This window comes from Equus asinus, chromosome 22 (genome assembly GCF_041296235.1).
Source record: "Equus asinus isolate D_3611 breed Donkey chromosome 22, EquAss-T2T_v2, whole genome shotgun sequence".
In the NCBI taxonomy this organism is placed as follows: Eukaryota; Metazoa; Chordata; class Mammalia; order Perissodactyla; family Equidae; genus Equus; species Equus asinus.
Window position 1 is genome coordinate 21,204,315 of NC_091811.1, and position 72,089 is coordinate 21,276,403.

The 72,089-nt window shown below is 35.1% G+C and overlaps 2 protein-coding genes across 7 annotated transcripts in view; one reads left to right on the plus strand and one right to left on the minus strand.

Annotated features, from left to right (window-relative positions):
• Positions 1–6,173: 6,173 nt before the first annotated feature.
• Positions 6,174–20,232, plus strand: CLEC12A (C-type lectin domain family 12 member A). 6 transcript variants are annotated; one of them, XM_014850935.3, is made up of 7 exons: positions 6,174–6,314; positions 9,217–9,336; positions 14,283–14,396; positions 14,680–14,868; positions 15,769–15,920; positions 17,244–17,350; positions 19,515–20,232. In XM_014850935.3, exons 2-7 carry the CDS (start codon positions 9,246–9,248, stop codon positions 19,687–19,689), a joined length of 828 nt encoding a protein of 275 aa, XP_014706421.1. In that variant the 5' UTR covers positions 6,174–6,314; positions 9,217–9,245; the 3' UTR covers positions 19,690–20,232. The 6 variants fall into 6 exon arrangements, with proteins under 6 accessions (XP_014706421.1, XP_070350631.1, XP_044612263.1 ...); XM_070494530.1 differs by having other exon boundaries at positions 14,298–14,396; XM_044756327.2 differs by having other exon boundaries at positions 6,193–6,314; positions 9,240–9,336.
• A 46,824-nt stretch (positions 20,233–67,056) lies between these two features.
• LOC106837452 (C-type lectin domain family 12 member B) overlaps positions 67,057–72,089 on the minus strand; it is a 6,823-nt gene continuing 1,790 nt past the window's right edge. Inside the window, 5 exon segments of the mRNA XM_014850997.3 lie at positions 67,057–67,192; positions 69,093–69,246; positions 69,759–69,869; positions 69,872–69,976; positions 71,886–71,981. Coding sequence (XP_014706483.3) covers positions 67,057–67,192; positions 69,093–69,246; positions 69,759–69,869; positions 69,872–69,976; positions 71,886–71,981 — 602 coding nt within the window.

The following is a 72,089-nucleotide window of genomic DNA, read 5'->3' on the forward strand; positions in this document are numbered from 1 at the left end:
AATGTATGTATATGGTAAAACTGAAATTTGAAACATGTAGTTGGAGGATGGTGCTATTAAATCATAGTAAATGAAATTTGTGCGTTATGAACCATACAAAACAACATATAATCACCTCCAATACATGTAAACATTTTCTTGCAAATGTACATATACAAGTAAAAATATATATATATACATATAAACATACATTATACACATATATACCTTATTATACATCTATTTTATGGACTATATGTTTGTGTACCCCAAAATTCATGTGTTGAAACTGTAACTCCTAATATGGTGGTATTAGGAGTTGAGACCTTTGAGAGGTAATTAGGTTTAGATGAGGTAATGAGGGTCGAGCCCCCATAATGGGATCACTGTGTGTGTAGATACATATGTGTAGTGTATGTATATCCTATCCATGCTTATTTTTGTCTACTCAATCTGATAATTTATGGCAAGTTAAAGACTTGTTACTACAATGTATGCATCATGCTGAGTACTCAGAAATCTGAGTTGGTTTGTTTATCAAAAACAGCTATAAACCTCACTATTAGGGTCATCTATTCTGATAAAAAGAAAGGGAATAGTAGGATGGATACAGGTAAATGTTCTAGTAAGATGCCAGGCTCTTGCTGGAGTATTTCCTCTCAGTAAGGAAATATTAAAGTTGTTTGCTATAATAAGGATGAATGTGTGGATTAGAGTAGACTGCAAAACACTTGAAGTCAGTCAAGCAGATAATGGGGGGAAAAAAAGACCTGACTGGCATAGATTTCTTTCCCCAGCTTTATTGAGATATAATTAACAAATAAAAATTGTACTTATTTAAAGTTCATAACATGATGTTTTGACATATGTATACATTGTGGAATAATCACCACAGTCAAGCTAACTAATATATCTACCACCTCATATAGTTACTATTTTCTTTTTTTCTCTCTTTCTTTTGTGTTAAGAACATTTAAGATTTATCCTCTTAGCAAATTTCAAATATACAATTGTCAACTATAATCACATTACTGTACCTTAGATCTGCAGAATTTATTATCTTCAGTAACTGAGATGTTGTACCCTGTGACCAACATCTCCCCATTTCCTCCTCCCCCAGCCCCCAGCAAGCACCATTCTACTCTTTACTTCTATGAGTTGGACAATTTTAGATTCCACATATAAATGAGATCGTGCAGTATATGTCTTTATATGAATGGCTACACAGTATACAGAAAAGCAAACTCTGAATACAGAAACACAAACTGGTGGGGGGTTGGCCTGGTGGGGCAGCAGTCAAGTTCCCATGTTTTGCTTCTACAGCCCGGGGTTCACTGGTTCAGATCCCATGTGCAGACCTCTGAACCTCCTTGTCAGGCCATGCTGTGGTAGGCATCTCACATAAAATAGAGGAAGATGAGCACAGATGTTAGCTCAGGGCCAGTCTTCCTCAGCAAAAAGAAGAGGATTGGCGGCAGATGTTAGCTCAGGGCTAATCTTCCTCAAAAAAGAAAAAAAGGATACAAAGTGGTGGGGGTGTAAAAATGTAGAGTCTCTGTATGTAATTTAGTCAAATTGATCTTTTCTATTAAATTCAATCAAAATCAGTCTCTTCTCATAGAAGAGAGTATATACCACACGCACCTCCACCCCCAAAATAGGACTCTACCTAAAATGTTGAAGAGGACAATGGAGTGGGATATGTATCCAATGATGTCTGATACAGTGCTACTGCCAAAAGCTTTAACAAATGTGTGTATGTGTATGTGTGTGTGAGGGGGTCATTTACTGATTGCAAGACACAAGGAGTTAGTACCAATGCTCCTCACACACACTATAACAATGTCTTTTAAAGAGAAAACTCATTCTACTCAGTTTCAGCTGAAGCATCAAAGGTCAAGAACAATTCAGAAGTACTAAGTTTCCTTGTATCCTAAAGCCAAGTGCTCTATAACTTATGCAGAAGCTACCATGATAATGTAAAATTCAGTTGACTTACATTAAACCTTTATTTTCTTTGTGAGTACAAAGATATTTAAGTAAAAAAGTACAAAAGAGAAAGGTATTTGGAAGAGCCATCATTACATTGTGCATCCCTTCCATGATCCACAGTAAAGGAGGGAAATTGTTTCCCACTCATCTCCAAACAAGTGAGAATATCTTCGAAGGGATCACTCATTGGACACAAAGGTGACTCCTGATGTCTGAGAGTAGTAGTGACCCTTATGTGACCTCACCTGGGGAAGGCTAAAGACAATTTATTGAGTAACCTGAAGCCGGCAGAGCAAAGAGAAAAAAGACTGCAAGGGAGCTAACCTATTTCCACCAATCACATGGTGGAAGCAGATGTGTATCCCACTTTGGGAAACTGGCTTTGGTTGTTTACAAAATGTATCCAGTACAGATTTAATGCAATCCTTATAAACGCCAACAGTGTTTTTTGCAAAAAGGTAAAAATCATCTTAAAATTCATATGGAAACTTAAGAGATCTCAAATATTCAAAACAATTTCTAAAAAGAATAACCGAGTGGGAAGTCTCACACTTCTTCATTTCAAAATTTATTACGAAGCTACAGTAATGAAAACAGTGTGGTGCTGGCATCAAGACAGACATATATGCCAATAGAATAGGATAGAGAGGCCAGAAATCAATCCTCGCTATGTGTTCAAGTGATTTTCAGGAAGAGTGCCAAGACCATTTACCAGAGAAAGGTCAGTCTATTCAGCTAATGGTGCTGGGGAAAGTGAATATCTATATGCCAAATAACAAGTTAGACCCTTACCTTACACTGTATATAAAAAGTAATTTAAAATAGATCAAAGGCCTAAATGTAAGAACTAAAACTATGAAACATTTAGGGGGAAAGTTTCATGACACTGGATTTGACAATGATTTCTTGGATATGACACAAAAAGCATGGCACCAAAAGTAAAAATAATTAAGTTGAACTACATCAAAATTAAAAACGTTTTGCACATCAAAGAACATAACCAATAGAGTACAAAGGCAGCCTACAGAATGGGAGAAGATATTTGCAAATCATATATGTGACAGGGTATTAAAATTTAGATTAAATAAAGAACTTCTACAGCTCAAAAGCAAAAAGAAAAAAAATTCCATTAACAAAATGGATAAAGGATTTGCGTAGACTTTTCTCCAAAGACATACAAATGGCTAACAAGCACCTGAAAATATGCTCAACATCAGTAATCATTAGGGAAATGCAAACCAAAATCATAGTGAGATAAGACACCATTAGGATAGCCATTTTAACAGTTACTTTTAAAATATGACAAGTGTTATGAGGATGTGGGTAAACTGGAACACTTGTGAACTGTTGGTGGGAATATAAAATGGTGCAGCGACTATGGAAACCTATGGAAAAACAGTATGGTGATTCTTCAAAAAGTTAGATATGGAATTATTGTATGATCCAGCAATTCTACCTCTGGGAATATACTCTAAAAGATTTGAAAGTAGGGTTTTGAAGAGATATTTATAAACCTATGTTCATAACAGCACTATTCACAATAGTCAAGAGGTGAAAGCAACCTAAATGTCTATCAACGGATGAATGGATAAACAAAACGTGGTATACCCATACAATGGAATATTATTCAGCCTTAAAAAGGAAAGAAATTCTGACACATGCTACCACATGGATGAACCTTCAGGACATCATGCTAGGTGAAATAAGCCAGCATAAGAAAATAAACACTGATGTTTCCACTTATGTGAGGTACCTATAGTAGTCAAATTCGTAGAGACACAAAGGACGGTGGTTTGCAGGGGTTGGGAGGGAGGGGGAAGCAGAGAGTTGTGGTTTATGGGTATAGAGTTTCAGTTTTGCAACAGGAAAAGAGTTCTGGAGATCCACTGTGTAGCAATGTGAATGTACGTAATACCACTGAACTGTGCGCTTAAAAGTGGTTAAAATGGGAAATTTTATGTTATCTACACTTTACCACAATTTTTTTAAAAGTATCCAAGAGGACTCGAGGCAATGAAACTCTAGAAGTGACAGTCTATAGAACTCCAAAACTGAGGAGAAATCAGCTCAAGAGAACTATCTCTGACAGGAAGTAAGCAGCAGTGAAATAAGGGGAATTCTGAAAAACCTACAAAATGAGGTTTTTCAGTAAGGAAGCCACCAACAGCACACATCTGTTCTTGTCCTCCAGTTTCTCTCCTTCGTGTGGGATCAGAAACAGCAGCTGATAAATAGAGGAACTGATGAAGCTAGGAAAAAAGAGGAAGCAAACAGCACATCCCATCCTCTGTAGGCTCCTGGGTCTAAAATAGTACAGACCAGAGAGGGAAAGAAGTTTTAAATTAAAAAGGGAAGAGTTTAGAGTTTGATATTATAATATACACAATAATTTCTGAAACTAGACTCTTCTTATTACTGAAAAGAACTACAAAAGCTTTAGGACTGACCCCAAACTATACAGATGTGGGGAAATAAATGTCTCCAGAGTGAGTTTAAGGGAATGAGAGAATAAAGTTAATTTCTGTGTGTACATATGGAGCTACAGTCCTTTCAAAACACCAGATTCATCTGTTTCCCCATCCTCTGATCCCTGTCTGTGCATTCTTCCCATCTTCAGGAGTGTGACTGAGGGTTGTGGGTTAGTGGTTCTTCCTTGACCATAAACTTGGAGATATCAGTTCCTGTTAGGTGGGAGGGAAGGGAGGCAGAACCTTAAGAAATATCTCAGTCAGACGAATTACTTTTTAAATAAATACAGTGTTTTCTGGAATCTCATGGTTATGTTGAAGTTTATTGCTATTTATTTTATTAACTGTTTCATAAGGAAATGTTTCCTCTGATTTCTCAGAATATACTTCATCTTTTAAACTTTTAATCATTGCATATGCTTATAATATTTTCCTCTTTTGCTCGTTTCTAGTATCAGATTTTGAAATGAGTTATTGCAGAATGAGCATTTAAATGTTCTAGACACAAAGTAGAAAATATAAAAAAATTATATTGTTAATAGTTATATTTTGTGAAATTTGGAATCTGACAGCCTTGAAGGGCAGTGACCAAGAACATGGTACAACAGTCCCCAAAGTGAGATCCATCAAGAGAATGTTGCCAGGCAATAAACTCAAATAGTACCCGGTGTGTAATGATCTGAAGATGGTCTGAGGCTGAGTTCATTGTCTGGCAACATTCCCTTGACCACTCTCACCTCCAGTGACTACTGCACTGAGCTTGTGGGGTGCTTGCTGCCCTCTAGATCTCCCACTGCCTTGAGAAATGAGGAAAGGTAGAGATGGTCACTGCTGGACCAAGCATTCTGGTGTATAAGTACCTATGCTTCAGCTTTGTACTATTTCACTCCACTTGTTGTGGCAGCCTGGATTTACAAGTTTGTGCTATGAGGTTTCTTTTACTGGCGGACTGAGTTTGCAGAAACCTCAGTAGCTATGCACCTGCTTCATTCAGTCAGCTTTCTGTGACTTGTGAAGGTGAGAGCCTAGGGTAGCAGGCAGCCATTCCATTCGAAGCACAGTGAATTTCCTTATGCCTTTCAGTCATTTGGAAAATATTAATCCGGCACCTAAAGGCTTGATAAATGCTATGAAAAAGTGTGGGATTGGGTAGTGGATAGGATGACTGATATGTGTATGGACAGATGGGAGAGTATACTTTAAGATGGGCCAGGATAAACCTTCCTCCTCATTGAAAGAATTTTTGCTACCTGTACAAATTGGTCCCCATTTTTCTGCCCAATCCTATTTAACTAGTTTATGTATAGGGTCACCAGATTTAGCAAATTAAAAGATAAAATTCTGAGTTAAATTTGAATTTCAGATCAACAACAAATGTTCCAAATGTAACAAATACAAACATTGCATGAAGAATACTTAAAAAATAAACCATTTTCAATTTGCAATTCAAATTTAAGTGGATATCTTGTATTTTCCCTTACAACTCTGCTTAGGTCACTACAATTTTTCTTATCTTTTAAAGTGTTCAGTGCTCGAGGGCTTGGTTTCGGGTTTCTCTCAGCTTTCCACTTATACCCCTCTGTGAACCCTTAGGAGGTGATACAGCCCAGAGACTGAGGACAGGAAAAGAATATGCACCAAAGCAAAGATGGATTGCTGCCCATTCAAGGGTGGAAAGGCCCCAGAGAAAGGGGAAGTGGAAAAGATGACATGAGACACTGGGAAGCAGGACTTGAGAAACCACGTGTATGCAGTTCATTTGGAAAGGGAGAGAAACGCTGAAGGATCATGGAGAATTGGGACAGGGTGCATATCACGCAATTACCACTGTGAGCATCCAGAACTTCATTTAGCAGAGCACTTGTAGAAGCCAGTGTAAGTACTATCACGACATTTTCTTGTCTTGCCCCAGGAATATAGAGATGTTTCTGTTTCACTTGCAGCTGTTAGGAATCCTCACCTGTGGCCTGAGAAGGAGAATTTGCTGCTTTGTCCCCTGTGGCCTAAGGCTTTTGTTCCATGGGGGAGACATTTCCAGGTGGGGCTGTGTGTCTTTTGTACAAAGACTGCTGTGCATCTCCCGGAGCCTTGCAACTAGGGGAAAAGCATAAACCTGTTATATGGATGTCAATTTTGTTCTTAATATTTCTCTCTTTTCTATTGATTTGTAGAACCTTTCTGTAACTTAATAAGATTAGTTCTTCATCCTTTACAGTATATATATGAAATATGTGTATATTTATATATTTGTGTATGTATTTCCATGAGTATTTTTACTCTGTTTTGCATATAAACAAATTTAACTTTCATATTGTCAATTGTGTCAATCTTTTTAATGACTTGTGGGGGGACCTGGATTTGGCCACCCCAAGATATGTCTCTTTGGCATGATGATTATTTGAGGCTGGTTCCTTTGCAGACAGGAAAGCAACTGAAAAGTAGAATTTACTTACCCTTTGTAAGAGACATTTACATTGTGAAGGAAATCTCCATCTGTAAAAGATATCTCCCTTTGTACCAGGAAGAAAGGGAGATGACCTTGTCTCTAGAAACTCTTAATCAATGGGGAAGGCAAGGACTTAAATCTGTATTTGTTTATTGTGCTTGCCTGTAACCTCCTGTAACTGACTTCCCTCCCACTCCCAACCTTGGTATTACTTTAAGGATTAAGCATCTTTCCTTAGGCTAGGAACTGATTGCTGTGCTCACCTGTGACCACCCAGCTCAAGACAATAGACTTGCCTCCTGCTACGCCCTCCAAGATAGCAGACCCACTATCTGCTGTGTCCATCAAGCCCTGTGCCGACAGGGCAATCTTGTGACTATTGTGGGAGGGACATTTCAATCATATGCGAAACACCTGTTTGGGGGTATATAACCACTCTGTGCACCCCACTTCTTCAGTGCCCTTTCTTCCTTCGGGAAGAAAGGCCCCAGGCCATGGTCCTCAAAATTAAAGCTTTGTTTAATTTTCTCTTGCTATTCTGTCTCATGTGAATTTAATTCGTTCTCCGGCCAGACGAACTCACATTAGGTAGAAGAAAAGTCTTCCTCCCCTACACTTTTTTAGAAAGTTCCTTCCCGGAACTTAAAGATGATAATAAATAAATCCACCAATGTGTATTTTCTTCTAAAATGTTAAAGTTTTCATTCTTTATATACAAATATTTGGTCCACCTAAGAGGAAGAGAAAGGCTGCCCCACAATGAGAGGCATTAGAGCCTGTGGACATGTATTTGAACCAGGCAGCAGGCATGTTTGGGTCAGGTTTCGTCTCTACCACTTGCATCTGTGTGATGTTGGAGAAGGGCTTCACCTCTTTACAGCTCACTTCTCCATCTGTAAAATAAGGATGATAACGACAGTACCTGCTCAAAGAGTTGTGAAAATGAAACCAGCATTAGTAAAGTGCCTAGGATGAGATAATGATTATATAGTTTGCATATGCTTTCCTTTAAATTTACTGGCAATATGCTCACACTTATATTTTCAGTTGAATTTCAAGAGCTTTCTAACAGTCATCAGGAAAAAAGTCTCTTAGTATTTCAAATAAGTTAACATTGAATGTTTTGATAAATTTAGGAGGACTGATCTCTTTTTAGAATTTTGATGCTTGTAATTCAAAACCAAGTTTATTTTTAATTTTTTTCTTTTTTAAAAAAGTTTTAAAGTTTTCTTCATTTTGGTATTTTATAGCTTCTTCAATAGGTATTTTATAGCTGTGATTTTTTTCTGTATTTTAAAATTTTTTATTTACTATCTTATATGTGACAATATTGCTATCAATTTCAAGGTAAGATTTACTAATGAAAATTAGGATAGAACTTACTCAAAAAGAGTCATTCTCCAACCCCCACCTCTAACATGTGTACTTGATCAACAAATGAATGAGCCTCTGCCTGCTAAGAATGCTGAGTCAAACTTAGAAGACACTGACCTGCAGGACCCTGGAGACTCGTTTCCTCGCCCCTTTTGGTAGCTCAGATGAACTCAATCAACAGGATTGAGCCAGTCTGCAGAGACAGCAAGGGTGATCTCAGTTTTCCTGGCCTGCAAAGCTATTTCTAGGGCATTTGGTATACCAACCATCAGTGTGCATACTTCCTGGCATGGTTCCTGGGCCTCAGATCCCTTAATATAGCTCTTGTTACTAGAGAAACCAGGAGTTCCCTAGCTCCTCTTAGGTTAACCTATACCATGTGACAGGGTGACAGGGTGGGGCTTATGCTCTCCCTCCCTCTGGGAGTGCTGTTTGTGCATGTGCAGTCTCCAGGCTAAGGCAAACCCCTCTATCAGGACCTTTGCCATGACACATACAGAATACCTATGCCAGGCCACTGCTGTAGAATAGCGAGTGAGTGAGGACTGTGTCCTGCCTGTTATTTCTCTTCTTGAGAGTTTTTCTTTAATAAATTCTATGTTGTATCTGCACCATGTGGTGTTAGTGATTTGTGCCCCCTTGCAGGACACTAATAATATTCAAGACATTTTTAAAAACTACTTTCTGTAGTTGGTAGATATAGAGAAATGAGGAAAAGGATGAGAGAAGATGAAGAAAGATGTTCCCTCTTGCTACATCTCTCTGTTCTTTCTGAGGCCACAGATGGACTGCAGCTCGTTTGCAGACCTGTGGGTGATTGGTACAGTGGGTTTAAAAACAGAAGTTTAAGCTTGTAAGTTTAAGCTTCCATTTACAAACGTAAGTTTGGAATCACAACTTCTGTTTAAAGTTAACTCTGTTAGTTCAACCTCATCTTTTTTTTTTTTTTTTTTACAGTTTGTCGACTTTTCTTTTCATAGCCATCAATGTCTGAAGAAGTTACTTATGCAGATCTAAAATTTCATGACTCCAGTAAGACAGAAAATATCCAGGAGTTTGACCAACTGGGGATAAAAGGTAAGATTTTGAGCTCTGGATGTGTTGTAAGGTGGTAGAAGCGTAAGGATACAAGCCCTGTGTCTTAGGTGTTAGTGATTCGACAATGATCCTTCAATTAGATTTTTTCATTAAGCCTCTCGTTTTTACCAAAGCTGTCAAAGTGTCATACAAAATGATTATAACAATTTTTATTTTTAAGGCACTGATCAGTATGTTGAATCTTTTATGAATTTTCTGTTTTTTAATATCACACTCTAAATAATTAAGACAGCATAGTATTTTCATGTAAGTGGATTGCAAAATGTTTGGGGTTTTTTTCCCCATGAAAGGAAGCCATGGAACATGAAACATATGTTATCCAGGAATCTTCTGGATTTGTATGTTCTTTTTTATAAGAAAATGCTAGTGAGTGTGTCTGTGTCTGCGTGTGGGTGTGTGTGTCTAAAAGAGATTCAGAGACAGACGGACAAAGGGAAAAAGAGGCAGAGAGGACTTTTAGAGGATGTTATTTGATTTTCTACCAAGTCAGGCATGTATTATCCTAAAATTTCCTATTTCTTTTGGAGATCTCTTCCCAACTTACTAAAATACAGAAGAGGTTAAGTTAAATGAAAAGACATATCAAGGACTCAAGGATGAGAAAAGATAAAGAAATACTGGAATATATAACATTCAAAACCATACTGTACTTGGAAGCTTTGTATTTTTCCATTCTAATTTAAATTATGATATAAAGGGATTACCTGTGTTGACTTCCAGTTTATACTCTAATAAAGTATACCCCAATCTCCATCCTACTCATAATCTCATATGTCTCCTATCATATGTAGCTCCTGTCTCCTGACTCCTGAGCTTTTGGGTGATATCTTCCCCAGCATATTCGTACTTGAAATCAATGTGTTTAAGTTAAAAATAACTTAAATGGTGGCTATGAAGAACAGAGAAAGTTGATTGAAACAGTAAAATTGGGAGAGAGGAGTAATAGAAGAATTCTCATGTTTTATTAAAATGTTTTTTCCCCTTAAAATGTAACATTCTTTGAAATTCTAATTCAGAATTTCCATTGTTAGATATTGGATCCATCTATCAGCATTGTAAGTCTTGAGAAGGAATAATAGCTCAATTCTGTAGGTTTTTCATTTAATACAGATTTTTTTAAATAGGAAAGGGTTTAAGGATTTTACAGTATTTTTTATCTTAATTTCCTTGTTTGTATTTCACCTTTTTTATGGTGTAAGAGAATGAGTATACCATGAATTTAATACACCAATAATTGCCCTGTATGTTTCCCGTTACATCTCTTCCCATCTCCTGTCCTCTTAATCCATCTTACTGTAAATTTCCACTCCAGAAATTTTCTGATTCTATAGAAACCTCGAATCCATGTCCTGTTCACTTTCTCGATTTTGTCTAATTTTCTCTTTATCCAGCTTAAAGTCTATATTATGTAATATAACTTTATATTGTAGAATACCTACCCTTACTCTCTTGTACAACCTCTTTCAACATACTGTTGTTTTTCCTTGAAAAACCTAAATTCTGGTTAAACTTAAATAGCCATGCACTCTGTGCGTCACCTCAACAGCTGAACAGTGTTGGTGAAAAAAACACAAACTTTCAAGCCCAGCTCATTCTCAATTGACAAGCTTTCCTCCTACCTCCTTCTACACATTTTCTTTCTGCTGCTAAAATTTCCATCCTACCATATCCTCATTCATACTTTGCCTTACTTCTAGATAGTATTTACAAAGTACATACTTACACTTATCAAAATACAGACCTCCTCATTTTGCTCTGAATTTCAATCCATGTGTCCTCTCCAAGACATTTCTATAATTTTCTCCTTTCTTGCTTGCTTTATTATGCTCTCTGCCTCCCCCAGTTGATTATCCCTCCTTGGTGCAACAACACACTCTACTACTCCTATTTTAACAAGACACAATCCTTGCTTGACCACTTAAATCTCTCCATTATTCTTCCATTTCTTTATTTCCTTTCACAATCCAACTTTTTGAAGTCATTACCTTTTGTCACAGACTCCCAATTCTTGATCTTTCATTCTCTTCTCAACAGTTAGGCTTCTTCCCTCATTGTTCCATGGAGACTATTGTTGTCTAGGTCCCTGATGACTTCCCTGTTTCATCCCAATAGTCACATCTCTTCGCTTTTATTACTTGACTTCCCTGCAGCATCTGAAAAGTTGAATAGTCCCTCTTCTTTAAACATTTTCGTTGCACATTCTCATGGACATATCCTCATGGTTTCTGTCACCACAAGGGCTGCTCCCTCTGAGTCTTTTTTTTTTTTAATTCTTCACCTTTGATCAAACTCTGTACTGTGGAATACTCCAGGCTCTGTTCTGGGTCCCCTTTCCTTGTGTCACTAAATACTCTTTGCTAAGTGCCTCATTTGATCGTTTGGATTCAAATATAATGACACTCAAATATCTCCTCATAATCTTTCCTTGGATCTCCAGACTAGAAAATATAAGTGCATGTTTCACATTTCTATGTAAGCTTCTGATTTCATTTCAAATTTAAAATGGAAAAAATAGAAATATTTATTTTCCCTCTAAAACTGCTCCCTCTCCTCAATCACCCTCATCTCATTAAATACAAGAATAAATACATATTTAAATACAGTCACCAAGTGTTTGCTATTTGCCAGCACTGTTCTAATTGTATTATAAATATTAAATCATTTAATCTCTAAAACTTTGACTTTCTTTTTTAATCAATGTAGAAACTAAGACACGGAGAGGCTAACAAACTTGTCTGTGGTGCCACAAGTGATAAGCAGCAGAGCCAGGATTTAACCCCAGGCATACTGGCCCTAGAAAATGTGCTGTGCTTTTCACCACTGTGAGTTTTGTTAGCGCCATTAAGTTCACTCCAACTCTTAGTGACCATGTGTACATCAGGGCAGAACCCTCCTCGGTCTTTTTGCACCATCCTCTCATGTTCCAGTACTATGTCATCAGACAATGCTCCACTGCTATTCATTGGATTTTCATGGCCAAGTTTTGCAGAAGTGGGTGGCCAGGTCCTTCTTCCTAGTCTGTCTTAGTCTGGAAGCTCTGCTGAAACCTGTCCACCTTAAGTGACCTTGCTGATATTTAAAATACCAGTGGCATAGCTTTCAGCATCACAGCAAATCATTATGCTATACTGCCTATAAATATGTATATCTTATTATCTACCAACTTTATCAAGCCAAAAATCTCTCATAAACATTTCATAAATTTATACTATAGATTCTAACTTCAAAACATATTCTTAATCTATCCATGGGTCATCACAGTCTCTAATACTAGTAAATTAAGCTAGTATTCTCTCACGCATGGCATACTGCAATAGGTTTCTTGCTATTCTCCCTGCTTCCAATACTGCAACCTTACAATTCATTCTACATATCCAGTAACAGAAATTTTTTTCTGGAAAAAACTCAATTATTTTCCCCTCTTGATTAAACTCTTCTAGTGGATTTCCAAGTAACTCCAATCCCCTTATTGTGGCTAACAAAGTCTGTAAGTAATCTGTCTCCTGCTTTTTCTTTGACCACTTCTAACATCATTTCTCACCTTGGACACAATTCTCTAGCCACTGTGAATATTTTCTATTTTTTAAATAGATAAAGCTTTTCCTCACATTAGGGTCTTTGAATTAGGTATTCTTGCTGCCTGTAATGTTCTCTGCACTGATTCTGCATGCTGATTCTCACTGGCTGTAAGATCTGAACTACCTGCTCTCTGTAATATAATTCAGTTTCAAAGCTCTGCATACCATAGAACAATTTGAAATCTATTTATCATCTATATACCTATCTATCTATCATTATTCACTTATTTTATCTCACAATGGAAATACATCTTTTATGAGAGAAAGGAGTTGTATGCGTTGCTCACTTTTGTATTGTTAGCACCCAGAATAGTGTCTACTGTATAGATGGTACTCAATAGATAACTTCTGCATAATTGAATAAGTAAATCAGTGAAAAAATAATTCTCAAGAAAGATAGTACTTGAAGTCATGCTTCTAACCTTAGGGAAGATCTTGACTATGCAGTTATTTCACTAATAACTATTTTCCAAAGTCTAAAAAAGTTGTTTCACATTTTATTTGCCATTCTCTCTGTATTTTACCAACTGTGAGCTATAGGACATAGATCAGGAGTATAGTAAGATTATCATGTTATCCCTGAATCATATTTTCTTGAAATATCTAATATCCATATATACACATGATGATAATTTAAATAATATAGTGATTTAATGCTAATTAATTTATAATATGAAATTCATAGTTCCTGGGGTTTTTTATAGGGAAATGATCTGTTTTGGGCTTCACTATTTAGTTAAAAGGAAGCGTTCAAGAAAAGTTTGTTACTAAAAAGCATGAAAAAATTCTAATGAGGAAATGACATAGATCTGGCCTAATTAAGATCTGGCCTAACTAACATCTGGCTATGGGAGGACATCCAGAGACGTTACAAAGAGACAGTCTATCATTTATGTTCCATGGCCAAATTCTCAGGATTTTCTGGGAAAAATATAAGTAACTGAAATTATTTTCTTTGACATCCCGCAATTTTCCATTGGAGGAAGGAATACTTAGATTAACCTCTCTGTTAAATGCCAGTTACTCAGCTCCCCCACATTTTACGGACAAGATATGTTGTATCCAGACTAATTGGTTTTCTTACTTCTGCTTTTAAATCCCATTTTTGCCTCTTTGTTTCTTGAATCAGCCTACCAGTTAACAGCCTCTCTTGTGAGAACCAGTTTGCATGCAAAATAACTAATAAAATGTTTTTGACTTATTCTTTAAACAGGTATTTAAAAATGTCCTTGAGTTTTTAGCAAAGCACATTTCTTGACCAGGGACATGTTAGGAAAGAAAGAAAGGCAAAATGAATGAGTGAATGACTCAAATTAGGATTATACCATTGCCAGACCTCTTTGCCAGTTTTGCCTTCCACAGCACCTCCTGCTCCTTCCCGTGCATGGCGTCAGAGAGTCGTGGCCCTGACTCTTCTGTGTCTTCTGCTGCTGACTGGACTGGGAGTCTTAGGAAGCATGTGTAGGTATTACCCATGTTTTGATCGAAAGGGAAAACACCTAGAAGCGTTTGAGTTTTACAAGAAAGTTTACTCTGAATTGAGGCTTTGGAAGGATTATAGGTGATATACCCACAAAGGGGACTTGTAACTAGGTGCTTATAATACGGTACTTAGTCTCTTTCCCTCACTCTTGTGAAGTAACTGCTTCTTAGACCTTTAATGTTCTTAATACTATTTTAGCAAAAAGGAGGTGATGGTTGTATTGAGGGATTAAAATTTTTTATCATTTTTTTTTATCTGGAGTTTATATAACTTTGAAGACAGAAGTGGGAAAATTGAATGAACTACAAAATTTTAAAGAAGATCTTCAGAGAAATATTTCTATACAACTGATGCATAACATGAATAATTCTGAGAAGATCAGGAACCTCTCTATCACACTGCAAGAAATAGCCACCAAATTATGTCATGAGCTGTATAGAAACAATCAAGGTAATCCTGTTTTCCTCTCTGTGTTATTTATTAGACAATTAACTAAACCTAGGAGTGAATTGAAAAGCATTTCATCAATAGCTAGCAGCCTTTCCCTGGGAAGCCATTATTTAGAGGGAAGAATTAAATGTGGTTGAATGAGGATGTACTGATATTTCTATGCAGTTCAAAGAAAAATAGAAAAAGTAATAATAACTACAGACCTCAAAATTACTAGGGGATGAAACTTACTTAATAAAACACTAGACGGTATCTCTAATCTGACGTTTAATACTGTTATTGTGGGCACTAAGGTTAATAGAAGATAGGAAGGACAGGACATCTCTTTATGGGCGACATTGTTCCTAAATTTTACTCAATGTTTAATAAGAGTCAACAGAAAAGAAATAAAGTTAGTGCTACCCTCGGAATTGGGAGAAATTGGTCTTTTAATATCTTTAACAGTGTCTATAATAATTAAAACATGTTCTTTTGTGCTCTTGAGAAGTCTCCCAAATATTCAACAAGTCAGAGAGCTAGAAATGCTCTGGTTGGGAAGGCAGAATTAACGTAGGTTTGTGGGGTTGATTCTCACCACACGATGTTTCTTGTGATTAGCTTTTATTGCCATATAGCAATACAAAAAACAACAAAAGGAAAAAAAAATAACCATTATTCAGAATTCCTGAGGTAGGAAAATACACTGGAATCCAACTGTAAATTTGAAACATGTTGTTCAAATTACATTTTGGACACATTGTGGTGGTATATTGGGGCTTGGAACACAGGATTCATTTTCTTCAAGATGTAAAAATAAGAAAGACAGGTAAATGTGGTTAATTTAACATTAAGGATAATGGGAATGATAAGAATAATGAAGATTATCAACACAAACCAAATCAAACTACCTTCATCTTGCAGAGCACAAGTGTAAACCTTGCCCAAAGCAATGGATATGGCATGAAGACAGCTGCTATGTACTACTTGAAGGTTACAAAGCATGGCAAAAAAGTGAAAAGATATGTTCTTCTCACAATGCCAGCCTGTTGAAGATTAAGAACAAAAGTGTATTGGTACGGCCAATGGATCTTTGCCTATGAGGAGGAAGTCATTTTTCCCATCATAGAATAGAGAGGAGCAAGGCATGTTGAGGAAGATCCATATTAATTCAGACATGGTTCTGGCTTATTTAAGTTGGGGTATGAGGTGACTGAGACTTCGTATCTTTATCTCAGGGTAGTATAGCCAAGGCAAATCATATAAAACCTTAGCTTAGGTCTTTAGTGTCAGTGGAATCTCACAGGCTGATGGGCAGGTGAGTAGACATGGGACATCCAGAATCTTTAAGTCTTGTGAGCATTTCCAAACTGGAACTTCAGGGTCAAATCACAGAACATGGCTTCTCAGCATTTATCTAAAAACAGAAGATATGGAAATTATTCCTAATGGCTACCAATTCCGTAAAATCTGCATAGGAGGAGATTCTTTGTTTTTGATTCCACCTTTTTGTATTTTTTAACTAAGTGAAAAAGTCAGTATATACTATAATACAACAATAACTTGAATAAAATATGTATAAAAAAGTAGAATTAAGAAAGGATGGCAAAGGCAACTGCCAAGCAGATGTATTGCACTGAGTTCCTGGGTCTCAAGAAAACTTATCTCTCTGGAAGATTTATTTATGCATTTATTTATTTTCTTTTTTCTAATATCTAAATAATATCTCCATATGTTACTTATTACTCAGCATTTCTAGTCTCTCAGGCAGTAATCACATATTTATTTTTTAGGCAAAAAATTTATTTCCCACAAATCTTAGCTTTTCTGCTCTAAGAATCTTTGTCTTCCTTTATAGAAGGGGGGAAAACAATCCATGGTCTCTTCCTCATCTGAGCATTCTCAAATGATCTAACTGTAGTTATTTACTCAAAACAATGTCTGAGAAAATCTGTTTCTCTGGCTAGAGAATTCTGGACTGGTTCTAAATTCTCTTCTATAACCACCCTCATTGGACTTTGCTACATTTTTCTCCTACTCTTTCTGTTTCTATTAACTTGTGTCTACAGTGATTAACCACCTCCTTTGCCCCCGGACGTTTTTATTTGACTGCTCAATATTTGAATCCTGAAGTTTGTGATCTTCACTGACCCTAAGTTAAGGTTAGGCATGGATTGGTAGATCTTTCTCCATGTGAGACAGTAACCTATGGTTAGGTCTATGTTAGGTCTAGGTTAGTAATCCTATGGTAAGGACACTTTGCCTCAGTTTTTTTTTTTTAATGGCATTTAAAAGTAGTAGTATAACGTCAAAATGTTACCTTAAAAAAGTAATTTGTAAAAATTATGTTGTGATATAATGAGACAATTATTTTAACAAACCATCTCTATTTCCTGTAGGAATTTATAAAATCCAGGAGTTTACGGAATCATTGGCTGGGATTATCTCCCAGAAAAGATTACACACCCTACAAGCTCTTGGATGAGACAATTATCTCCTCTGATTGGTAACTCTTTATTCTCGTTGAATTTTTATAGTTGGTTTGAGTAAAGGTGTTTTCCTCAGGAGCATTAGACAATCAAAACTGGCTTCAAATGAAATTACATCTTTAAATGTCTCTTTTTCATCAGCCTTGTTTAATGTGTTTGATAATGGAACAAGCTGCCACAAATGTCTTTTCATTACTTTGACAAGTCACTAACAAACTCATAATAGCCAAATAAGGGAAAATTTCTGGGAATCTGCTTTTATCTAAGAAAATTATAGAGGCCAACAAAACTTACTGGGCTCTGAGGTGTACGTAAAATTGTGCTTATTGCTGGAATTCAAAAATGAGTGAAAAATTGATTCTTCCCGTAGTTACATAACCATCAATTATGTGCACAGACTAATTAAATAATTATACAGATAAAAAGAATATAATGCTTCAGTAAGAACACACAGAATAACCAAAAATAAATTTCAGCTTTGAAATTTGTGTTATAACTGACATTTGAAACAGTCATTTCTGAATGAAAAATTTAGAGGTAGACTAGAAGAGCACTTCTGATAAAAGGAATAAAATGCACATGAACATGGTATAGTGTATACATGGGATATAGCAACTATTTTGTGTAATATATTAAGAAATGTGCTTATAAACATACCTTTATAAATAGAGTCATATGTGGTATTTGTTCTGCTTGTAATTGGGTTGGGAGGAAGTCTTACTTACAACAAAGCCAAAATTCCATTTGTATTTTATAATCTCTCAAATTTGGGAAGCAGACTGCATTAGATTACAGGAGGAAACCGGAGTCTCAGCCTGCTGGATACTGTTGTAAGCTCACAAATTTATACATATTTATTGGTTGAGGACACATCAAGCAGGAGTGAACTCAGGGCAACTGTGTCTGGTGCTGCCACACTGAATCTAAACCCTAAGTTTCCTGCATCCTCGCCACACTGGGCCACACAGAAAATAGAAGCCTTGATTGTTTTTTTTGTTTTGTTTGCTTTTTCCTCCAGATAGAAATAGTAGGTCTAGGAATATGGGTCGGAAAGGCAAGGCAGCTCTATCTTTGGCAGTTTGCAATGAGAGGACAGAACGGGGCATTAGATATGTACAAATGGACGAGAGAAGGATATATATTTAAAGGATCTCACTTGGAGTGAAGGACTAGAGATAAAGGTAGTGTGTGTATCAGGGGAGGCTGCAGATGGAATCTTATTTAGAAAAAGTAGAATTTCCATGTGTTTATATGTAATTATTGGTAATGGAAAGGTAATCTATAATGCGATGGAAAACACAGTAGATATTTCTAATTACCAAGAAACAATATTGAAATAAAAAATATGTAATAATGTATATGTATATATAATACATTATATATGTATATAATATATAATCATATATAATACACCAGTATGTATGTATGATGTCCTTTCCTCTTCTATTCTCAACGTTACTTTTGGGCTTGTTTCTGGAAAGTGGCTGTGATCAATGACATCTGTATTACATCACCTCAAATTGGAAATTTAACTTTTGAAAATTTAATTGATGAATTCATTTATTGACTGACAATCATTATTACTGACCCAAGTATTGATGCTGCATTTTTTCCAAAAGATAATATTTTGAATATACAAGTTTGTCTTTAATGCATGGTCTCTGATCAGTAAGCTTTTGTTAGGGGCTGGTAATTATTCAGAACTTCAGAGTAAAATCTTTGAAAAATGGTTAGAAGGAGAAGTCACTTGGAGATGATGCTGAGCTTAAGGCATCATACGTTAGGTTAATTCCTGGTTTTGGTGATTATGAAAAACATTTGAGGAGGACAGTATCAAAGATTTACTTCTGACCCAGTTAGACTAGAGAATCTAATGGAATTGAATTATTCTAAATCAGATGAAGTATTAGTGAAGGGAGGTGCTACATCTGGAAGTAAAGGACATTAAATATTTCGGATGTGAGAAAGTGGAAAAAGTCAGGGAGAAATCAGGCAGTGTTTGAAATTGCATATTTGTCAATTAAAATGGATAAAGGGCACTCTGGACATTCTGAATGGTAATTAAAATTTATTTTAGACAATGAAGACCCTAGTAGCAATGATATGTTGAAAAGTAATTTTTTTCTGTGAATGTGTTTCACATTTGACTTATCAAGTGTAATTCTTTATTTTCTCTCTTAGGTTCAGAAGTAACACAAATGACTTAAGCAATGGGAAGTATTGTGGATATATACATGATTTATATGTTTATTACGATGAGTGCACTAGTTTAAAAAATGCTGTCTGTGAGAAGTTGGCTAATCCAGTGAAGATTGAGAGTACACTAATGAAGGAAGTACCAGATGGAGGAATGTAGTCAGTGCAATTATTTTGCCTCAGCTATTATCCTGCAATTTAGAGGGCATACATCTTGTGGACGATACAAATGGAATAAAGATGCTCTAAGACTAAATTTCTGCCTCTCTCCTAATAATTTACATTTTCAAACTTTCTTTTCTCTCATTTGCTGAATGAAAGAAACCTGAAGTCATAATTTATCATCTAGATATAGTCCAGATACTGTTAAGTATAAATATAGTATTTTGGGTGAGAATACAGAAAGCTGAAGCTAATTGTTCCTGCTTTTCCAGTAATAACTTACATACCAACCCCAGGGAAAATCAGAAAAATTAAATCAAGGAATATAAAGAAAAGATAATACATCATGACCAATTGGGGTTTATTCTAGTAACTCAGGTTGATTTACATTTTGGAAAAAAATAAGAGAGAGAAAATATATTATTATTGCAATAGATGTAGAAAAAGCATTTGACAAAGTGAAACGTCTAATCATAATATAATCTCTCAGAAAACTAGAAGCAGAAGATTGCCCTAATCTGAAAGGGGCAATGTTGACATTAAAAAGAGAAAAGAAAAAAACTAGCAGCAGCAAATCCTACAGCTGACAACATACTTCTGGTAAAAGAGTGGAAGTTTTTCTTTTGAGTTCTGGAACAAGATCAGAAGGATCTGTATTAATTATTTTATTCAACAATGTCTGTTGTCTATTGGAAGTCCTATCAGTGAAATAAGGTAAGAAAGAAATTGAAAGTATAAAAAATGGGAAAGGAATAAATAAGAAATTTTTATTTGCAGATGATATAATTGTGTACATAATAAACCAATATATTTATAAAGTACTAGAATAAATAATTTATCAAACTAACTGAATAAAATCTCAATATGTAAACATCAAGTATATTTTTGTACATTAGCAGGAAATGATGGGAAATAAAATGTAAAAAGTAATACCATTTATAACAGCATCCAAAAACAAAAAAGTAATAAATTTAATAAAAAGTCAAAAACTCTCTACATGTGAATATTTCCTGCAATGTAGCCCCATTACCTCACCTAAAGTAACATGTCCTTCCTAGGGATCTCTCTATCCAGTGACTGGTAAATATGGTGTAGTAGGTGACCATGCAGCAGACTGCCCATTATGAGCTGGATTCTGTTTTACTCACTGAGTAAGAAGGTTAGGTGGTGCCAACAGAAACCCACCGTAAGATATCTCAAAGAAAACAGTAAGCTCTTTATTGTCAAGTTTACTAATATGTACCCATTCTGTGATGGAAGGAGCCTTGACTCACTTTGTCAGGAATAGATGCATATTCTGGGTGTGGAATTGCTTGTTTTCCCACAGGGCCTCAGCCAGAACCAATATGCATGAGCTTAGAGAATATTTGATCAACAGGAATGAGACCTTACAAAATATCATGTTGACAAGGAACATGTTTTTGAGCATAGAGGTAAAAAAGTGGAGAATTGATTTTGGGGTCCACTGGTCATATTACAAACAGAAACAACATAAAGCTGAAGATATGTGCTGGGTTTGTATTAATATAATATACACATCCATATTTTTATAGGACTTATAGTCAGGATAAAATTAACTCTTACAAATCAATAATAACAAACTCTAATTAAAAAATGTGGAGACATTTGAAGAGGTACTTTATGAAAAATAATATTCAAATGGTATAAAATCTTATAAAAGGTGCTCAACATCATTATTCACCAGAAAAAAATTCAAAATAAAAGTAGAGTGAGAAACTACTACACCCACCAGAATGGCCTACATTAAAGGCTGGCATTACTAAACGTTACAGAAATGTAGAAATGTGCTGGATTTTCTGTGGTCAAATTAGCATCAAAATTTCTAAGTCTGGAATACATTTCCCAGAATCCCTTTCTCTGTTTAGGTCCTGGTCAGAGTTGGGCAATGTGTGGAACTCGTGGGATGACTGGAGGACAAATCTGAAGCAAGATCATTACTTTCAAAAGGTTGATGTGATCAAACAGAATGACAGGTGGATGCTGATGCGCTTGGTAGTTTTCAGATCATCATCTCCTCCTTCTCCACACCCAATTCAACTTGCCGACCTCTTACCCTACCAACCCACAGTAGTCCCAGGTCTATCAACAGGTATATGGCTGCAGTCATGCAAATTATAATTTTCCATAGAATCAGTGATTCCTGAGAGGCAGTGGCCTTTGTGGAGAAACCACTTTCCACAGAGGTAAAGCTCCTCACAGCAGCAGCTCCCCTACAGGCAGTGGCTTCCACAAAGGGTCAGATTTCACAGCCTTTTCCTAAAGCTTCCTCTTTAGAAGTCCCAATTTGGAGTCCAGATGAACATGATGACTGCTTGATATTTTTCCCCTTCCATGTTGTGGTAGACTGAAAAGTGAGAAACCAAAGATATTAAGTCTTAGTCCTTATAACTTGCAAATGTTCACTTAAAGGAAAAAGAATCCATGCAGACGTGAACCAGTTAAGGATCTTGGCAGGGAAGATTATCCTGGATTATCTGGGTAGGCCCTAAGTCTAATCACAAGTGTCTTTATAAGAGAAAAGCACAGGGAGATTTGACCAGGAGGCAATGTGACCAGAAAGGCAAACATAGGAGAGATGTAGCCACAAGTCAAGTAACGCTGCCGTCTACCAAAATCTGGAAGAGACTAGGAATAGATTCTCCCTCAAAACCCAAAATGGATTCTCTCCTAAAGACTTCAGAGGGATTGTTGCCCTCCTGACACTTTGATTTCAGACTTCTGGCCTCCAGAACTGTGAATGAACACATTTCTTTTGTTTTAAGTCATCGAGTTTGTGGCAATTTGCTATGTCAGCCATAAGAAATGAATGCACAGACGTTCCACATCCAGATTCTCTCTCATTATAGTTCTTCTAAGTCCCTTATTCCCATCACAGCTGAAGTGTCTCTGTTTTTCTGATTGAACTCTGGCTGATTCAGTTGTTGATACTAGAAATAGTTTCAGGGAACAAATGTAAGGATAAAATTCTGGAATTTTTTAAATGTCTAGATTTAAACATATCGATGACTCCATCTGTTAAATGGGACACTAATAGAGCACAGTATACAAAGGCAAATATTTACTTATCATTTGTACTCACCTGGGGTCAAGTGTCTATAGACTTCAAGGCCATGAAAGGCTATGTGCAGCAACAGAGCATTAGAACATAAATAGAGAATATAAAGAATTCGACATTTGTTGATTTGTTCTAAGTATTTTGGAGAACATGTAAAAATAAAATGATAAACTCAAAGCTTTAAATATTACTTCAAGATCAATGTAAAAAACTAAAAATATTCTATGACTGTTGTTAAAGTAACACACATCTTCTCCAGCCAAAGAGCTAAATTTCAGGAAATCAAATCTGAAATCCGGATCTGCAGGTTTCCGATTTCCAACTCAAAATGAACCCACAACTTTTCAGAGACTTTATTAATGTGAAGTCATTGATTGCTGACAATAGGGATGTGACATCGGGTAAGATTCTGAAAACTCTGAAGACTCTGAACCCTCATATACCATTGATCCTCCTTCGTAAGTAGAAGAAGCCTTGGGTCTCCTGCTGAAAATCTGACCCTCTTCTTCCATAAATATATTAATAATTCCTGAGGTACTTGTCCTGCTGGAGAATGTTGATTCTCATTGAGCTCCACCGCCTATCATTGCTTCTATATTTGTAACTATATTCTAGTCTGTCATTGATTGTCTTTCAAGAACCATTCAGTTCTTGCCCAGGCCTATCTTATCTAGTGCTCAAAATCTAGACTGTTTTCTCCACCTGTGAAGTTTGCCACCACAATTTTCTTACATAAATTACCAATCTTCATACGTTTTATATGATGTCATATTTAGTTCATATAATTACTAAACCCTCATACAGCAGGAGAAAAAATGTTTTCATGAAAGAGGATTTCTTTAGGATCTTTTCCTTTCTCTTGGAGGAGCTGACTAGATATTTTACGTATATCAGATAAATTTTCCTTCAGGAGTAAAATCCTGTTCTACTTCTGTGCCACTGATTCTGAAATGGAATGTGTATTTCCAACATAAACTTCATAAGTTACTGATGAATGGTATTTTTCTTTCTTAAGTGTTCCAAGAACAGGTAAACAGGCAAATAGAGAAAATATAAAGATATAAGACCTAAACAATTTTTAGGACAGGAACATGGATATCACAAATTTATTTACTATCTTCATTCCATATTATCTTCTTTATGTAATTTTACAATAAAATTTATATTAAAGTACATTAAGCTAATATCCACAGCTTAATAAATTATTGTAAAACAAACATGAGAATACAACTCATATCAGGAAAGAGAACTCTGGCAGAATGTGAAATGCCTTGCAGGAACCCTTTCCCAAAAGTAGCCCAATCCATCCCCACAGTGATGGTTACTATCCTGACTTTATGGTACTTATACTCTTGCTTTATAAGAGTTGTAATACCTAATTATGCACTCCTAGACAAAATGTCATTATTATTATTATCAATTATCATTATCAATATGTTTTAATTTTTCATATTTTTGAACTTTATTAAAATAGTGTCATAACATATGTATTCCATTATATCCAGTTTCTTTTACTCGAGATTTTATCTTTAAAATTTATACATGTGGTTTCACGTATATGTAGTCCATAAATTTTCAGTGCTGTATAGTGTTCCATAGCATACATGCTACAATTTATTTTTCATTTTAATGTTGAAAATTTTCTGTTTGGTTCTATGATAAATAATGTTACTATAACTATTCTTACACCTGTTTTCTGATGGACCAAGCATTTCTGTGCAGTATAAAGCTTAGAGTGGAATTTCTAGGTCATAAATATTAAGTACCTTCAGCTCTGGTTAAAAATGTCAAGCTATTTCCCAAGTAACTTTACACTTACACCTTCAGTGTGTGTGTATACCAAATGCTCCACATACTTTTCAATATGTGTTTTGTCACATTTTACAATTTTTCCAGCAGAGTAATTCTATAGTGATATCCCTTTTGATTTTTTATTTGCTGTTTCTTGGTGATATGTGGGAATTATTGTTATAATCTGGATTTGACATTTGCTAGTTATAGGTATTGCAAATGTATTCTCCCACTTGCATTTTGTCTTTTGATAGCTTCATGGTGTCATTTACAGCTAATATAGTCAAATTTATCAATATTTCTCTATATAATTACTCCTTTTTTTTTTTTAAAGATTTTTTATTTTTTTTTCCTTTTTCTCCCCAAAGCTCCCCGGTACTTAGTGGCATGTTCTTAGTTGTGGGTCCTTCTAGTTGTGGCATGTGGGACGCTGCCTCAGCGTGGTTTGATGAGCAGTGCCATGTCCACGCCCAGGATTTGAACCAACGAAACACTGGGCCGCCTGCAGCGGAGCGCGGGAACTTAACCACTCGGCCACGGGGCCAGCCCCTAATTACTCCTTTTTTAAATCTCTCTTTTTTTTAAAGATTGGTACCTGAGCTAACAACTGTTGCCAATCTTCATTTTTTAATTTTTTTCATTTTTATTTAAAATATTTTTTTCTGCTTTTTCTTTGCAAATCTCCCCAGTACATAGTTGTATATTTTAGTTCTGGGTCCTTCTAGTTGTGGCGTGTGGGATGCTGCCTCAGCATGGGCTGATGAGCAGTATCATGTCCGCGCTCAGGATCCGAACCAGCGAAACCCTGGGCCACAAAAGCGGAGCGCCTGAACTTCACCGCTTGGCCACCAGGCTGGCCCCGATGGATACTCCTTTTATATAAATTATTCCTAGGACAAAGTGATAAAAATACACTGCTGTATTATCTTCTAAATATGTTCCAGTTTGCCTTTCACTTTTAAAGCTACATTTTACTAGTATTGACTTTTGTATACAGTGTAATAGAGTATCATTTTATTTTTTCCCACCTGGAAAAACAATTTTCCTATCATCATATTTGAAAATCATTTTACTTTCTTTGCTACTCTACAATAAAATTCTTTCATGTATTAATTGTCCCTGTGTGCATATATCTGTTTCTGGGTTCTCTCTTTTGATACATTGCCTATTTATCTATCTCATTAGCTGTATAATGTTGTGTTATCTGACAGGGCAAATGCTTCCATTGTGTTTCTTTTCTTTTTTCCTCAAGAGTTTTTGGCCACTCTGCTTGCACTTCTATATCTTCCTTTTGCTTTTCTTCTTCCTTGCCTTCCTTTGCATTAAACAGGTTATTTTTTAAAAGTTTTTTGCCTCTCAATTAGCTTGCTGTATATGTTAATTGTATATCTCCTTTCATCAATCTTTTAGTGGATACTATAGTAATTACAACACACAGTCTTGGCTTATTAGAATCAAATATAAATTAGTTCTTTTCCATATCCCAAATAATACAAGGACATTAGAACATTTATTTCTATGTACTGCCGTTTGCTGTTTGTCTTATTATTTCCATGTGTTTTAATTCCAAACTCATTTGGACCCCCAAAAGAAACATTATCTTTTAGACAGTAAAGGTTTACTTTTATTTACCTGTGTATTTATTTTGTATTGCCCATCATTCATCCTGCTTCTCTTGGGTGCCAACCAGTGTCATTTTTCTTTTGTCTTGAGATCACTGTTTAGTTTTTCTTCTAGCATAGAAACATTGGTAACAAACTCTCTCTCTTTTTTTAATCTGAAAATATCTTAACTGTGCCTTCATTTTGTATTTTATATTTTCACTGAGTAGAGAATACAATTTTAGGTTGCGTTCCATTATATTCTAGCTCTAGCTTCCATCATTTGAAAGATTATATTGTTTCCAACTGTCTGCTCCTTCCCCTGTGTCGATATTATATATCCCCACCTCTGTCATGCATACTTAGTTGGAGTACACTTTCCCACCTCATTGTCAGTCTTAGCTACGTAACTTGACTTGGCCAATGAATTGTGAGCAGCTGTAGTATATGTCATGTCAATCAAAAATTTTAAATGTGCTTTTATATTTTACTTCACTTTATTGCTTCTGCCTCTCTCATGTAGAAGGGACTGATCCTTTAGCTTGGATCCTAAAATAAGAAGACATAATCAAATCTAGAGGAATTCAGCAGAGGCAAACAAAACTCATAGCCACCAGTAAGAAATATCTGTGACTTTAAGGTATTGAAATATTGGGAATGTTTATTACTATAGCAAAAACTACTAAATGTCATTTCTGTAAAAACTTAGCTGTTGGTTTTACTGATGTTAAAGACAGTATGTCTCCTTCTTTTCTGACACCTTTTAAGATTTTCTTTGTCTTTGTTTTCAGCAGTTTTACTTATATGCATAGGTATGATTTTCTTCTCTTTGTTTGTTTGTTGTTTTCCTTGCTTGAGATTCACATAGCTTCTTGAATCTGGATCTTTTAAAACACTTTTAGGAAACTCTTAGACCTCATCTGCTCTAATAATGTTTCTGCCACATAGTCTCATGCCATTTCTTATGAGATTCCATTAAATGCCTATTAAAACTTATTACCATATCCATAGATTTCTTACATTCTTTGAATTTTTATCTTTTTTATTCTCCTTGTATCCATCTGAATATTTTTTACTGACTTCTCTAAGTCAATAGAGACTAATTCTAGGAATCTTTTGCTGTGACTAATCAGCTGTTGGACCCTTTGATTGAGTTCTTATTTCAATTATTGATTTTTTCGTTCCAGAATTTCTTTTTGATACTTTTATGTAGATGTAAGTTTTCTAGTAACATTCTCCATCTTAAAATCAATATTGTTGCATATGTTAGTAAGCACAGAAATTTAAAATCTATCTTTAATAACATCAAAATCTATTTTTCCTGTGTGTCTCTTTCTGTTGCCTTTTTTCTCTTGGTTTTCTGTCATTTGGACCTGCATCCTAGCATGCCTGGTAACTTTTTATTCAATGATTGCCACACAGTATGAACAACCACAGAAGCTATGGATAATGTTACCCTTCTTTGGAATGGATTTAATTCCATTTTGGTAGATATTTCTAGTAGGAGCAGATTACTTTGCCCCAGTAAGGAATTGAGATATCTAAGGTTGTGTTTCAGTCTTTGAGAAGGATGGCCTGTTTGTGAATTTTACTTCAAGAGGTACCTCTTCTGAAGTCTCAGCTTCATGGATCTCAACTTCAAGGCTCTGCTTTTTTTGTCACCACAGCACTATGAGCTTCATAAATTCTATGTATTTTCTAAACTTCTTAGCTATTATTTTCACTTGGCTTCTTGGTCTCATGCCTTGTACACAATAGCCTTGAAGAGAAATGCTTTGATGGAAAAAGCGGCTCAGAATATCACACTCACTTCTCTGTGGTTCTTTTCTTATGTTAACTTGTCTCCTGAATTCCTGATTGTCTTGTTTCTGCTGAAGTTCAATTTTGTCTCTCTGTGCCCACGAGATGACCTAAAACTTGGAGCTGCTGGTTTCTGGTATTTAGGCCTGAGCAAAAATGGAATCAGCAATGTGAAATATGAATATCTGAGTTACCATAAAGTGTTTCCTTTATATACACAGTCATGATATTCCTAAATCCCGGCTGATTCAATTGATATTCAGTGTCTTCAAATAACTATTTTTGTATCTTATCCATCTTTTAGAGTTGTTTTCAATGAGAGACGTGATCTAATATAACCTACTCTTCTATAGCTGAGAGTGAAATTCTATCAATAATTCTAGTGAACTCTAGAAGCACCTTGTCAATAACTAGGTAAACTATTTAGTATGATTTTGATGGTGATTGTATCACATTTTAAGTAAAACACAGAATTGATCACTTTACATGTTTAGTTTTCTAATTCAAAAACGTGGTATGTCTTTCCTTTTATTTAAGACTTTTAGTTCAGTGACATCACTAAGATGGAAACGTAGGTTGTTTCTGACTTTTCTCCCTCTCACAAGAAGAACTAACAGCTGTTCAAGAACAAGGCACCACTTAGAGAATCCTAGAATATGGAGGTAAGGCTGAAGTACCCCCCTGCACCACAGAGACGAAGAAGACTGCATTAGAAGGGTAAGAGGAGTGGCTACACGTGGACCATAATGCTCATCCCCCAGGACAGTGCAACACTATGCCAAGAGGTGTCTCCTGAGTCTCCAATTGCTTCAGTAAGAAAAAAGAACCCATGGGGGACAATCACCTCCTCCTAGCATGTGGGTCACTTTGTAGGAGCCTTTACAGGGCTGTGACTGTGACAGAGAAAGGGGAAGAGGCTTCCAACAACCAGCATATGGTTCTTGACAGACGGAGTCCATACCTGCAGTCCCCAGGTAGTAATCCCAATCAGTAGCTTTACTCATCTGCAGAACCAAGTCAGGGGTGTGCTCTGACCAGAGAACTCAGTGGGGTGCAGATCCTCCCAATTCAGATCCTCAAAAGAGGAATTTTGCCAACTTTATAGTCTGGTTTGTTTACACCCAGGCAAGGAGCTGAATCACAGCCTTACATGCTATAGAGAGTATCCTCCAGCACCATCTGACCAGAAAAGCTGGAGACAAGTCCTGAAAGCGGTGTGGCCCAGTGGCACTCAAGCCAACAGGCAGCCAGGCAGAGCTGACTGACTTCAGAGTAAAGCCAGTACTGGGTGTGGGGTATCCCCATGCTACCCACATAGTGATTAAACTGTAGCCAAGGCTCAGGGTAGCTCTCAACCTCACAACCAGAGAGCATATTTGGAAAATTTAGAGTAGCCTGAAGTGGCCCCTCCGCATCTCACCCAGGCAAAGGAGCTGAGACAAAGCTCCACCCACTGTGGAGAGTGTCTTATGGCCCTATCTGACTAGAAAGACTAGGGACCACTCCTAAAAGCATTGGTACTTGAGCCAAGAGGTGGGTGGAGAGAGTCAATAGTTTTCAGAGCAAAGCCAAAGGCCTTTTTTGATAAGATAATTTGGAGTGTGGGTTGGTTTGAGTTAAGACAATGCAAAGTTTTACCAGCTTTAGAGAGAATTCTCCAGCTGCACCTGGACATGGAATCTAATTCATAACTCTCCTCATTGCTGAATACAGCCTTCAGCCTGTCCAACCAGGGAACCAGCCAGAGCACATGGGAAGCTGCATAGCTCATTCAACAGCCTTACTTACAGTGACACTTGAACAGTGAGTACAGCCCATGGCTTCCCGGGTCTGTAGAGAAAAAACACTGGCCTCACATGATGAAGGAATTTAGTGCACATGCTGCCAGATTCAGGTTCCCAAACAATAAGCTTTATGGGCCCTGTGTCCTGTCTTGCTGCCCTGCCAGGGCAAGGAAGCTAATTCATAGCCCCAGCTATTACTGAATATAGTACCCAGTCCTGCCAATCCAATCAATGAAGCTAGCAATCTGATTATACTGATATATATCTGTTCTCAGTCAGTGGCACACTGCCCCATCCCTGTCCTCAGAGATCAAACAGTTGTTTCATCCAGAAGTAGACCATACTAGCATGTCCCACCTGCCCAAGACAGTACCAGCAGACACACCCAGAGTCCAAACTGAGCTGACTGGCAAAGAACTATCTCTGTCAAAGCAAACCTATAAAGTCTGGAAGAGGAGACCTGTTACTCAATGTGCAGATATCAACATAAGGAATCAAGAATCATGAAAAGTCAGGTGAATATGACTCCACCAAAGGAAAATAATAAAGCTCCAATAACTTATCCTAAAGAAATGGAGATCTATGAATTGTCAGATGAAAAATTCAAAACAATCCTCTTAAGGACGTTAAGTGAACTACAAGGAAACACAGACAGACAACTAAACAAAATTAGGAAAATAATACATGAACAAAGCAAGACATTAGACAAGGAAATAGTAACCATCAAAAAAACCAAACAGAAATCCTAGAGTTGAAAAATACAATAATGGCATTGAAGAATTCAGTAGAGAATTTCAAAAGCAGACTCTACCATGCAGAAGAAAGAATCAGTGACCTGCAGGATAAGATATTGAAAATTATTCAGTTAGAGGAGCAAAGAGAAAAGAGAATAAAAAAGAGTAAAGAAGCCTATGAGGGGGCTGGCTCTGTGTTGCAGTGGTTAAGTTCAGCATGCTCTGCTTTGGTGGCCCAGTTTATGGACTCAGATCCAAGGTGTAGACCTACACCTTTTGTGAGCCATGCTGTGGTGGTGACCCAAATACAAAATGGAGGAAGAGTGGCACAGATGTTAGCTCAGGGCAAATCTTCCTCAGCAAAAAATCAAAACAAAACAATAAAAAGAGCCTGTGGGGATTATGGGACACAATAAGAAGAACAATATTTGTATTATGAGCGTTCCAAAGAAGCAGAGAAACAGAAAGAGACAGAAAGTATACTTAAAGCAATAATGGCAGAAAACTTCCTGAACCTGGGGAGAGAAGTGGACATCCAGATCCATGAGGGCCAAGGATTTCCAATAATTTGAACCTGAATAGGGCTACATAGAGACACATTATAATTAAATTGTCAGAAGTCAAAGACAGAATTGTAAGAGCAGCAAGAAAAAAAAAGGGAAGTTTTATACAAAGAAACTCCCATGACACTGTTGGCAAATTTCTCAATAGAAACATTTCAGGCCAGGAGAGAATGTATGGTACATTCAAAATATTGAAAGAAAATAACTGTCAATCAAGAATTCTATGCCTGGTGAAGTTGCCTTCATAAATGAAGAAGGGATAAAGACAAACAAAATCTGAAGGAGTTCATTACCACCAGATCTGCCTTACAAGAAATACTAACTGGAGTTCTTTAAGTGCAAGTAAAATAACTAATTAACAACTAAAAACATAAAAAGGTAGTGTAAGTCTTACTGCTAATGGTGAATATATAGTCATAGTTAGATTCTGCACTATGGTAATAGTACATAATTCACTTACGACTCTAGTTTAAAAGTTAAAAAAAAAGAATGTAGTAAAAATAACCATAACTACAATAACTAATTATTAGTTACACAACATAAAAAATGTAAATTGAAACAGCAATAAACTAAAATGTCAGAGGGAGGAGAAGTAAAAGTGTAAAGTTTATAAATTCTACTGAAATTATCAGTTAAAAACTGGTGTTATAAGTTTAAGATATTTTATGTAGGTCTCATGGTAACCACAAGGGAAAATCCTATAGTAATTACACAATAGAACAGTAAAGAATTAAAAGCATAATGATACCACAAGATATCAAAACACACACACAAAAATACAGCAGGATAAGAAACAAGGAAAAACAGATCTATAAGACAACCAGAAAATAATTAACAGAATGGCAATAGTAGGTCCTTACCTACCAATAATTACCTTAAATGTAAATGAATTAAAGCCTCCAACTGAAATACACAGAATGATCGAATGGATAAAAAATAAGATCCAACAATATGTTGCCTACCAGAGACTCACTCTGGCCTTAAAGACACACATAAACTCAGAGTGAAGGATGTAACAAGACATTTCAAACAATTGGTAACGAAAAATAAGCAGAGATAGCTATACTTATATCAGACAAAACATACTTTAAACAAAAAATGGTAAAAAGAGACAAAGAAGGTCATCAAATAATATAAAGGGGTCAATATATCAAGAAGATATATCAATTGTGAATATATATGATCCAACATTGGAGCACTTAAATATATAAAGCAAAACTAACTGAGCTAAAAGGAGAAACAAATAGCAATGCAATAATAGTTAGGAACTTTAATACCCCACTCTCATCAATGGATAGACCATCCAGAGAATCAATAAAGAAACAACAGACTTAAATAAGACCATGGACCAAATGGATCTAACAACTATACAGAACATTCTATATGACAACAGAACACACATTCTTCTCAAGTGCACATGGAATATTTTCCAAGATAGATCATATGTTAGACCACAAAACAAGAAGATTAGCAAATTCAAGAAGATTAAAATCATACTAAGTATCTTCTCTGACCATGATGGCATGAAACTAGAAACAACAAGAGGAAAACTGGAAAACTTATGGACACATGGAAATCAAACAAGACTCTCCTGAACAATCAATGGATCAAAGAAGAAATTAAAAGGGAATTTAAGAAGTTTCTTGAGACAAATGAAAATGGAAACACAGCATAACAGAACCTGTGAGATATAGCAAAAGCAGTTCTAAGAGGGAAATTCATAGCAATAAACACCTACATTAAAAAGCAAGAAAGATCCCAAATAAATGCCTTATTTGGGTGTTAACTCTACACCTTAAGGAACTAGAAAAATAAAAACAAGCTGAGCACAAAGTTAGTAGAAGAAAGGGAACAGTAAGCATTAGAGCAGAATTGAATGAAATAGAGAACAGAAAAACAATAGAGTAGATTAACCACTAAGAGTTGGTTCTTGAAAAGGTAAACAAAATTAACAAGTCCTTAACTGGACTAATTAAGGAAAAATGAGAAAAGACCCAAATCAACAAAATTATAAGTGAAAAGGCAGACATTACAACTGATACCACAGAATCTCAAAGGATCATGAGTGGCTCCAACGAACAACTAAATGCCAACAAACTGGACAACTTGGAAGAAATGGAAAAATTCTTATAAACATACAACTTAGCAAGACTGAATCAGGAAGAAATGGAAAATCTGAATACACCTATTTATAGTTAAGAGAGCGAATCAGTAATAAAAAATCTCCCAATGAAGAAAAGCCCAGGACCAGATGGTTTTACCGGTGAATTTTACCAAACATTTAAAGAATTAAAACCAAGCCTCCTCAAACTTTTACAAAAAAATAAAAGAGGAAGGAACATTCCCAAACTCATTTTACAAGGCTAGCATTATCCTGATACTAAAACTCACTCAATCAGAAAAGGGCACTACTAGGAAAAAAGCCCTACAGGCCAATATCCCTGATGAATATAGATGCAAAAATTCTCAATAAAATACTAGCAAACAAAATTCAGCAGTGCATTAAAAGAATTATTCATCATGATCAAGTGAGATTTATCCCTAGGATGTGAGGATGGTTCAACATATACTAATCAATCAATGTGGCACATCACATTAATAGAATGAAAGGAATCATATGATCATCTTAATAGACATAGAAAAGGCATTTGACAAAATTCAACATTCATTAATAATAAAAACTCTTAAGGAATTGGGCACAGAAGGAACATATCTCAACATAATAAAGACCATATATAATAAGCCCACAGCCAACATCATACCAAATAGTGAAAAGTAGAAAGCTTTTCCTCTAAGATCAGAAACAAGATAAAGGTGCCCACTGTCACCACTCCTCTTCAACATAGTACTAGGAGTCCTAACAAGAGTAAGCAGACAAGAAAAAGAAATAAAAGGTATTAGAACTGGAGAGGAAGAAGTAAAATTGTCTCTATTTGCAGACGAGATAATTTTATACAGAGAAAATCCTAGAGACTTAACCAAAAAAACCGTTAGACCTAATCAATGAATTCAGAAAAGTTGCAGGATATAAAATTTACATGCAAAAATCGGTAGCATTTCTATACACTAACAACAAATTTCTGAAAAATAAATAAATGAGTAAATCCCATTTACAACTGCATAAAAAATAATAAAATACCTAGAAATAAATTTAACAAAAAAGGTAAAAGATCTCTACTCTGAAAACCACAAGACATTGATGAAAGAAATCGAAGAAGACACAAATGAAAAAGTATCCCATGGGGGCCAGCCCCGTGGTCGAGTGGTTAAGTTCGCGCTCTCCACTGCACAGCTCAGGGTTCGGATCCTGGGCGTGGACATGACACCACTCGTCAGGCCGTGTTGAGGCTGTGTCCCATATGCCACAACTAGAAGGACCTGCAACTAAGATATACAACTATGTAGCAGGGGGGATTTGGGGAGATAAAGCAAAAAAAAAAAAAAAAAGATTGGCCACAGTTGTTAGCTCAGGTGCCAATCTTTAAAAAAAAAGAAAAAGAAAAAGTATCCCATGGTCATGGATTAGAAGAATTAATATTATGAAAATTTCAATACTACCAAAACTCTTCTATAGATTCAATGCAATCCATAAGAAGATTCCAATGGCATTTTTTATAGAAGTTGAAAAAACACCCCTAAAATTTACATGGAATGCAAAAGACCCCAAATACCCAAAGAAACCCTGAGTAAAAAGAACAAAGCAGGAGGCATCACACTGCCTGATTTCAAGCTATTATACTGTGAAGTTATAGTCATCAAAACAGTATGGTACTGGCATAAAAACAGACAAATAGACCAATGGAGCAGAATTGAGATCCCAGAAAAAAAACCCAAGTGTATACAGGCAACTAATATTTGACCACCGAGCCAAGAATATTCTGAGAAAAGACAATCTCTTCAATAAATGGCGCTGGGATAATTGCATATTTACATATAAAAGAAGGAAACTGGACTCCTATCTTATACCACTCACAAAAATTAACTCAAAATAGATTAAAGGCTTAAATGTAAGACCTAAAATAAACCATGGAACTCCTAGAAGAAAACAAAAGAATAAAGCTCCTTGACATGAGTCTTGGTAATGACCTTTTGGATATGACACCTAAAGCACAAGCAACAAAATCAAAAATAAACATTGAGACTACATCAATTAAAAAGCTTCTGCACAATAAAAGAAACATAAAAAACCTATGGAACGGGAAAAATTATTTGCAAACAATGTATCTGATAAGGGGTTAATATACAAAGTATCTAAAGAACTCATACAATCAATAGCAGAAAAACAAATAACCCAATTAAAAAATGGGCAAAGAACCTGAATAGGCATTTCTCCAAAGAAGATATATGAAAGGCCAACAAGTACGTGAAAAGATGCTGAACATCGCCAGTTTTTAGGGAAACGCAAATTGAAATCATGATGCGATATCACTTTACATCTGTTAGAATGGCTGTCATCAAAAAGACAAGAGATAAATACCGACATGGATGTGGAGAAAAGGGAACACTTTCAGACTATTGGTGAAACTGTAAATTAGTACAGCCACTATGGAAAACAGTATGGAGGCTACTCAAAAAATTAAAAATAGAACTACCATGTGATCCAGCAATTCCACTTCCAGGAATATATTGAAAGGAAATGAAAATACCCTGTCGAAGAGATATCTGCACCCCCATGTTCATTGCAGCATTATTTATGATACTCAAGACATGGAAACAACCTAAATGTCCATTGATGGATGAATGGATGAAGAAGTCAAGATTTATATATAGATATATAATGAAATGATATTCAGTCATAAGAAAAAAACAAGGAAAGCCTGCCATTCACAACAACATGGATGGAACTTGAGGGTGTTATGCTAAGTGAAATAAATCAGTCAGAGAAGGACAAATAAGACTAACATTGTATGATCTCTCTTATATGTGGAATGTAGAAAACAAACAAACTCATAGAAAATAAGATCAGATTTGTTGTTACCAGAGGCAGGGATGGGGAGGTGGAATTGGAAGCAGGGGGCTAAAAAGCACAAACTTCCAGTTATAAGCTAAGTACTAGGGATGTAATGTACAACATGACGACTATAGTCAACACTGCTGTGTATGGTATATTTGAAAGTCGTTAAGAGAGTCAATCCTAAGATTTACCAATCACAAGGAAAAAAACAATTTTTCTTTTTCTTTTTTTTCATATCTGTATGAGATGATGAACGTTAACTAAACTTATTGTGGTAATTATTTCACAATATATATAAGTAAAATTATTAGGCTGCACATCTTAAACTTATACAGTGCTGTATGTAAATTATATCTCAATAAAACTGGAAAAAAGAGTTTAATTTGCTCAATATCTTTACCAAGACTTGATATGGTGAGTTTTTTAGAAAACATTCTAATAGTTATACAGAGGTGTCCATTGTGATTTTAGTTTGCATTTATCTAATGCACAATGATGTTGACTATATTTTATTTTGTTTATTTGCCATTTGTATAAGTTCTTTGATAATTTGTCAGTTCTGATATTTTGCCCACTTTTTAATTTTTATTATTATTTTTGAGTGTTAAAAGTCCCATATATAGTCTGGATATGAGACATATTATATCAGATATGTGAATGGCAAATACTTTTTCCCTGTGTTTGGCTTGTTTTATTCATTTCTTTACAGTGTTTTTCAAAGAACAGAAGTTTTTCATTTTCATCAAGTCCAACTTTTTATTTATTTTGTTTTTTTACGGATTCTGCTTTTGTTGTTATATCTAGGAAATCTTTGTCTAACCCAAAATCATGAAGATTTTCTCACTTTTGTTCTTCTTCAAGTGTTATAGTTTTAAATTTAGATTTATGATCCATTATGAGTTTTTGTTGTTGCTGAGGATTTTTTTTTTTGTTATTTTCTGTTACAGAAAGTAAGGGCAAAATCCATTTTTTTCATAATTATATTAAACTTTTGAAATGATTATGCATTATTCAATGAGTTGCCTTTGTATCTGGGTAAAAATAACCAGTTGACCACATATGTATGGATCTATTATGGGCTTCAGTATTTTTCATGGAGCTATTTATCTAAATTGAAAATAATATCAAACTGCCCTACATATGATAACTTTATAATAAGTCTTAAGTCAGGTAGAATAAGTTTTCCAGCTTGTCTTTCTTTTTCAATATACTTTTCAATACGTTTCAATATGTTTTGTTCTGTCATTGTTCTATTGATGTCAGTCAGGTTTAGCTGGTTGATAGATTTACTCAAGTCTATATACATGCTGACATTCTGTCAAATCAATGTGGCTCATCTCAAAGGAAGTATAGCAATCTGTTTGATTGAATTGCCTCTTTAACATACCATTTTGTTGAAATAGTTCTTATATGTTAAATATTGTAGGGAGAGTAAGATGCAGGGCATAAGTTGGATCAAAAAGCAAATCTTCTGGCCAATGTGAAGAATAACTTTGTGAGAGGACATTCTGTTCTTTGAGATACTTCTAAATTCCATTTCTACAACATTTCTGTAGTTCTATGAGACTGTTGAAGAGAAAGGGTTTATTCTTGTGGAAGACTGTGTTAAACGATTTCATTCTATCCTCATGTTGTGAATTAATACATTCACTTGGGAATGAATAACCCAAATTTTGAAATACTGTGTTCTTGTAGGAACAGTTTGTCATTTGTTTTTCCTAAGATGAAATACATATTGTCACATGAGAGTAAAGCTAAGACAGCAAAAGCTAGAATTAAGTATTAAATTTTTTTCATTAAATCAATGTTATCAAGTTATTTTAGCAACTGTGTGAACAGAGACACAACTAATTGCTAGAATGCCATGTCATCTGTTACATACCTCATCTCATATATATCTTAAAATTTTAGCTACACCATACTGTGCATGATTACAAATTAAGCAATGAGAAATAGTGTATTGATTTATTACCTTGCCTTCATAACATAAAAATGTATAAATGAATTTCATTAGGTCTATATTATTTTAATATGATCTAACTGCTCTAGTGTTGCAAATACACTTCAAATATACTTTTAGTGGCTTTTAATGTATTCCTCGAAATGCATATTAACTGTTAGCATGAATTAGAACAAGGTATTTTTGACATTGAAGAAGTTGAATTGGATGATTTGATAATGATTACTGGCTTTGTGAGGAAGATTATAAAAAATATTTTCCATAAATTCATTAAGCTAAATATATAGCTATACTTTATTGACACAGATATACTTAAAACATTAAGAGAAAACATTTTATTTTAAAAAATGTTACTGAAATTTAATGACATTAATAGGATTTTGATATCTCAACACATACTGAGCATGTTGGATCAAACAAGAAGTTTAAGTGAAAAAGCATCTGTTAGAGTTGTCGCAGAGATAAATCCTCAGTTTTATATACAAGTGTTCTTCCTAAAACTTAAGAAAGTGAATGAAACTAACTACTAGGCAACAAATTTTTTTTGCAATTTTTACAGTTTCCAATACTTTCACCAATATTGGGAGAGGATTTCATCAGCTTACTAGATAAATAAAATTAATATTTCCTATCAGAAATTATGTAAACTTCGGCATGTAATTCACAAGGAGTTAAAAGAATTGATTGGAATTGTTATAATGAAACTCTATTCTCATCTACTTATTTTTATGAACAAGAATTTTTTTCAGTTTTCATATCTAGAAGCAACAAAAGTAGAGCTGTTGAAAATTACCTCAATCATAAGTATATAAATATGCCTGAACCAATTATAGAACACAGTAGTGTCAAAAAAGGGGTGTGTTTTCAATAAAATATTGTGTTTATGTTTAGAAGTTATTCAAATGAGTAATATATTTTTATTGTTTTATCAAGTGAATGTTAGTTGTTTCAATAATAAATTTCAGCACATAGAACTTCATGTATACAGGAATAAGATAAACATAAAATTCATAATCTATATCCATACCTCACTTCAGAAAGTACAATATGCTAATCAATGGCTTTTAAATTAAGGGCAGAATCAATAGTAAATAACCAGTTGAGACAGGGTAAGAATGAAGGCAAATTATGAAATTGGAGAGAAAGTCTTGGTTAATAACTATGAATACACACTATTATTATTGTTTTCATTTTTTCACAGTAACATATGTACATGTTTAAAGCAAAATAGTACAGAACAGCTTATTAGTCAATAAAAACATTTCCCTTCAAGTGATCGTCTTGCTCCTTAAAGGCAACTGTTTTTAATTATTTGTTTTGATTTCTTATGGTGATTATGTTTATATCTCTTAATAATATATTTATATTACTCTATATAGATTTATCAACCTTAGAAATTGTCTATTGACTTCCTGTTTTGATAGCTAATTAATTTATGACCACTCTCTCTCACTTCTCTTCCATCACTCCATCATATAGACCTTTATTCCTTATTTAAACAATCACAGAATATATCTCTAAATTCTCCAATCTGTAGGAGGTGGAGATTAGTTTTATCAACCTTCCTTCCACTTGTCCTCCTGCCCTCCACTTCTCTCTTCTTACACTCTCTTAATCTCTGTCATTTGATTCTCTACATTTACACTGCTGATATTGGAGTACACATAAGCTCCATGACCATAATTATTTACTTATTTTACCATTGACTGATTATAAGAATGAATTTTAAAAATGCATTTATTTATTTACCATGTAACGCTTGCATAATACAAATCTTTCTGTACATCTCCAATATGCCACTCAAAGACAACATTCTCAACAAAAATATAAAATGGAATTCTCTTATTATGACTCACTAATTGTTCAGAGTCATTCCAAATTTGTGTTTGCCCCACATTTGGACATAATTATCCTATAGTTAGTTTTGTCTTTTGATTGTCTAATTGACTTCCTTTTTTCCTTACTTTATTTGTACCACATCCTCCAGATTTTTGGATTCATTCTCATATTGTATATTTAGTGGTGCGTCCTTTTCTCTCACATTCCTCCTTCCCCTAGTCTCCCTACTTCATTCTGGAACAGCATCTAGCAAGAGCTGTTACAGTATTCATCTTGGGACATTTTCCCCTGCTCTCCTGAGTATTGTCCACTGTTAGCTAGATCCCACATCTGTTGGTTTCTTGGTTTCTGCTTTCTTTTGCTGGACTGCTATTATTTTTGCAGCTGGCACTAAGTTTGTGAATTGTTCAGTTTGGATATAGCCAGTGGTGAAGACATTCTGATTCAGGGTTTCAGGATAAAGAATCACGCTAGTGAAACACACCCAAGAGGTCAATGGGTATCTGGTTACTGGGACTGGATCTGTGGATCAAGAGACTGAGAACATGAATTAATTCTTATTCAGATCAGATGAGGACACAGTTTTTTGCCCATTTGACATGTTTCCTGCCTTGGTCAGATTTGGCAAGGGATCAGGTTTAGGCCAGAAGATGAAAACAGGGAACATCATTTTGATGAAATTGAAAAGAAATGGGAAATTTAAAAGTAACTGGAAACTCTGAAACTGAAGATCAAATAACTAATTTTTAAAAATTATTCTGACTCTTATGATTTTGGTAACTAAGAGAGTTTATAGTATCAAATTATAGTATCAAACTAGCATGTTTTTGTGGAGTGATATTTTTGTTGTCCTTATTCTCTGACTGCTCCAAATGACAACTCTGCAGAGACCTTCCATGAGTGTCCTGTTTAAAGTAAGCCTCCTCTCCTTCCTCTATATGTTACCCTGCTTAATTTCTACTCATAGCACTTATCATTATTTTACATTATATTACTTATCCATAAATAAACATATAGAATATTAACATAAGTATGTATTTACAAATAAATACATAAAGTATAGAATGTAAACTACATTAAGGAAAAAATGTTTCTATCATTTGCTCTAGAATAATGCATAGCACATAGTAGGTACTCACGTAATTTGTTGAGGAATAAATGAATGAATAAACGAATAAGTGAATGTTTCTGAACCCCCAAGTAAAAATATTTATTTTCTTTCCCAAAGTTAAACATGCAGAATCCACCTATTAAATAAAATGTATTGTATTTATATCTATGGAGACAAAGTCTATTGGGATTGGAGTAGGTTGGAGTGAAATCTGTGTCGGTATCTGTGAAAACAAAGCTGGTTCTTCGAAGATTCAGGTCATAAACGACTACTCAAGATTTCAGAAAGAAGATTAGAATATTGAATGATTTTCCTCAGGTAACTCCCTGCTAATAAAAGCACGTTTGTAAGGAAGATGGAACCACCTGCTGATCCAAAGCAAATTAAAGTCAGTGAAAATCCTGAGCTTCATGGTGAGGGTTTTCGGTCATTTCCATTTCATCAGATTTGTATATCAAAACATGGTGCGTCAGGATAGATATTCTCTTTCCCAGCAACATGTGAAATATTCCTTAACTTCTACATTTGTCGTGCTGTTATTTTGCCCCATTTTTATCCAGACACTGTACATCATAAACATAATGTTTTCTGTTAAAAAGAGGAGAACAAATCTTCCTCATCAAAAAAAAAAATAGGCCAAAAATATCAACTAGACTTCCTATTTCATTATCTGAAGAATCTAGAATTTCAATTTTTCCTTTGTTTGTTAACTCTTTTATTATTTCTCACTCATAAGTAAGGATGCAAAGCAGTGAGATTACTGGCTCAAAGCAAATGTATGTTTTAAGACCACAAAGAAGTGTTAGAAAGATTCATTCTTGGAAGGAGAAGCAGAATTATGGCATCATATAAATTGCGAAAAATAGGTTAAACTATTTAGGTCAATCTGTTTAGTTTTTAATAGATAAGTAAAGTGAGGCCTAGAGACTTCCTTAAATTACTTCATATTAGAAGAAGCGCTAAAGTTCATGCTACCCACCTATTTCTGCTGCTATCCCTGCCTCCACCCCAACCCCAGTCAGAAGACAGTTTCTCCCTTCCATCATAAGGAAAGTTCACTGTGTTTGTACCTGATTGCAATGAGTTATGAATATTCCTTACTAGGTCTTACTCATTTTGTTTTTAAAATATATCTCAAACTCTCTGGTATAAGGCAATGCTTTTTTCCTTGTATCAATTTTCATAACAATCTTTCCTAAATTTACTCCTTGTAATTCCTTTTTATAAAAATTCTGTGTGAGGTGATTCTATCAGCTTACTGCACAATGCCCTGATCTTTCTTGAAAGTCAATAAAAGTGTTCTTATTAATAACAATATTTAACAGTTGTTTTTCACTGAGCAATACTGTGATTATTTCTGAATAAAATAATTTATTCATCTAAAGAAATGATTGAACATCACTAGGAGGTTGTCACTATGCAGGATACTCAGGATATGGTGAGTGTGCCCTTTACTGACTGGACTATGAGCACGGCACCTGATCTCCCTGATTTTCAACTCTCCAATCTCTAAAATGGGTTAATATAAATACTACCCTACCCTCCCCCCAGAATTAAAGTTATTAGAATTCACATCTTAACCTGATTGTTACACGCTGAAGAAAGAACTGCCACTTTTAAAGTACGTCTCCCTTCTTTTCAGCGGCTGCTTTGCGTGTGTGCAGTGGGGGAGGGGTGGAATCTCTGTTTAATGTAGCTTATAGCGGACTCACTCTTTTTCTCCTCTTTCTCTTAGTACCACTTTTTCTTGATTTTGTATTGCTCCATTAATATTCTGCTTTAACTTCTCAGGACTCTTTTCAATCCACAAAAATAGGAAGCAAAAAAGTTAGGAAAAAAGTTTTGGTGAGAATTGACTTTCCTGTGGTTTTGTGGGAGTTCCTAATGGGTTAAGTACCACGTGTAATTATAACACTGTTCTCACAGTTACATGCTGATTGACGACCTTATATGTACAGAATTAAATATACTTGTTTCGTATTTTCACAGGATAGTCTCAAGTCTGGAGATCCCTATAGTTTTCCCACAAGTAAAAAAACAGATTGTTTATATTTAAAACCCATATTTTCCTCTTAGGTCTATTTCTTCATCTTGGTGTTTTACTAAACGAAGTTAGAAAAAGAGAGATAAGAGGGGGTGCAGAAGTGAGAACAGTGCAGTTCTGCAGTTCTCAGTGGAACAGCTCTGTTTTCTGACACTATGCTTTTGTTGGTTTTGACAAAGGTGGATTGCTCCATTTAGTCCCTGCCTACATCACATACAACAGCAGCTTCGCTGAAGCTCAGTGTGGTACACACGGCACACAGTGATTGAATTGTGCTTTATGTGTTCAGTAATGCCCGAAGAAGTGATTTATGCTACTCTCAAATTTCCAAATCCTTCTCAAACAAAGAAACTCCAGTACAGGTACAGTCTCAAGAGAACAGGTAAGATCCTCTGTGCAGGATCAGACAGACGAGAGAAGAGATTATTCAGCTGTACTGGTAGAGTCTCCTGTCTTTAACTCAAGGCTCTTAGACTCCTCTGAGATGTCAATTATGGAGTGCCAGTCCACAGTGAAGCCACTATGCCAGGGCCTAGTTTTGTCTATCTTATTAGACAAAAGTTTGTAGATCATAATAGTGGGTGGAAAAGGATTGTGGTCTAGGCCTCTGGAAATTCAGATCTCTAACGTTACTAAAATAGCATTTCTTATATTTTTCAGACATTTTATGAGTATCTTCCACACAGACTATTAGGGGAAGGGCAAACAGTAGTAGCGTGAACATAACTATCCAGGATTTTTATTTAACTGCTAAAACATATAAAATAGATATATGCTATGAGATTCACAGGGCCATGGGACCTTAGTCAGTGATGATGTAGTAAACATTTTTTGTTTCTGAGATGGAATAAGGTGGAAAGTTTCTTATTTTAACATCACATAATTCCAGTCCACATAATTCCAGTCTGTTTTATCCAGGAATTTGGTTTCTAGAAAGTTAGGGGTAACAATGAAGCAGTAGGAAGATAATTTTTGGAAACATCAAAATCATATTTACTAAAACTTCTTTACTGCTTGGGATACACGATTTTTTGTGCATTCCCTAGTATTATTTTTATTATTTATAATTTGTTATTTACATTACTTTTATACTTTTGTATTTTTTAAAATTTGTTTTTAAGTCCTTTTGATCCTGGTATAAAATTATATCTTCTATGTATATGTGGAAATTTTAATTTTTGAATTTACCCCAAGTATTTTATATTCAAATGATGCAGAAAAAGCACTCCACATGAACAAATCTCTGTTCACAGAACTTTAGTCATCAGGTTAGTAGATAATGTTTTAGGAAAAATTTTCCCAAGTAGAGTCATCTTTTCTGCCTCTATGATATTTGAAGCAGGCACTGTATATATTGGGGATATATTGTATATATCCTCACCGTACAATTAATATCATTGACAATTGATTTAAGGTGCTTATAAAATTGGACATTCAGTTTATGTTCTTTCACATATTTCCCAATATGTGTTTTCTTATAAAACAGTTATACAATTATGTCCCTTTATATACATCTGGTAGGTTGTTTGAATTCCACTTTTGGACAAGATCATAAAGTGTTTGTCTTTATAAAAAATCTATCTTCAGAATGAGAATTAAGCCGGGAGCACTGAGAATATCTAGCTAGTTAGAAAGTACAAAGAAGACTAGAGAAAAGAGTGATTTTATTAACACTTTCACTTTTTTCTCTGAAAAGATAATCACAAAGTGCCAGAGTTGGAGCTGGGTGGCGAAGCTGAAAATGGAACAGGGAGAGTTGAGAGCACGGTTGAGGTGGCGGAGAGCACAGCTGTGAAAGGTAAGATCTATTTGAATAAACAGACACTGGGTCAAGAGGAAAATTAAGAAGGACACTGTGGGAGACATTGGGGCATAAAAATTAGAGATTATTTAAAAAAGTAAAAGATAAAAAATTTGAGAGGAAGTAAGAAGGATAAACAAAAGATGATAAACCATGTCCGTTAGTTATAGGAAATCATCCCTTTTGGATTATTTTCTCCATCCACCCCTAGAGTTTTCATATGTTTTTTCTGGATTTTTTCCTATTTTTATAATATTAAATCTCTTTGACTTATTCCCTGACATTTTTCATTATTTTTATCTTTTTGTTACATTTCATGGGTGATTTTTTTAAGTTATCTTTTAATTTTCCTTTCAAAATTGTGTTCCTGGTATCATTTCATATTCAACGAATTTTTGTTGTTTACTAAAGGCTTTTGTTATAGCATTCTATTCTTACGTGTGGATGGAAAATCTTATCTTACTTCCCTGATGGTTTTAAAAATTGTATTTTCAAGTCAACATAATTGAAGCATAATTTAAATACAAAATAATGCACTCACTTTAAGTGTATAGGTCATTGTACTTAACAAATATATACCTGTATGACCACCAAAATTAAGATATGTAATATTTCTGTCACCCCAAAAAGACACTTTGTGTGTCTTCCAAGTTATTCCCACCACCAACAACACGAGTCTTAGTTCCAGGTAATCATTAATCTGCTTTTGATGATCCTAGACTCTTCCACCTAGTCTAGAATTTTATATAATGTATTCAAATAACCTATACTCTTCTATAACTGGCTTCTTTCATTATGCATGATGTTTTGGATATTCACTCATGTTGTATGTATCAGTAATTAATTACTTTTCATTGCAGTAATTAATTTCATTTTCATTCCATAGCATGGATACACCACAATATGTTTATCCATTCACCGAGATGTCACCTATATCCATTCATCTATATTTCACCTATAGATGGACATTTCAGTTGCTTCCAGTTTGGGTTAGTATAAATAAAGCTGCTATGATGTACAAGTATAGATATATTTTTAGAAATTTAATTAGGTAAATACCTAGGAGTAGAATTTTGGGCTAGATGGGGTATGTTTAACTTTATAAGAGTTTGTTAAAACTGTTTTCCATGTTTACAGTTCCACCAGAAATGTAAGAGAGTTCTAGATTATCTACAGAACTTTTGAAGTGTTGTTGTGTTATCTCTGCTTCTTCTCAATTTCTTTTGTCTGTGTTTTATTTTTTTCTCAGTCTTTCATGTTGGTAGCTTTCTTCAAATGTCTGATGATCCTTTGCTGCCTGTACTCATTTACAAGTGTGACATCAAATGGATTTAGTGGGACCACAGTGTATATGAGATCGGCTTGCTAAATAGTAGCCTTCATGGACCAGGAAATTCACTGAGAAACCCAACTGTCAATACTTTCAGGGTTTTTTCCCTTCTTGGTCCAGTTCATTGCTCTGGAGATGAATCCTCTAATACTCTGCCCCAGGCAGTCTTCTATCAGAATAGGTAAGAGAGGGTCACTCAGTTGTATGAAGTGCGGAAGAAAATATGGGGTGAGGGGAGTTATCTGTGGCTTACATAGACTCTCAAGTACTTTTTCAGTTTTCAGGCTCACCCATACCTCCATTTGGAGAGACAAAGTATTAGGTATCACCTATTCACGGAGCTTTGAGGGTTCTTAAGTGAGAAACAGCATGATTCTCTGTTTCCTCACTGCTAACTTTGGTTCAGTTTCTGAGGGCCCACAAAGTTACTAGTAGCTTTTGTGTCTGCTCTCTACCTTCCAAAATGCCCTTTATGTTGTTTCCTTTCTCTTTATTATTGTGAATCTATGCCTTCTTTAGCCCTCTTTCTATATTTCATTGAAGTTTTTAGAGAAAACCAAGGTAAAGGAGTGAGATCTAACTCTAACAATTAATTCTACGCTGATTTGTAATCAACATTTCAATCAGCCCAAATGCGTTTTTATTCGGCCCTTCTTTGCCATTTCCTATTATCAAATACATCCCTTGAATGGAGCTAGCAACTAGGGAGGGTATTGAAAGTATGTGTATGTCCAAAACTCTTATGGGTTTCCAATGAAGAGAAGAGGTGATAGATTTGTTTACCTCTGTGCTAGTTAAGTTAAGCACCTGGAAATTCATAGCAAAGGGACTTAGGGAAGTTTTCAGACCTCTCTGGTCCCAAGAAAGGGCCTCATCTCTTGAGATCATTGAACTCCATAGAGGAAAGGTGGAGCCCATCTTCGTCTGTGGTCCTAAGAGGACTTCTTTGTATATCTGGTCTCAGAGGATTAGTATGCAAACTGGACAGGCATGGAAGAAGTTCTTTTGTAATCCTAAATCTTAGAGAGTTCTAGACTTTGCATCTGAGAAAACATTGAACCATGTTTCCTCTTTTATGGGACACAGTATTAAAAACCTGTCATCCAGCAAGACATTGACACATAGTGAAGAAACAACTATGCTTTCCATCAGAGAAAGCATTTGACAAGATACAGCATCTGTTTATGATAAAAACTCTGAAGAAAATGGATGTAGAAGGAAAGTACCTCGACATAATAAAAGACATATATTAAAAACCCAGAGCTAATATCATTCTCAATACAGAAAAACTGAAAGGTATCCCTCTGAGAACAGAAACCAAACAAAGATGCCCACTTCCACCACTCTTATTTAACATAGTATTGGAAGTCCTAGTCAGAGAAATGAGGCAAGAAAAGGAAATAAAAGGGAACCAAATTGTAAAGGAAGAAGTGAAATGATCACTATTTGCAGATGACAGGTTTTAAATAGAGAAAACCCTAAAGAATCCACCAAAAAACTTTCAGAAGTGAGAAATGAATATGGTAAATGCTGGATACAAAATCAACATACAAAAATCGGTTGCATTTCTATACAGTAACGACGATGTGGCCAAAAGAGAAACTAAGAAGACAATCCCATCTACAATTGCAACAAAAAGAATAAAATACCTAGGAATAAACTTAACCAAAGAGGTGAAAGATTTGTACATTGAAAACCATAAAACATTGTTGAAAGAAATTGAAGAAGACACAAAGAAATGGAAAGATATTCCATGCTCTTGGATTGTAAGAATTAACATTGTTAAAATGTCCGTACTTCCTAAAGCAATCTACAGATTCAACGCAATCTCTATCAAAGTTCCAACAACAGTTTTCGCAGAAATAGAACAAAGAATCCTAAAATTTCTGTAGAATAACAAGAGACCCCAAATAGCCAAAGGAACTTTCAGAAAAAAGAACAAAGTTGGGGCTATCACACTCCCTGATTTCAAAGTATACTACAAAGCTATAGCAACAAAAACAGCATGGTACTGGCAAAAAGCAGACACACAGGTCAATGAAACAGAATCAAAAGCCCATAAATAAATCCACACATCTATGGACAGCTAATTTTCAACAAGGGAGCCAAGAGCATACAATGGAGAATGCAAAGTCTCTTCAATAAATGATGTTGGGGAAACTGGATAGCCACATACAAAAGAATGAAAGTAGACCATTATCTTACATCATACACAAAAATTAACTCAAAATGGATTAAATACTTGAATGTAAGACCTGAAACCATGAAACTTATAGAAGAAATCATGGGCAGCACACTCTTCAACCCCGATCTTAGCAGCATATTTTCAAGTACCATGTCTGACAGGGAAAGGGAAACAATAGAAAAAATAAACAAATAGGAATACATCAAACTAGAAAGCTTCTGCACAGCAAAGGAAACCATCAAGAAGAAAAAAAGACAACCTAACAACTGGGAAAGATACTTGCAAACCTTATATCTGATAATGTGTTAACACCCAAAATATATAAAGAACTCATACATCTCAACAACAAAAAACTAACAACCCAATTGAAAAATTGGCAAAAGATCTAAACAGACATTTCTCCAATGAAGATGCACAGATGGCCAACAGACACATGAAACAATGTTCAACATCAATATCAGGGAAATGCATATCAAAACTACAATGAGATATCATCTCACTCTGGTCAGAATGGCTATAATTAACAAGACAGGAAACAAGTGTTGGAGAGGATGTGGAGAGAAGGGAACACTCATACACTGCTGGTGGGAGTGCAAACTGGTGCAGCCACTATGGAAAACTACCATATGATCCAGCTATTCCGCCGCTGGGTATTTATCCAAAGAACATGAAAACACGAATGCATAAAGATACATGTGCCCGTATGTTCGTCGTAGCATTATTCACTGTAGCTAAGACTTGAAAGCAACCTAAGTACCCACGAAGGGACAAATGGATAAGGAAGATGTGGTATATCTACACAACAGAACAACTCAGCCATAACAAATGATGAAATCTTTCCGTTTGTGACAACATGGATGGAACTTGAGGGTATGATGCTAATCAAAATAAGTCAGAGGAGAAAGTCAAATACCATGTGATCTCACTCAGAAGTAGAAGATAAAAACAACAAACAATCACATAGAAATAGAGATTGGATTGGTGGTTACCAGAGGGGAAGGGGAAAGGGAGGAGGGCAAAAGGGATTAGGCATATGTGGGTGGTGAAAGATTGTAATTAGTCTTTAGGTGGTGAACATGATGTAATCTACACAGGAATCGAAATATAATGATGTACACCTAAAATTTATCTAATGTTATAAGCCAATGTACTGCAATTAAAAAAGTAAAATAAAATAATCCAAAAAATGATAGAAAAATTCCAAAATAATTGTAAATTTGTAGCATACTTCTAAATTAAAAATAGGTCAAAGAAATCTCAAGAAAACATTTTTAAATATTTCAAAGTAAGCAATAATAAAAATGTCTATTTTCTAAAGATCAAAATCTGTAGGAGGCAGTGAAAATAGTTCTTAGAGTAAAATTTATAGCCAAAAGGCAAAGTTGCTATAATTTGAGCAAGAAAATGAGAAAACAGATTGGATTATAACCCAAAATATAAAATAAATATCCATGAGTCCATACTGATATGAATGATTGAAAAAATAGATAGAGAAGATACAATATTCATTCCAGAAGAATACCAAATACCTTTTGCTTATGCTATCCCTTCTAGGATGGGAACCGCAAATCACCACTCTATAAGTGTGGGCTACGTAAAATGACTTCCTTCCAAAGAGTCGAGTACGGCAAAGTGGAAAACTAAGAGTAACTTTCTAGGTGAGAAAACTTACATTTACTACTTCAGTGAGATGATCAAGATCAGTATCAACAGTGATAAATCATATTTATATTATGAATCCTTAATTTTTTGTGATGAATTGACACTTTACTGTGTGAATTTCCTTCCAAAAACCCATACCAGTCTAGTCATGAGAAAAGCATCAGATAATTTCCAATAGAGGAGCATTCCAAAATATTTGACTAATTTTCTAAACAGTTGAGATCATCAAAAAAAAAAAAAGGAAAAGTCTTAGAAGTTGTCATAGCCAAGAGGATTCTAAAGAGTTATGAAAACTAAATATAATGTGACACTCTGCATGAGATCCTGGAATAGAAAAAATATTAGACACAAACTAAAGGAATTTGAAAAAAGTATGGACTTTAGTTAATAATAATATATCATTACTGGTTCATTAATTGTGGCAAAGATACCAGATTAATGTAAGCCTCCCTCTTAACTTCTTAAAAGATTTTAGCTAGGGAGCTTGAACCAGGAAAAGAGCTGTTACCAGAGATAACTTTCTACATCAGAAAGACTTATCTGTATGAAATGGCAGCCATTTGTTAGCCAAACAGTTGCTCTTCCCATCTTCCTGTTGACAGGAGATTTTCACATATTCAAGTCTCTGGGGTAACTATTCAGGTTCAAAACTGATTTAGGGTGAACTAAAGAAGCCTGACTATCTATCAAACATACATTGTACGTCTGCTTTAACCACTGAATTAAAGAATATACTCTCTTAAGATAAGAATGCATACTTTCCCTCCTAAACCCTATTGGTAAGGCCTGTTTTAGCCCCTTTCCTGACATCAGGGTCATGTTGATCTGCTAATATGCAACCGAATACCTCTTTGAAACTTTGATGACTGTGTATCCTGTTCATGCTTAATGTATGTTCTTTGTTCAAAAAAAGATATAAGACCGTATTGAAAACCATGCTTCTCCAGAACACTTTCTTCCTTTCTGGAAAAGGCCTTCCCGGGTTATAATGCTCACTCTGGCTCAAGCAAAACTCACCTATCTCCGTTGTCTATAGGATCATTATTGGTTATTTTGCATTGACGCTGTAAATTGTCTTCCTCCCCTTTGAAGTCTTAGGCACCTACCCCCTTCTCCTTAGCTCAGGATGGCATATAAGCCTCTTATGCCTGCCTGTCAGGGAGCCTCATATCTTTGAGGTTCATGTACATACAAATTTAAATTTGTTTTTTTTCTCCTGTTAATCTGTCATATCAATTTAATTATCAGTCCAGCCAAGGAACCTAGAAAGAAAAAAGGGAAAATTTTTTCTCCCCTACACCATGAATAAAGATGGGATTTCCTGCAAACTCAGGTGATAGCAACCTAGGCTGAAGATCTGAGAAGGTTTTGTTTACTTTTGGCTCTTACAATGAGGGTAGAGCTATTTGAGTATCCAACTCATAGTATGGAGATTACCTTACTATAACCTCACTTCTCCAAGACCCAGGCTTTGTCCAAATAAGAGATCAAATTTGTAGGAAGTTGCAGGTGCCTTCTCAGCAAAATGAGTGTAAAGACTCAGTGAGTTCTGAGTTCCTGTTTCCTTCCCAGTTTTGACCTAATTATTTCCTAGCATTGTGTCTGCTCTTCAGTACTTTAAAATTTTTTTTTAAATTTTGTTAAAGTTATAGTATTTTTCAGAGAAGACTTTTATGGGTAAAGTAGCCAATCATTACTAGAAACTGGACGTGTCATGAAAAACTTTTAGTTTTTTAAAAGCACATTTTTTAAGAATATTATTTACAAGTGTGATATTGTGATTTATAATAAATATATATTTTTGTCTTCCATCCAATTTCTGGCTCATAGCTTCTAAAACCCTGGGAGTTTCCTAAGCAATAAGAGCAATGGGAAGCATCTTTTGTTTTAATATTTGGTCTCTTGTCCTCAGTTCCTGAAATCCCAGAGTAATGTTCTTGAATAAATAATTATGTAGTAATTTAAGGCAAACATTTCCAAAGATACCAGGACTGCAATTTTAACACAAGTTCTTGTTTCTTGCATAAAGGCTATTTTAGTCAAAGCTGCAAGACTCTATAGTAAATCTTGAAGGAAACGTTACATTAATTAGGGATTAAATAATTTCCTCTAATGCAGCAGTTGTCAATTGGGAGTAATTTTTCCCCTGGGAGGATTTGACAATCTGGGAACATATTTAGTTATCATAACTGGCAGAGGGAATTGTTACTGGCATCTCGGGAGCTCTACCAGTTAGCATCTAGGAATGGTGTTAAACATCCTACAATGTACAGGGAAGCCACCATGACAAAGAATTGTCTGACCCAAAATGTCAAGACTGCTAAGAAAAACTCTGCTCTAATGTAATACAGACATAACATATTAAAACCAAAAGAAAGTTGTGCTCGTACATGGAGTGTCATGGTCTTTACAAAGGGATTCTGTTTCTTCCTGTGAATGAATATGTGCACGTGTGTGTGTATGTGTGAGAGAGAGAGAGAGATTCTAATTTTGGAAAAGAAATTAAGTACTTTGGGTGACAGTGGAGATTTCATTCTAGCTCCGCATATTGCAGATGATACCATCACTGCCACATACTGTATACTTACATCAGCAGTAGACAAGTGAGCCTCAGAAATCTGCACACTCCTGAAAATACCTATGCATCTCTCTCTAATACTCATGACTTCAACATCACTATCAGCCCTGAGTCAAACAAACCTAATGTTTTGGGCATTATCTCATTTCATGCCAGTCAGCACAATAAATACAAGACTCTTAGTTAACCTGTCATGCCTTGGAAATTTCATTGTCATAAGGCTCCAAAGATCTCCCACTCTGTCTCTCTCTCAAAACCCTGCTGACATCCAAAAAGCTATCTTTTCCGGCTTCTGAAAACCATGGTTATTTACCACCAAAATCCCATTTGAGCTCATCTATTCACTGAACATCTCCTTTACCTTCTCGCTTTAGTTGAAGTCCATTTTTCCCTTTAGGTTCCCTGCAGATATCCCAAGTATGGTTTGCTATGTTTCCCACATTCCTTGTACTACTGAGCCTGAAAGTCCTCTTTGCTCTTATTTGCTATTTCCAGACTGTCCTTCTTCCCTCCCTCTCTAAAAATTTCTAGCATTGATCCTCCTATCATAAGGCTACTATACCCATCACACAATACTCACTGCTTCAGTCATCTTCCAACCCTTGGTCATTTTTCTAATTCCTTGAAGATTTTAGCTCACCGTCAATTTCTCTACCACTAATACTGTCATAATTGCTAGTGATTTTTATGTCTACAGAGATGATCCAACATCCTGGACTCTCAGTTCCTTGACTTCCATTGATCTTGCTTTTTTCCTTACCTATTCTCTTAACCCCCTTGGTCATACTCTAGAACTTATCATTACCAATATCTGTAACCCTTCCATTATCTTGATTTCAGTGTATCATGCTCTAAGTTCAGCCCCCTACATTTCCAGATAATTTCGAGTATTCTAACTCCAAGAAATTTTTGCTTCACCAGACACTATTATCTAATGATCCACTACCCTTTTCATTATCACTTGCTTCCCTCATATCCTCACTCTCTTTATTACACACTTAAATTAGTAAATACTGGTATACATCGCTTAACTATGGGGACATGTTCTGAGAAATGCATCGTTAGGTGATTTTGTCACTGTGTGAATATCATAGAGTGTACTTACACCAACCTAGATGGTATCAGCTACTACACACCTAGGCTGTGTGGTACTAATCATATGTATATGTGGTCCATTGTTGGCCAAAACGTCTTTATTCGGCACATGACTGTATTTCATAATCACTCCCTTAAATATACTCTCAACTCCCTTGCTCCAATTTTACTTTCTTGTACTGGCAAATCAACAACAATGCTTATACCAAGTCTTAGATTAGCCCACACTTACATCCATTCAGCTGATAATGACTAGACAAATCCTTTCCCACTAACCTCAAATAGGTATTAATGCTCTCAAATTCTATATTTAATTTCACTAGTTCATTCACTCACCAACTCACCTGCTCAATTATTTCATACTTTTTTCCCTCAAAACTCAAACACTTTATTCCCTATCTTCACTTTCAGGTAACGACCTTACTTCCTATATCACTGAAAAAAATAGAATAATAAAAAGACTTAAACTCCCAGCATCATATCTAATAAAGTATATGCATCATTGTCCAGATAGTGTGTCCTCATTTATGTTAATATGGATAGACTATCCATGATCCTACCAAAGATCTCCACTATTCACTATACTTCATCCCTTCCTTTACCTACTCAAGGCATCATTACAACAGTTATCTTTTCTCTCTCCTGCCTCATAAAATTTCCCTCTCTACTAAATCATTCTCACACACATAAAAACATGTTTTAGTACTCCTATACTTATTGCATTATTTCTTTTCTGTTCTTTACAGAAAAATTCTAGGGTTGAGAATACATGCTGCCTCTAATATTCTCTTCCTCTACTCTCCCGAATTCACATTAATCAAGTTTTCTACCTCAACACCAAAATTCTTTTTCAACAATTATGACAATAACAAAAAAGAATGAGGTTAACACTGGTATCAGGGAGTTCTATTAAGAAGTGGTGGTGCCGTGTCAAAAAATATGGCATAAATTCAACGACTCAAATGCAACTCTAATTTATGGAGCCTATCAGTGAGTGATATAGTGCTTCCAAAGTTACTTTCAGGAAAGACAAATATTATTTAGTAAACTTCTTGCTTAAAAATATCTTTTGGCTCTCAATTACTTAAAGAAATGAGTCCAACATGTTTACCATAACATAAAAGTGTTGCCACTGTCTATTTCTCCATCTATTTCATTCTGTTCTGTTCTTTTCTGTTCTAGTTTAGTCTCTACTCTCTTTTTTCATCTTATCTAATTCTTCTTTTTATTACACACATTATACTCTAGAAATGACCTTTTCACTCTTTCCCTCATTTTTTTGGTGGTTGTTTTTCTATTGCAAATTGGCCCATAATTGTACAATGTGCATCTCTCCCTTCTCAGTATGACAAACTCCAGGTTTATTAGAAGTGGTAAGAAATAAAGAAATCCAAAATAAAATAGTCTTCATATTTAAATGGCTGGATAGTAATACATTTAATAAAAAATGTAATATAAAGACAAGAAACACGAGAGATGTATTTGTGTTAGAAACATCTATTGAGTTTAGTTTTCACCACATTAATGTAAACATTTAAGTTTAGAGCTCAGAAGAGAGAGAAAGACAGTGACAGAGAGACAGAGAGAGACAAAGAGGTAGAAAGTTTAGTTTTTGCATAAATTTAACCCTCACAATCTAGTACAGAATAAATGATATACATTCTTAGAAAGTTGCATTTTCAAAAGGGAATGGTGTAATGGAAACAGAGGAAAGAAAAAAATAGATGCGGACAATAATAAGTTAATGCTTTTTTTTTAGCAACCTTAACAATAGTCATAGTAGTGGATAAAATGGCATTGAATGACATATTCTGGAAGTAATGTCAAGCATACAAGCAATTACATAAGTTTTCTTATCACAAATATGTAAAATTTTCTTTACAAGAGAAGCTTCTTAATGAGTAAATTTTTCTTTGTTGCATCTTTATTTGTTGCAGCTCATCTGTAGATTGCTTCTCAATACACTCTAAGAGAACTTCAGTTACCCTTCAGATTACAATTGATCACAAAATGGCCAATTAAATAGGCAACTTTCAGTCCTAGAACACTTCACACTGTAGATAATTAATGCCTCTGAAATTCTCCCATCCTTAACCTCACTCATGGTAGTCCCGTTGCGTCTTTGACTACTTTTCTCTCTCTCTTTGGATTCCTGTCTCTCCACTGTCTTTCTCTGAAGTTCTGTTTCAGACTTTCTTCTCTTTACACAAGATTTTTTCTTTTTGTGCCCTAGATATTAACATTTATCCAAATATGGATGAGCCTACGTCATTATCTCAAGTAGTCCTCTCTCCTAATCACCAAAGCAAACTTTTTGTATGTTCAATTAGACAGTTTTCCCTGATTAATCCAAAGAAATATCAAACTAAATAAAGACAAGTTCATTATTCCAACTCCTAATTTTTCATTATAAGAACATAGGAAGCATTATGTTTCTTGCCACAATTTTACCCCCTCTCTTACCAAAGTCAAATAATTTCTAATCTAGAAAATGTATTCTATTCTTGTTTATCTATCACCTTGTTTACTTTAGTTCATTCTATGTCTTAATCATCTCTCACCACTAATAATGAAGTTTTCCATGTCTCCACTATCCTAATCTCCATTTATTAGATTAATCTTTCTTTTAAAAAAAAAAATGTAATATCTCAAACCCCTAATTAATGCAATTCATTGTGGATATAGCCTAATTTTTAGCATGTTTTATAAGGTCTTTAATTATGTGCGATGACATCGATACATAGAACTTATGCCCAATCAGAATAAGTTATGCAAGTGTACATGATCTGGACACATGATTCTTTTACTCTTATTGGATTTATGCTGCTTGCATAGTAAACCATCGGTCTGAGATAAGCCACTCCCCTATACCTTTTTCAGCTATTCTCTACTTTCCATTCTATATGCAACTCTGGTGTAAAATAGATGTGATATATTTCATCCCTTTGTTTCTTCTCCCAGAACATTCTGTGAATATCTGGCATATAAAGCTCTCAATCATGTGAGAATGAAGCATATCTCTAATGCTATTGTGTACCGCATTGCTTCATAAAATAAGTTCCTATAATGCTTAATTTCCTAAAACCCACGAATTTATACCTTCCATGCAAGCATTTGCCTATGCTTCTCCTTGCAACTTTAATATTATATTTTATATTTTCCTGATTAATTACTAATCATCCTTCACACCTTGTGCAGGTGATTTAATGAGAGTGGGACATATCAAGATCATGTAACAGATTAAAATCAACTTCAGTCGCATTATTAATTGATCAACGCTTGAGAGAAGACACAGAGTGGTGATCTCTTACAGCAGTAACAACAGAAAGAAACAATCTGTACTAAACACTTCATTCTTAATTCTAAATAAAGAAACAGGACTTTTGTTTATTTTAATTTTACCTATCCACCCTATAGCTATGTCAGTAAGGTAAGCTGTTATTGATTGTGAACAAGCAGCTAGACACAATTTTGGCTGCTAATATTTCAATTCTTAAGAATGGGAAATATAGAACATGCATGTCAGCTCAGTCCAGAAAATATGTTTCCTATATGATTTCTCCACTCAGAACTAGTAGAATCTTTTGGGTATAATTGTGGCTCCTCGATGAATGAGGTTTTGAAGATGGAGGAAACACTTGCTCAAGCTACTTTGACCTTTTGTGAGATTAGCACAGAGGATGTCTTTGATGACAATCTTTTTCTCACATCAAACATCTTTGAAGGGAATTTCCCACTGAGAGTATGCATACAATTTAGAACAAGTAGAGAGAAGATAGAATAGTTAAGACTAAATTAAAGGGGAACAGGGGAACAAATGTTCACAAATGAATTTGTATCGCTTTCAAATACAGTAAGTAAACAAAACTAATTTCTTCGAGTATTAAAAATACAAAATTTTAGCATAAGATATGAAAAGAATAGTTCTCTTTTTCTTTTTTAAAGACTGTGAAGGTGTATACTTCAGTTTTCTACTGAACCTCATATTCTCAATAGATAAGTATTCTACCATGGATACATTTTACAGAAAAAATTTACATAATTTCCCTCTGAAAACTATATCTATAATCTTCATTTCTTCCTTTATACCTCTATTGCAATTTGCAAATTTTGTGCTAAAATTCTTAAGTAGCATCTTCTGCTTTACACTTTTATTCCTATGTTAGGGATTCTGGGTTTCACATAGAGATAAAATCCAAGGATTCTGTCATATTCATGATTGTTCTAGTACAGCTTGGAAGCCTTGTTCAGCAGAAAGAAGAATCTGTTCTAAGAAATTAGGAGATAATAGCATTTTTTAAATACTGCCAAGTTTTAGTAAAGTAACAGAACAAAACTTATCTGGAGAAAGTAGAAAAAAGGTATTTTCCATTATGAGCTTTGATTTTAGAACTTAGTCCTTTGTCCTTAAATCAAGAATATCCTTGGGGGCCAGTCCAGTGGCATAGGTTAAGCTTGCACACTCCACTTCAGCAGCCCAGGGTTCGCAGGTTCAGATCCTGGGTGCGGACCTAGCACCGCCCATCAAGCCATGCTGTGGCAGCATCCCACATAAAATAGAGGAAGATTGGCATAGATGTTATGAAAAAAATTTCTTCTCTTTCTAACATACTTTGCAGTTATTACTACAGCTATTAGTTACTGAGGTGAACAAAACAAACTTGTGACTTTTGCAAATCATCAACCAAGTGTGTAAACTGTATTCATGAATTGAAAATTTTTTCAATTCTATTTGCTGGATTAAAATCACAAAATATCATCCAAGAATTGAGTCAAAGACATGTGCCTCTATTTTTAAAGAAGTTATTCACATCCTCTATGTACCCACTTTGCGTAGCTACATAATGTGCATTAAGTTAGGGGCAGCCATTCAATTTAGCCCTATTGCTTAAAGATCAGTAGGCCCCATGACTCTGAAAATTGGAAAAGGATTGTAGATTGTTTACACAGAATAAAATTAGAAATGATACACTTGCCCACTGAAAATGGCTTAATGTATGAACCAGACAGTTCAACCCCAAAGTGGCTTACTTTTAATCCTACTCTTTGTAGATTATTTAAAAACATGCTCATTTTACAGATTTATAGACTATTCCAATTTTCATGGCTTGTTCAATGGTTCTAATGAATCAGGTATTATTTACTCAATTTAAATGTACTTAATTGAACAGCTAAAGTTATCTATTGTCTGAGTATGAAAAATAGATGAATGAAGAAAGAAAGAAAGAAAAACTATACCAGTTATCTAACTTTCAATTCCCCACCTCAAAAACAAACATAAACTTTTTTTATTGTAATACGGTTTAAAAACAGTAGGGGCATTTTGATATACATGAATGTATGCATGTAACACATGCACCAAACTAATCAGAGATGAGAGATTTAATAAAGTTTTATTTTACTTCTTGGTTATAATTCTAAAAATATTTTTAGAAAATAAAAAGCAGAACTTCACAGATTTATGTAGGGATGGGAAACATGCTGAACTCACCAAAGAGAAACAGAAAGAGCTGAGTGTAGCAGAAAGACAGAGGCAGTGAATGCTTACAGAGAGGCTCAGGTGGACTTGCTGTTTTGGAAGAGATTGTTACTATATTTCCACAGGTGAAATAAATTCTAAATTTGTGAAAAGAACATACTTGCTGTATGATAAGCTTTAATATAAAGAATTTCCTTTCTAATCTCTACATCCTTCAAACATGTTGGATGATGTTCCCTTTTATACTTTCACACGTTGGCGCACTTCACAACGTGCCTTTTACACAAAACCCAGATGTGATAAAGTTGTACCCAGAAAACACTAAGTCCAACAAGATGTAGAGGGATTGGATTATTTCTTGTACCTACAATTGTACTTTTTGACAGAAATGGAAACCAAGCTATTACTTTCCCCAATGACTCAATTTTATTTCCACTGGACAACACGGCCTCTGTCTTAGGCACATAACTCACACCTCCCTTAAGTCTTTCTGTATTCTTAAAATCCATATTTTTTGTCTAATATTCTCCTTATCTATTACCTCCATATATTCTAGTGAAGTCTTTTAAAAAAATATTCTTTTCTTGAAGGCAAAACTGTCATCTAAACAGCTAGATCAAATAAATTATGCTTAAGAGCTGATAGAAGAAAATAGAAAAAGCAATGACTAACTGAAGAAAATATACTTGTTTCTGAATATACGTATATTACATATATAATACATTCATAGATATAATACATACAATTATAAACATACTTCTGAATATATATTACATATTTATATAATATATGTAGATGTTATGTATATATAATATATGTATATATTATACATATGTATGTTTCTGAATATATATTATACATATATTGTATGCAAATATGTTTCTGAATATATATAATACATGTAATGTATATATTAGATAGTATGTTAATATATGCAAAGCTAACCAAGTGTTTTCATCTGTATTTAGGGTGAAATAAGTAGACTGAAAAATTGAATAGAACCTGGATTGGAAAGAATTTCCAATTTCAAGATCACCCACAGAGAGTAACTTTTCTCAGAAATAAATTCTGTCTAGAAACAAAGTTGGAGAACTGAAAATGATAGCGTTTTCATTTGGTAACTGTTACAATAAAAATTATTGCTTTCCTAGAATTTCCAGTTCTAGATGTTAAGGAATCTAAAGATGATTGAATAAATAATACCTAATTCATTAGAACTATTGAGCAATGTGGGAAAATTGGAATAGACTAACATCTTCTCTTTCTCATTTCTGGCCTCAACATCACGGAGGGCACAGAAAGCACAAAAATAATCATAGGAAACAGGACCTATCTCCGGTGATCACCTAGAGCTATTTGCCACCTATGATTTGCTCTGCTGCTCCTTGCTCTTTTTTTCCTGATGAAATAATGCTTGGCTGCACTCACCGGTTTTCATAATATTTGTATGAAAAATGTTGGCTTTCTATTACATCAAGATAAATTTCCCAAAAATACAGCAGGTACAGAAGTAGAGACTCAACATGTACATGCAAGGACCAAATCTTCGTTTGAGAATCAAACAGAACTCCATGCAGCAGTGTGCACAGGGATGGAAGGGGTGTGAGAATCTGCACTTCCAGCAAAGCAGGGATGGTAATAGAAATAATGGCTAAATTTAATTGGCAGCTCACTGCACCACATGCTTTGTATCTCATTATCTTCTCCACAAAAATTGCAGGGAATAGGCATTATTTTTGTCACCCTATGCTGTTGATGAAACAGGCTTAGAGAATTTAAGAATTCTATCTAAGATTATACAGCTTTTAAACAGAGAATAAGAACGTAAACCCATAGCTGCCTGACTTCAAAAATTCATTGTCTTAAGCATCGAAGTACACTACTCCACAATAAGAGATTGGGACACATCTGTTCCCTGAATGCTAAGACACATTTTGAACTGAGAACTGAGGGGAGATGCATTTTATCATATTTGTATTATTAACCACCTTAAAGGAGAGGGAAAAAATGTTATTACCTGAAGTTACTTGTTCAGGTGGACTAACATACGTGTGGCATAAAGAGTTACATTTGCTTCAGGACCACCTTATTAACTTTGGTCATCTGTTCCGAATCTAACTCTCTTTCAGTCCTCTGCTTCAAAATGAATTCTCAATTTAAAAAGTTAATTTTCTCCCCTTCCTGTCCAGTTTTACTACCATCATACTTACCCTGAGGAAAACAATGTCAATAATATGTCCTTCGCATCTTTCTCCATACGCAAGAAAAAAAAACAAGAATGATTACACATAAATTGGTCAATATGCAGCCTCAAATATATTGTCAACACTAGCTTCAGATTACAGTCACCAGGCCCACTGTCTCAACACCATGGAATCCTCACCAATGGGACAAGCTCGGCTGCTTTCTTATATAGTGGAGGGTTGGCTATTTTACCAACATGGTACCCCTTCACCAAGATAAGGGTCACTGGGATGACCTCAGTCCAGTAGTTTTCAAACTTAACTACACATTAGAATCACATGGGCAGCTTTAAGGTTTTTTTTCGATAATCTAACCACACTCCTGATCAGTCAAATCAGAACTGTAACAGGTGAGATAATCTCAGGCATCAGGATTTCTTCAAAGCTCCTCACCGTAATTTCAGTGTGCAGCTAAATTGAGAACTGTATCCACAAAGGCAGATAGATCAAACTAACCTCCCTGACCCAATTTGGCCTGCACAGACCAAACTAACTTTGCTAACACTGCAGAAAGAGCATTCCAGTGAAGTGATGGATGTGTTATCTAAACTTATTGGAAAAATCATTTCATAATATGTACATATATCAAATCATTATGTTGCACACCTTAAATTTATACAAGTCTATGTTATATGTCAATTATATCTTAATAAAGCAGAATAAAAGTAAAATTTTAAATAATAAATAATAAAAAAAGAGAAAAGATTAAATAGCCATTCAGTTTGAGGATAGTTCCAGCACCTTTGCCTCTGGACATATTTGCTCAGTCAGTTGGTGTTAAGGTCATTTATCTGAACATTACCAAATACCAAGACTGAGTTGTTAAGAATCACCTGTGGAGTTTGTGAACTTACAGTTTCTCCAGTCCTGTCCTCCAGTCATTCTGAGTCTATATACATATGAGATATGGGACAGGAAAATGTACTTTTTTTTTTTTTTTTTTTGCTGAGGAAGATTAGCCCTGAGCTAATATCTGTGCCAATCTTCCTCTATTTTATAGGTGGGTTGCTGCCACAGCATGGCTGCCAGCAAGTGGTGTAGGTCTGTGCCTGGAAACCAAACCCTGGCTACTGAAGTGAAGCACACTGAACTTAACCACTAGGCCACAGGGCTGGCCTAGGAACCTGTACTTTTAAGGGACTATCCATGTAAATCTGATGTGAAGGTTTGGAAACCACATAACTACTCAATGAGGGAAGAAAGCTATCCAAAATAAATACAAAACATGGCCTTTCCCCAGGAATTTAGACAGTATACGTGAGTGTGTGTACATGTATAAGTATTTATAAGTACATGTATATACATTTATATACAGAAATAAATAATGTCTCTCAGGAATTTTGACCGAGGAGAGAAAGAGAGATTGAAATTCCTGGGATACTCCATGTCTTATAAGCTGAGTTATCAGAAAGCAATGAGGGATAAGTTATTCTGACATAAGAAGTTCATGTATTCCCAAGAAGACCTTTGAATTTCTTCATCCCCTGTAGAGGCTGCCAGAAATAACATGACGATAGCAGGGCAGCAGGGAGAGGTCTATGAGAAATAGGATCTGATCAAATTCCAGAGCCACTTTGAGGTCAGAAACAGAAATATTCTGTTTTAGTGAATGTGAAAGTCAGAGTGTGCATGAAATAGGAATAGAAGATACAAGATACCAGGAAAAAAACCTGCAAACCTCTTCATAGGAACAAAATCACCAACAAAGATATTTTAATTATTAGCGGTCTTTCTATGGTTAGAAATAAAGGAATAAAAGAAGAAATTATCTTTCTCATGGCAATAAAGAAAAACTCAATGTGTGAGAGTCAGGTGCAGAGTTCTTGTCCTTTAATGAATAATTTTATCTTTGGGAAAATGGCAATGATAGCAAGCTACTAAAGAGAAATGAGAGAACAAAATTTCTTTTGAAATACACGTATATGTAACTTGTATTTCAGTCCTGTATGAGAATTGGTAAAGCCTGCATCTGAACTATAATAAAATAATTATCTATATTTAAAAATCTGTGCTTAAATATATTTTCTTTGTAATTCTTACTAAATTTTCACATTAGAATTTAATTTCTTTGTTCTAGTGTTTCTGTTGGTACATATAAATGTTGATTGGCTCACAATTTTAAATTTAGAGAATAACAGGCTACAAGACTGTATGTATAAATATGTTCTTTCAAAGAACTAGCAAAGTACTCTGAAATACAATTGGCTTTGAACTTGGATCGTATCAGTTTTTCCAATAAATTCTATATCTCTCATCCAGCCAAATCAGTATCAAAGATTAGGTTACCATTCTCTTTAGCCTGTACATAGCTATGCAATTATATGAGAAAATGAAAACTATACCTTTTACTGATAGTCTCATATCAGCAATTTTGTCCCCAGAAAAGCTCTTGAACTCTAAATTTACAATGTTTAGAGTCTAACGGGCAGAGACGCTAACAAACGATGTTAAAGAAAAGTTTTGAAAAATAAAAATAAAAGATAATGGTTCTAATATTTTAATGTCTTCAAACAATTTATTAGGACTTTTCTGAAGGAAATAAAATTTTAAACATAAGAGAATAAACTTCTGATAATAATACCCAGATTACCAAAACAGTAAGCTCAATAACCTTAATTTATTTACTAATTTAAATAAATGAGAATGTAAATACTAAATAATATCCTACTTCACCTACATTACAAATTATTAAATTTTAAAAATCAATAAAAGATGCACTTTCGTTTGGAGTGGGAGAAGGAGAGTTATTTTGCTCATGCAGGCTGATACTTAGCTGGTACACAGTGGTACAGACAAACCATTTGCTAAAATATTTCCAAATGATTCAGTATACCACCACCACTTCAGCAGGACCCCTACCCTAGCATCCCCAAATCTCCACATGATCCAGAAACTATCATCACAACAAGTCTCGCTGACCTCATTCCAGTGCTCTGGCCAGTGTCAGTTCTGACCATTCAATATTTAAATATCACTATGTGCACTTGTGCATATGTAACAACAAAGTGAGAAAAGAGCCTTTTATTGGAGAGAGAGGAAATTCAGTGAAATGATTTTGAGACTGAATAATGGAGCCATAGAACAGCTCTTCCTTCAGGTCCCCAGTGATAATTTTAAGACTGAATGGCAAGAACATCAGCTCAGAAGGCATCAGATGATGAAGCGGAGAATGTTCTGTGAAGCGAGTTTATTTGCCCAATAGTTTAAATACATAGTCACTTTTTAATCTCCTTTTGGCTCTGCTAGTGTAGCTTTCTCCTTCCTCACATGAGCTTAATCACAAGTTCCTTACTTCCTGGTGAAATTGGAAGAAGCATATTAATCCAAATCTTCGGTTTTTCACCAATGCAGCTGTCTTCTCATAAATCCAAGAAATTTCAGCACTCCAGCAGGAAATATAAATATTTCCTTTTTGAAAATAGGCACATCCTTTGGATCCATTGATCTGGGCATATTCTTTGGGACTAAACCTGAAAATTAGTGAATTTAAAATTAGTTATAAATTTCATATTTGAAGTTTAATAACAATACAGTGTTCCCAGTCAGCCTCATAGCCAAATATCTGAGTGCTGAGAGATTTCTGCTACACAACACATCAAAATCCGTAAAGCTGGCATATCTGAGTTCTTTATTTCAAGTTAGTCATGATCCCAAGTAGAATTATTTAAGAAGGATAATTAAACTCTGGGTTGAGAATTTGTATTCTCTCCATTAACATGGCACAAACTACCCAATGCAGATTATATTAGAAGTACTAGAATTTCTTTACTTGAGAATATTATGAAGAAAAACCGAAAAATGAAATCACATTCTGTATAAAAGTTATTACATTTTACCATGCACAAATATAATTTTGTATATGTTTATCCATATGTGGAGGGTGACGAGCAAACAAGGCAGAGGTTAAGAGAGAAAATGAATGACTACATAGATGTGGTTCTGATATCAGTCTCTAGTTCCTCTGCTAAGGAATTGGTGATAACTCCTAAAGAATGCCATCAGAAAATCATGCTCATAGGGTCTAAATCCTTTGTGTGCCCCAAGCTGCTTTTTATCCAAATGACCTGCATTATCCTATGATATTCTTTTCTTGCTTCAGAGCTAGGCTTACTAAATCTTCCTCTTAGCATATGCACTTGCTCAGAGTAGCCCTCATTCAGCAGAAAACTGATCCTGAAGCTCAGTTTCGCTAACCTGAGTGTAACAGTTGCAGTCTCAGGGGATCAGTGTCCCCAGGCTCTGAACCTTGCTGTGAAGGCCACTCCTCCATACTTTAATTTGGAGTCAGCAGAGTGGCCAGGGATGCTTAAAACTTCTTTGGGAGAAGGGACACATCTTCTCAAATTCCAAAATGGAAACAACTACATTGACACAGTGTCATGGTTCTACTCTGTAAGCCTTCAGTGTAGCAGCAATACCTCAGATTAATCTGTAATCATTTCATGCCCAATATTACAAAGAAGGAACTGTCATTTTTATTTGTATGTTTATTACTTTGCATGTGCTTTTTGCCATTATTATTTGTGTGAAACCAGACTAGTCAATTTAATATGACTAGTAGTGATGATTAGAGAGTGGGAGATTGGTGTTGAATAGAAAAGTCCATGACAAAACTTTGGCAAATAGATGAAGATACTGTATCTAGGGAAAAGAGCATAGGCATATCATTGTTTGTTATTCAAGGAATTTTGATGAGTCACAACTGAAGTGCAATATTTTGACAGAAAATACGCAATTATAATTCAATTTAAGAGAACATTGACAGCATGCATTAAAGAGGAAAAGAGAAGTTAATTGAATGGATTAATAACTTGATTGGGTAGGAAGGCTCGGAGAAAAACCTAGAAAGATGCCAGTGATCTCAAATTTCATCTAATATAAAAATACCATATGTTATATTAAAATATGAATATAATTATACCATTTTAATATAGTTGTAAAGTGAGGAGATCCTAAAAATATTTGGTTTTGTACTCACTAAAAGAATTTTGCAAAATTGTGTCCCTTTACACATTTTTAAGTTGACATCTCTTTTTTCATAACTTTAAATATTTGCAAAAAATGCAATTCAGAGTATAATATGTACTTTAAATATTTTCACCAAAACCTTGAAGTGGCAGATTTAGCTCATTTTAATTCATGAAGAAAATCTGTCATGTAATCTAATTGGCAAGTTCCTGTCAAAAAACTAATTGTTAAACTGATCAGTCAATTCAGACTTACTTTTGGTTAGAAAATAGCTGACAATTACTCGATTTAAATAAATGTGTTAATGTATGTTCTTATGATAAACATTACTTTCCATATTGTAAATTCTGGAGAATAGCTGAGGGGCTGAGCTCATGATCACTAAAGCACACAGCCCTGATTTTGCCACTTATAAGCTGAGTGAGCTTGGTAAGTTACGTAATCTCTCTATGACAATTTCTTCCTCTATAAAATGGGACTATAACAGTGCCTTTATCATAGGGCTAGTATTTGTAAAGTACTTTGAACATCTAAGTATCATTTGTGTTTACTAAATAAATAAATAAATTTAAACAAATAAATGAGATTCACTGTCTTGACATGAGTTTGTCACACGTGAAATTAGGTACTCCTCCTTTCAATATTTGTTACTGAAGCTCTTTTCTTTGCACACTTTACTCTTTCTCTATATATAGATTTATAATTCTTATAATTAACATTTATTTTCTTAGTATTCCATTTTTTACTATTCCTAGCTTGGTGTTTTCTCAATAGTTAGAGACTTACAAGAATGGCGAGTGGATAGAGCCATCCTCTCATAGCCAACTTTTGCCAGATGGATCCCATTGTAATCCCAACCAGAAGAAAGAAAACTCGAGTAATGGTTTTGACTTCAGAAAATCCCGAGAGAGATTCCTGAGAAAAAAGAACAAAGCTGGAGGTATCACACTCTCCGATTTCAAAATATACTACAAAGCCATAGGAACCAAAACAGCATGGTACTAGGACAAAAACAGAGACACAGACCAATGGAACAGAATTGAGAGCCCAGAAGTAAGCCCACATATTTATGAGTAGCTAACATTCAACAAGGGAGCCGAGAGCATATGATGGAGAAAGGAGAGTCTCTTCAATAAATGTTACTGGGAAAACTGGACAGCCACAGGCAAAAGAATGAAAGTAGACCATTATCTTACACCATGCACAAAAATCAACTCAAAATGGATTAAAGACTTGAATGGAAGACCCGAAACCATGAAACTTCTAAAGGAAAACATAGGCAGTACGCTCTTTGACATCGGTCTTAGCAGCATATTCTCAAGTACCATGTCTGACCGGGCAAGGGAAACAAAAGAAAAAATGAACAAATGGGACTACATCAAACTAAAAACCTTCTGCACAGCAAAGGAAACCATCAACAAAATGAAAAGACAACCTAACAATTGGGAGAAGATATTTGCAACCACATATCAGATAAGGGGTTAATATCCAAAATATACGAAGAACTCATACATCTCAGCAACAAAAAAACCAACAACCCAATTAAAAAATGGGCAAAAGACCTGAAGAGAGATTTCTCCAGAGAAGGTATACGGATGGCCAACAGGCATATGAAAAGATGTTCAACATCATTAGCTATCAGGGAAATGCAAATCAAAACTACAATGAGGTGTCACCTCACTCCGGTCAGAATGGCTATAATTAACAAGACAGGAAACAACAAGAGTTGGAGAGGATGTGGAGAAAGAGAACCCTCATACACTGCTGGTGGGAGTGCAAACTGGTGCAGCCATTATGGAAAGCAGTACGGAGTATACTCAGAAAATTAAAAACAGACCTACCATATGATCCAGCTATTCCACTGCTGGGTATTTATCCAAAGAAATTGAAAACATAAATACATAAAGATACATGCAGCCCTATGTTCATTGCAGCATTGTTCACAATAGCCAAGACTTGGGTGCAACCTAGGTGCCCATCAAGGGATGAATGGATAAAGAAGATGTGGTATATATACACAATGGAATACAACTCAGCTTTAAGAAATGATGAAATCCAGTCGTTTATGACAACATGGATGGACTTTGAGGGTATTATGCTGAGTGAAATAAGTCAGAGGGAGAAAGTCAAATACCATATGATCTCACTCATAATTAGAAGATGAAAACAACAACAAACAAGCACATAGCAACAAAGATTGGATGGTGGTTACCATAGGGGAAGTGGGGGGGAGGGAGGGCAAAAGGGGTAATTAGGCTCACACGTGTGATGATGGATTATAATTGATTTTTGGATACTGAACATGATGCAATCCACACAGAATTTGAAATATGTTACGATGTACATCTGAAAACTATATAATGTTATAATCCAATGTTACTGCAATAAAAAAAAGATTAAGAATATTCACTTCTTTTCCTAGTTTCCTATAGACTTTTCTCGTGATTGAGTGTTGAAGTTTATCAAATGCTTTTTTGCATCTATTGAAGGTTTGAAATGATTATTCCCCTTTTACGTTAATGTAATGGATTTTGTTGATTGGTTTTCAAATGTTATATTAAACTTTAATCATGAAATTTTTAAGAAAAGAAAAGAAAATCCTGAGAGAGAAAACAGGAAATATGTTATGCGAGAGCCACTTTCAAGTTTGCAGAAGTAAGGTAGGTGGGAACATTCATTAAATTCATTTATTAATTCTCATTCAAAATACACTGATTCTTACTCTGTGAGACAGGTACTTTATTTATTTACTTTCCATTATATAGATAATTTCTCAAACCAGGGAAGAAGATTCAATCAGACCTTTTCTTCCAAGTTATCTATCTTTACCAAGGTGGAGTTCTTGTCCATGCAGTTTTTTCTACTGTTGGTCCAGGTTTTTTCCTCACTTGTTGAAAAATAGTAACAACTGTTTGGGTACTATTGCAACGTCTTAGGACAGGGATTACATTTATCATCTAAAAAAGAAATTACACCCAATAGTACAAACTAAACAAGTCTAGAGTGACCGGGAAGGTTTGGGAAACTAAATCATTTCATTTGACAATATGTCTGAGAGCCAGCACCCTGAAAATATACTGCTTTAGGAGACTCTGAAAATGAAGTCACCACCAATTATGAGTTGGGACAATGGTGACTGAAATTCCCTTTTCAGGGTTCAGTCCTCCAGCTTCAGAATTACCGGCTACACCTTTTACTTCTTAAGGCAACAGGATCACCTAAAAATTGTTCATAAAATGAGGGGCTGAAGTATCCAGATTGGTATCATTCTAAGATGATTCCCAAATTTGCCTCTGTGCTTTCAAAAATATCAAATGAATTTTTATTTTCCCTTGTCTTCTGTAAATTTAGTGTGGCATCAATAGAGGTCATTGGATTACATAACTCTCTCATAGTCTGATGCAGTGTACATAAGCAACATAAACTGGGGCAACAGACTTGACATGACTGGTCAACAGGTCCTGATTACCTGAAGTGTTAATGACTAGCTCTTGGCAGTGTTTGATGGCCATTTCTCCCCACATTTTCAATAGATTGGAGATCTGTGATTTGAGAAGTTTCTCCTCCATGGGAAAGTTTCTGTAGTGCTCAGCTGCTGAGATAAGTTATTCTGCAGTTAGTGGATGATTTTCTGAAGTTGACTCAATTTCTCTGAGTGTGAGTTAATATCATTAGCTGTCTACAAAACTCCAAGACATAACAGGAGACAAGTTCATATACCTTTCTAGTCTCATGATAGCCATAAATAATTCTCTTCACACAGTAATATTTCTTACATTTTTACAATATTCATTAGTAGCTTCTAATAATTGAGGTATCATGGAAGAAACACACCATATGACTTTATATTCCAGGTTGTTTATAGCTAATTTTATAATTTTATTTATATTTTAATTACGATTGTACTTGCATTAAAATAATGAATTACTAATTACATATTTCTGACATTTCATTTAAGGCAATAATGGTCTTTCTGCCATTCATTTGGTGGAATTTTTTTCTTTTTTCTATATGGACTTGGTTCACGTAATTGTTGTTTTCCATGCAGGACATTGGGTCCTGGCCAAAATGTCTATAAGATATTTGGTCCATGCCAAAGGGTCCTTGAAATTTGGTCCTGTTCAAAATGTCTATCAGCATACTTGGTCCCTGCCAATGGTTTTGGACAAGACGAAATATCAAGGACCTTTTGGCATGGATCAAATGTCTGATGGATATTTGGGACAGAACCAAATGGTCCTGCAAATATCAGAGACCTTTTGGTGTGGGCCAAATGTCTGCTAATCATTATTTTAATAGGAACAGAATCCTTTGGGGGCAATGAGTATCTCAAAGTATGGTCTGCAGAATACTTGCATTAGAATCACCTGGGGTAGTTGTTTTTTAAAAAAGCAGATTTTAATGCCACACTAGATCATTTTTGGTCCTGAATTCATAAAATATGACATTTTAATAAACTTCAGATGACACCACCATAATAAATTTAAGGGAAATTGTGCTAAAAGCACCACACTTTAGAAAAAAAGTGTCCACCCTTCTATAGTGAACCAATGAATATAAATCATTGCAACTTCACTTTTTAAATATACATCATTGTAGAAGATCAACCGTTAATCCTCATAATGGTTGGATATTAAATATCTGTTACTGCTAGAACATCATACTTCTTTTCAAAAGAGCAAGCTACATCATTAGCCTCTATTTATATGTCCAAATATGTATTTCTAAATCCTAATTATCCATGAGATCTTACATATATAAAAAGAAATGAAAGTAGCAGAGTAGATGTTAGTATCATTCAGCAAATAAACTTAATTGACTGCAAGTCCCCAGAAAGTGAATACTGTGCAACTCACTACCCCTTACATCGTATACCTAACAACATCTTACAAAATGTGTATTCTCAGGATGTTTTCCCACTCATTTTTAGTCCAGGACTCCCTATCCTGTCCACCCCCAACTACCCAATAATGAGTTAGAATCAAGGAAATATTCTTTTTTTGGCTATTATGCTTGGAAGTGGAGCTTCCATTGTTATGTGGAGATGGTTCAACTTTCTATCTGCTGGGTAAGTTATATCAGGCAGCTCTTCCTCCTTGTTTGTATCTCGTTCTCATTTATAGCAGTCAGGCTGTTGCTGCTGCTTAGACGTTTTCTCCACCCTAGAAAGGTCTAGAGTGAGAAGATTAAGCCAGTTATGTACTAAGTCTTAGAAGTAAATGAAATGGCATTCTTCTCCTTGAATCCACTTCCCTCGACTCCCTGTTTCTCACCACTGGGATAATAAGTGGATGTATGTCTGTGAAGAAAAGAGGCTCCTTATTCCAACCAATAACTAGAAAAATAAAAGTTGTCTTCATAGTCCCATCTAGTTTATCAAAAGAAGGCAATGGATTTAGGGCAAAATCCACATAATAATAAAGTATATATCTTACTGGTTTGTCTTGGAAACACAGAGAACGAGAGAGAGATGAAGTGAAGTATTATAAAGTACTATTCAGGATGTAGCACCTGTCATATCATCCAACTTGAATTTACATAGTTTACAAATGCATCTCCTAATGACCTTTCTTGGGTTTGAAGCAAATATATTTACACATAATCCCCAAGATCACCAGCCCAGTCAGTAGCATCAGACAAGGAGTTGGCAGACTCAGGCCAGCCTGAAGCCATGTAGGGATGGAGCTGGATACTCTGCAGAAAGCCAACAGAAGAATTAACAAACAGACCTGCCTGTGGTGGTTACACATGGGTTGTTTATTTCTCCCACTTAGGAAGTTTCCTAAACTTCCTAAAATTC

Bases quoted from the DNA above. Each gene is read 5' to 3' on its own strand.
- CLEC12A (XM_014850935.3), top strand. From the start codon at position 9,246: ATGTCTGAAGAAGTTACTTATGCAGATCTAAAATTTCATGACTCCAGT. The intron at 9,337-14,282 runs GTAAGATTTTGA...CCTCTTTGCCAG, and splicing joins TGACCAACTGGGGATAAAAG to TTTTGCCTTCCACAGCACCT. The intron at 14,869-15,768 runs GTAATCCTGTTT...TTCATCTTGCAG, and splicing joins GCTGTATAGAAACAATCAAG to AGCACAAGTGTAAACCTTGC.